The sequence below is a fragment of the Tyto alba genome, unplaced genomic scaffold, assembly GCF_018691265.1.
Source record: "Tyto alba isolate M040663 unplaced genomic scaffold, T.alba_DEE_v4.0 Super-Scaffold_9, whole genome shotgun sequence".
NCBI lineage: Eukaryota > Metazoa > Chordata > Aves > Strigiformes > Tytonidae > Tyto > Tyto alba.
This window is the reverse complement of record NW_024881330.1, coordinates 27,852,534-27,916,365: the sequence shown is the minus strand read 5'-3', so window position 1 is coordinate 27,916,365 and position 63,832 is coordinate 27,852,534. Positions and strand designations below refer to the sequence as shown.

General features: G+C 39.4%; 1 protein-coding gene across 1 annotated transcript; it reads right to left on the bottom strand.

The window, feature by feature from the left end:
- Positions 1–6,294: 6,294 nt before the first annotated feature.
- Positions 6,295–24,328, bottom strand: CALB1 (calbindin 1). The gene is made up of 11 exons (XM_042785939.1): positions 24,149–24,328; positions 23,721–23,797; positions 18,908–18,982; positions 13,928–14,011; positions 13,783–13,839; positions 10,666–10,743; positions 8,229–8,284; positions 8,097–8,136; positions 7,953–8,006; positions 7,751–7,822; positions 6,295–7,373 (listed from the first exon to the last, which is right to left on the bottom strand). The coding sequence occupies exons 1-11, from the start codon at positions 24,228–24,230 to the stop codon at positions 7,260–7,262; spliced, it is 789 nt and encodes a 262-aa protein (XP_042641873.1). The 5' UTR covers positions 24,231–24,328; the 3' UTR covers positions 6,295–7,259.
- Positions 24,329–63,832: the final 39,504 nt, after the last annotated feature.

Sequence of the window (63,832 nt, the reverse complement as noted above, 5' to 3'; positions counted from 1 at the left end):
GCATACAATCTGTATGTGCTCTGAAATTGATACAGTGATGTAAGGGTCAGGAATGTAGCAGCAATTCACGGACATCTTTGGGTGCTGGCTGCAGTCTTATCACTTCACCCACACTAAAGGCCATACTTACATTGCTAGCATCTGACTTTGAAATCACTTGATTGCCTTAATACAGAGCTGAAGCAAGCCAATATATGTTTTGCTGGAAGGGTGAACTGTATTAGTGCTGTCTTCCAAGTGCCAGCTTTCTCCTGAGAGTCACGGTCCTACAGGGGATTGAATAGCATCTGTGCCACTAATAAAGCAAATGTGTTTATCGTAGCAGCCTTCAAGGCGTGTCTTGAACATAATGTAAAGGCTTTTTTATAGCCTCTTGGGTTTCAGTAGGTCTACTGTCAAGGTTAAACTCTGACATGATAGCCAGATCTTTTCCCCAAAAAGTGATTTAATTGAGAAGCTAGGTCCATACATACTGTTCTTTGCTTGTCGTCCTTTGCATATACTTGGGTTTTCTCTTTGTATGGGACATGGTTGCATATAAAGCTTTGACACCTGGAAAAAAATGTTTCAGAAAACAAATTCAAAGGTATGTTTGTGAGTTGAGCTGTGATATGATCAAGTGTTGCTTATTTCTCTGATGTATTTAGTAAGGTATCCTCTGGAGATGGGCTGTCAATAAAAATAAGTTCCCATTGGCCTCTTGCATCCATGGGTGTGTGTGACACTTACTGTAGGAAAGTTTGTCTTGTGGTTGAAGTACAGGACTGAGATTGAAGATAACTGTGTTCAGTGTCTAACTGTCTCAGGCTTTGTGTGACATTAAGTTATTTCTGTTGCATCTGAACAGCAGGGCAGGTACACTTTGCAGCATTCCCCCAGGAACTGGTCATCTGAAGCAGGGAGACTGGCACATTCCTTCTTTTAGCTCACAAAACATAGGTCCTGGGTGGAAGAGGTCAAGAAAAGAGGCACATTCCTAATCTCAACACTAAGTTAAGATCAAGTCAATACTTGGGTTTGGGAGCTGGGAAGCACTCCTGGCTGCCACATATTGTTAATCCATCTCTCTTCACTGCATATAAAATAAGAGTAACAATACTTTGGTTTTAATCTTGCATAATTTTTTAAATAATACTACGTGCTATTTAATGTATTTTTTAGATATTGAGCACAGAGGCTTTTTTTTTGGTGGGGGAGGGTGATATGGAAAAGGAAAGGCAGAGGAGAAAAGGGGGATAAGCCTAGACCATCTACAATAATTTTTTCCAAATATTTCAGTGCTTAGATGTAATGTCTACTGACATAGTAAATGCCAGAAATCCATTATGTGGCTTTAAACACGCAGACCCACTATTCTTTGGCTCAACCTCGACTGTAATATTGCTTTGCTTGCATATGTCCTTTGTTTAGAAAGTAAACTTTTCACAGTTCAGTTCAGAAATATTTCGCTTCCATAGCAAAAGGCGGCGGATTCCTTTGCAAAAGTACTTAAAGAATTTCAAGTGCTTTTGCAGTTTAAAATGAATACTTGACCTAAAATTAAAAAATGAAAATATCTTTCTTTCCTTCATTGCTTTACTCATCAGAGAGATTCAGGCCAACTTTACGTCTAGGAGAAGCTCACTTTAATTCATAGTGAACCTTTCAGGGACTGAAGCTCTTTCCTGAACCATCAGAGTTGCTGGAACATGTCCTTTAAGGGTGTATTTTTTTGCTTTATTTGATAAGGTCAGAATATTGAAGCTTCTTAAAGCCTGTCTTTTATATAGATACTGGGTATTTATTCAATAACAGAACATTTATCAGTTGCAGAAACAGGTATTGCTTCCAAGGTACCTTATTCTACCTGTTTATTGTCCATAGCTAAATCAATTATTAATTGTAAAGTGACACAAAACATTTTTAAAGCATATGTTATTCAGTGGTAGAACCAGAAAGCACATTTTAAATTTTAATGAGCATCTATAGTAAGATTACTCTGTTTTCTTACCTATACCAGTGACATCCATTTTGAACTATGCAAGTTAGTTGCTTTTGGACTCTGAACATACTGTCTTGACAAGATGTATACAATGCGTTGATGCAGGTTTTAAAAATGGTATATAATGTTTTAAAAAACTATATGTTACTGGATAGTTTATAAAATATTTCCTAATATATAGACTTAGTTAAGTGAAAAAACAACTCCGATATAGCCATCCGCTTCTGCAGGAGAATGGAATAGTCTGGCCTGGATTAATTACCTTCATTAAAAGAGCTGTTAGACATTTTAAGGACAGGAGAGGAACGTTACTATGAAGAGGTGAATTTTGAACATCTCAAGTTTATGTTTTACCTAAATACAATTTAATCATTTGTTACTAAAGTAGCAACACACGACATCTGAACTCAAAAAAATGACAAGAGAAAGTAGCTTTATAGCAACTCCGGCCCACGCTTGTTTGGCTTGGCTTGGAACTTCCAAAAGAACATGTTCCTAAATGTCCACATGGATGACACTGTTCTGAAAGAGGCATAAAATATCCCTAAATCCCAAGAGGTCCCCAGTCCATGAGCATGTTGCGCAGCTATGTATTGTGCACACTTACTACAGACTGACATAAAGCAGGGTCATCACAGCTACTTTATTCCAAACACAGCAAAAATGGTAGGAGATAGTATCCACATTAAGCACGCTGTCTTAGTATTGCTTTGTGGCATAATAATTTTGTGGAGATGAAGTTGGAGGGACAATGAAGTGCAGGAATGAGTCAGAAAAGGTGATGGTATACACTGGAGATTGCAAAAGGAGTCAGTAGGGTTGCAGAGGCAGTTTAATTTTCGTGGATCACACCAAAACTTTTTAAAAAATAGCTTTTTAAAAATTTTCCATGACCCATCAGTCAAAGGTGTTATCACTTCCATGAACTCAGCTTAGAGACTCACAAGGGAGGATTCATTGTTTTCAACCGAGGAGTACATCTTGTCTGCTTGATTAAATCTTGAAATTACCCTTTATATTTCAGTTGATGCTGTACTGTCTTTGAACCTGTTACAATTTCTTAGATTAATTCTGTGCTGTAGAAGTGGTACTGTATTATAGCAGAGGCTTATAAACAAGTAATGAAAAGCAATTGGGGTTGCAAATGAAAGAGTTTAGTTGTATTACCTCTTCACTATGATACCAGAACTCCTGTCAGTCTTTGGTTCTCCTATTTCTGGGAAATTCTTTCTCTTGAACATTTCAACTACTGTTGAGAATACCTGCTATTACTTACCAATTTGAGAATCTGCTTTACAAGCAAAAGATGACACTGAGGGAACTGTGGGTTCCTACCTGTCCATACTGGCTTCCAAGTTCATTGGCACATGAACTGCTTATTTATCTTTCTTTTTTTTACATGCTAATAACACAATAGTAAAGACACTGAATTGCAAGGAAATTTGTACTTTAACTCCATGAAGCATCTTGTGTTACAGCTGCTAAAAACATAATCCCGCTTTAACCAAGGTAAAACCCCCAAGCTCTTATGTGTTAATTTAATGTGCAATAAAATAAAATTATCTTTGGGATTTTGGTGCATTGGCCTGCTTTTAATGGGTGAAGAACAACTTCGGTTGATTTCAGAGGTGTTTGGAGGTGCTCAGCACCTCAGAAAATCAGGCCACGTATATTTGGATGCCTAAATATGCCTTCTGAACCTCCTCATAGACACAGCAAGTAGGTGTGGATTTTGGTACTCCTCCACAACCACTGATTATAACCATGATTATGATGAGGGCTTTGTATAAATGCACGAGATGCCAAATGGAAATTAATCATAGAAAGTTGTTGTTGTCTAATGAAACAAAGACTTAAATAGTTTAAGTGGAGTTTAGCAGCAGCATGTGAGTATTTTTTGAGACAAGATTCATTTTACCTAAAAGCGCTGCTGGCTGTTATCAACCTGATCCATATTTGACTTTTGCATATGGAATATGATGTTTAGAAATTTCATAAACTTGCGTGGGTAATCTTTTCATAGATGCATAACTAAGTTGTAAAAAGGGGATTACCGCAGTGCCATGGTCCTGTGCATGAACTGTTCAGGATAAAACAGTGCAGCAGTGAATGAAAGCCAAATCGCTCCCTTCAAGGCCCATGCTCAGTCCTGATTAAATTGTCAGTAAAAATTAGCATGATATTCTCCATAATGCCCAGTGGTTTGTATCGCAGCTGGGTCGGGTGAGGCCCCTGAGGTGCACTGCTGGACTCTTGTGGGCACAGCTGGAAGCAGGCACTCGCTGCCTGACCCCTTACTGTTAGCGCTTACGTCCATTAGCAAACACTGCATTTAAAATGCCAAAGGTTTTTTGAAGGGCCTAATAGTTACTGTTTTTTTTGTTGTTTTTTTTGTTTGTTTGTTTGTTTGTTTGGTTTTTTTTTTTTTTTCACTATTAGTAAAAGTTTGCTGGTTTGTGCTTTAAAATTAATAGAATATCACTTTCTTTGATGTGAATATGAAGCATTGTGTTAAATTTTAATCTGTACACATTTAAACTAGAATGAGCTGAAATTTTTTACAGCATACTCGTTTGTAATTTGTAGGACAGTGGTTTTGAGTACTTATTAGCTTGAGTGCCTATTTGAATATTTATTTTAATTAAATATGTAATTTAGATAGTGCAATGGTTAATAGCTTCAGTAAAGTGGATCCCACATAGCTTCGTGTCAGTCAGCTTTTCTGTTTAGAGTTGCATTGCTCTGTAATTAGTTTTTGAGCATCCTACGATTTTACTTTCAATCTTTTTTTTTGGTCACCAGATGTCTACAAAAAGAAAGAATCTTGTGGTCTTCCCTATCATCACAACTTAATATTCCAAGTCTCGTTCTGCCCCAACTCTGACGCTTTTAAGAGCTCTGGTCAAGAGTGGTTTAGAGATTTTAAAACCTGGAGTTTTTACAGCAGTTTGGACTTACCCATGTTTGCTACACTTTGTTTTGCACTGACATTGTAGACGCCTTTGCTGGAACTGGGCTTTTAAACTGCTGTCTTTTAATCCAAGTTTTATTCATGAGAAATAACTGCAGGAAACATTCTGCCTGTGGGTGACAGACCTGCTTTCTGTGTCACGCTCCACAGCAGAGCTGCTGGTGGGCAGCAGCAGCAGCAGCAGAAGGGTGGCTGCAGAACAGCACGGTGGCAGGTAACTTTACTCATGTTCAGGAAGACAGATTCCACTTTCTTTGACAACTTTTTGTCAAAACATTTTAAACTTTTTATCTTCCACTGTAATGATGTTAGCAAGCAGTCACATCATATTTTTACAAATAAGCTTTGGGGGGTTTTCTTTACCTCTACACTTGCTAAAATAAGGCAAAATCCAGGGTTTCAAGTGCACAGTATGAGGAATATCATTTATTGTACTGATAGGCAGATTCACTGTTCCTTCACTTGACATACACAATTGTATTTCACATTGCATAGAGAAAAGAGGAGAGCAAGCAGGTGAGAAGTTAAATCACTGTGCATGAAGTGTGAGTAAATCTGTGATAATGAGCTAGCTTACTCTTTAATTTTTTTGTGGGCTTTTTCAGCAAGACCCCATCTGGCACCACCTACTCCTTAACTTTACAAGGTTCAGACTGAATAGAGCCCAATGCCATTAGGCCATTCCTGACACGGTATTTAGTTGCCTGAGTTCACCTGAAGAATTCAGGGATTCATTTCAGTGGAAGTTCAGTGACTGTAATCTTGAAGGATCTGAGCCTCATTGTTTGAGACACATTTCAAATAAAATGCATTTACTTCTGCTTGTTAAATAAGACACGGAGATGTATCTGGCAAGTTGTATATAGCTAATCTGCTAACCTGGAATTGCTTCTGAAACAGTTGTACGTGGAGGCAACATAGATTTATTGGCTTTAAGACACTGCAAAGTTTTCTTCCTACACTAGTACATACTGGGAGCAATAGCCTAGACATTCATGGAGTTTTCTGGCATAAAACTGGTGTAAAGTAAAAAGGGATCCAGGCCAAAAAAATAAAGATGCAAGAAGATAAGTCTGTTTCCATAGTATAGTTCCCATGTAAAAAATACCTCTCTAGCATAATAAAAAGCAGAGCCCACCATGTAAACAAAGTTACTAAATTGGTATAGAATCTGTTAGTGCAGATCTTTTGCTTTGTTTGGTGTTGAATTTTAATACTATTATTATAGATTAGTAATTCAGTGAAAGATCCAAGGAAGCATTTTTTTTTTTTTAAATAGTTGTTTTGTCCTTTACATGGTACAGAAAAAAGAATCCAGGAGATAGACAAACTAGACACCAACAATCTTAGGATATTAAATTTAATTATAGATTACACAGAATATGATGTAAAAACAGCAATTTACTAGAATAATTATAACCTGCAAAATGTGAAAATAGTTTAGAAAATGGATTGTCATATTCTCTGACACAGCAATAGTCATGAAAGGTACACTTACAATATCATATGTTAATCTGTGTATTAACTATACTACCTGTCATTTAGCCAGGATTCAAAGACAGATTAAAGGCATTTATTTCTGAAGTGACTATGTTTAAATTCAGTAAAGTTAAACAACTAGATTGAAAACTATATTTTTGTCAACTACTGTGTGGATATCTATCCCAGATAAATGCTTTGTCTATATAGTATGAGCTTGTAATGAGGAGAGTCATTGAAAAACTGCAGAGAGCACAGACCTGTGAGTGGGTGGTTTGACAAGTGAAAATATTTCTTAGTGCCTTATTAGATTTTGGAAATCAGACATCCAGTGTTCCTGTCCTGTTTCAGACCTAGATCATATTTAATCTGAATTAATCTTTTGAATTTAAAAAAAAAAACAAAACATTTAGTTGCAATGGGGAAAAATATCTGTAGACCTTTTTGTTATGTAGTTCAACAAGAAATGTTTTAAGTGTCAAAGGATATGATGACCACAGCAATGTCAGCAGGTTTCATTTTTTTTTCCAGCTGTGTTTAGGAAAGCAAAAAAAAAAAAAAGCCAAAACAAAACCAAAACCAACCCCAACATATTTTAGTTTCTTTTTGAATATACAGACTGGCCCAAACATAGACGTTCTCTTTATCAATCTTATTGTTACAAAAACTGTACATTACAAACAGTATAGAAACAAACTGAAAGGAATGTGCCACACATCCTGGCTAATTTTCTATATGCAGTTTAAAAATACAGCCTACTCCCTTATAGTGCACAGTTATTGTGTAGATAGAGTACATCACTAGTTAAGTGGACATGATAGAAGAGTTCTAGTTTTCCTCAGCACAGAGAATAAGAGCCAGTTCTGCTCGGTAAAGCTTTCCTCCGTCAGACAAGGCCATGATGCTTTTCTTGTATGTTGCAAGGTTGTTAATGTCTAATTCCTATTTAAAGAACAGATAATGTTTTATAATCCTGTTTAGTTACCAGCATGGACAAGTTTGCATCCAATAGCAGAGAATGAGAAAAAAAAAAAAAAGGGTATTCTCAGTTTGTCCAACAGTAGCACACTGCAAATGTTGTTTATGTGTTTGCTTGTTATCCGTATTATAGCATATGTTAGATTGGTGATAGCTGAAGTCTCAGAAGCAAGCTTTTGACAGTCTTGCTATGTAATCACAACTCCCCTAGTTCAGGTACTTTTGATTTCAGGAATTATGATTTAGAAGCTCTATATTTATTTTAATTGGGTGGATTAATGTATCCTTAAAATCCAAATTAAATCTAATCTCTAAGGGGACAAAAAGCCCTCTAGGATTACCTTTTTGTTCTTTTCACAGAGATCCTTCAGTAGTGCATCAAGTTCATTTTCATCTATATAGCCACTACCATCCTGAAAAATAGCATTAAAGGTAATTTTAAACATTTGTTTTTCATTTCAGAGGTTATAGCTAATTTTCCACAAATTCAGAAAGTGCGTGCCATCAGACTATGCAATTAATAAAAGTGTTTTGAAGGCTTACTTGATCATACATCTCAAAGGCTTTATTGAATTCTTTTGCACACATTTTGACACCCTAAATGCCAAAAGAAAAAAAAAAAATCCATTAATGACACCAGTTATGTGTGGTGGTAACAGGTTACCTTAAGAATGTGAATATTCTTACCTGAAATTTAATAAGAAAATTTTCCTGTACAGGGAGTAGTCTTTGGAGAGAAAAAACAAAGGTTAAAATTTTTAACTGTTTCCATAACAGTGATTGCTACATATTTGTTGCGAAAAGAGACGGAAGACATACCTGGCCAGTTCAGTAAGCTCCAGCTTTCCATCGTTGTTTGCATCAAACATCCTGAGCTGAAAGAATACATAATTTTGCATTACTAATCAAAATTAATCAACTTAGTGTAGAAAACACTTTGGAAAACTTAAACTAAATTAAACCCAAATTAAATACTACTGCAAAAGCGTGGTAAGAAACCAAATGAACCATTCTGATCAACCTACTGTAAGGTAGGTCTTAGCCTGCTTACAGTGATGAATGTCCCATATGAGAAATGTGTGTGTAAGTATTTATAAATGAGAGGAGTGTTGACATGATAACATTTTACTTTTGACTTCATGTCATGATATGACAATAGCATCATTATTCTGTATTCATAAAATTGAAACAGACAGGTAAATTTTGATATAATCCAATTCCTTATAATATAAAATTCCTTATAATGTAATTCAATTCCTTAGACAGAAAATAATAGACATGTCATTCAATTGACTGCTAGAACTAAATATTTAAGTAAAGATCACATTCTGTTTCTGTGATACATTCCAAGAAAAGAGTGAACAGATACTGTAGATGATCACATTCTGTTGATGGTATGAAAATGAGAAATTAAATCTCCCAAAATAATTATCATTAAATTATAAGAATAAATATATTAATATAATTTGACAAAATAAGTGAGGACTATTTCTATTAATTTTTAAACACCCTATTGTATTAAAGTGTTTTCCTTTGAGGCCTTGAAAAGGTGAGCTTGTGCTGCTTGAGAGGTGGAAACAGCTTATCTTTGTTATTAGAAGTAGAGATGTTGCACCTGTGCGGGACTTCCAGTTTTTATATATACAGTTCCATTTTTCTTCTTTCAAGTCTTATTTTGCCTTTGCTATATAAGAGAGTCACAAAAGCAGCAAACTGTACAAAACATTGTTAGACACTACTGAAAACACCACCACCCACACTCCATCCCATCACTTTCAGTCACAGTAATTTCAGATGTAATTTTTCAATAAGAGGAAAAGTAGAATCCTGTACTGAGGTAAGTGTATATCTTTTTAAAGACAGAATTAATGCCATGAAAAAAGACCTAATTTGACTTGGTTAATAAACAATAAATGGCAAAGGAGATCAGAAAAGAAGCCAATTCTATAAACATTTATTTCTACATAACACCCTGGTTCCTTCTAACATTTTCTTTCCTTGTATAAAAGCATCTGCCTTGCATGCATTTCCCATGAAAAGAGATTTGCATTTGGGGAGGTAAGCAGTAGCAGCCGTGAAGTCAACATATTTTGTATTTTGATGGGTTGTTAGTGGCTGGCTGCAGCTGCCTGCAGCTGGTCAGAACTGTAAGTTTTCTATTAGTCTTCTTTTCTAGTTTCTGAGGAGATTATGGGAGAATTGGCCTTTTATTTTTTTTTCTTACTGCTGTTAATTCTTTGTTACTGTGTCTCTGCAAAGGCCAGAACTTAGAACTCACTTTAAGATGAAGGTTAAAAAGCTCCCTGAATGAAAAGGATATGTGTTACCTTCACCAGTGAATAAACAGTGACAATTTTATGTAAATGGTTTATATGGATACAACAAACCAGGAGACTTTTTCCAGGAGAAACACAAGTTTTGGTCAGCCATTCTCAGGTCAGTTTGAGGGCTAGTGTGCTCACCTAGCACATTTTTGATTGCTAAAAATACTTTAGGATGAAACCAAGCTGGTAAAACAAAACAAAAAGTAGTGTTACACCTTTCCTGAGGATAAGAATTCTGAGTTATTTTCTTGAAACATCCACTCAGAAGCCAATACTGGTCCTTACCATGGAGCACCATCATGGTGAGATGGAAGGAGAGCCCCAAGGAGAGGCTGATTTAAGGCCAGGGAAGCGACAGTTTTGCTCTAGTGTTTACCTAAAACATCAGCTTCTCCTTCTTGAAGTGGGGGAGAAGGAAAGAGTGAGATGTTTGCAAATCTGATATGGAAATGCCATGCAGTGATGGTTTTTAAGATGAGACAGACACTGCAGCACAGTTAGGCAAAACATAGAAAGTAACCTCGAATTAATTTGATCTAAACATAATAATGTAACTATCACAGGTACAATTTTTTCTCCTATGAACTGTGGAGACTTTGGTTTTGCAACTAATGTCACAGGGAAGCAGAACAGGGGAAAATACTATGGTATGGTCTAATTTTATATAAATACCAAGAAGATTCAAAATTCCTGGGCACTTTTTTTTTTTTTTTTTTTAAGTAGCACTGAAAACTGCCCATCAAAGCTCTTGCTTTGTGCTTGCAAAGTACTTGCAGTGCTAGATGCCACAATCGTGTCTCTCTTGCAATGACATAGTTAGCCTGATTAGGACCTGGTTGTGGTCCAAGTCAGTTGGAGCCTTCCAGTGCCTAAAGATAAACAGAGTTTAGATTAATCCAGTCTTGATGAAATATGGCTGTAATTAATCTTACCATTATTTCTGTGTATTCTGATAGCTTGGAGTCTTCAATCTGCTTATTTGCTTTCTGTAATAAATCTTTCAAGAAGCTCTGTTAAAATAAATAGAAGAGTTATAGGTGAATTTTTATCTACAGTATAAAATGCTTGACTTGCTAACTTCAGATCAAAGTAATGAATGGGAAATACTATTTTATTCCCACTTTAGTATTTACTGCTGAAGTTCCAAATAAGTATGAAAAGAAGTAGTAATTAACAGCTAAGAATATAACAGTTTCTTTTGATCAATTCAAGTATATTGCACAGTTTTATTTGGAAAAAGTGACTCATAAAACTTTCTGCGTTGTATGCCATTTGTTGTATTGTGAATTTGGAAAAAATAGTTTGGCTTTCAAGTATACTGCTTCCTAATCAGCTCTATCAGTAAACTAAACTAATTAACCTTGAGAGTCCTTGAAAACTTGGATGTCTAATCACTTCTTGCAACATAGGAACAATTTTACAGAAAAGATCAATGATTAATCGAGTTTTCTCCTTGCCTATGGCAGTAACTGATGCTAGAAATGAACAGCAACCTATGTTGCTCCTTCCTACCTTGTATTTTAAATGTGTGTAGCCAGTTTTATTGCGTTTTTTGAATGAGGATTTGATACCTGACTTGAAACACCAGCCATTTTTTCTTTAAAAAATAAGATTGTTTCTACCCATTCAGTGGTTTAAATTTCTGTACGAGATCTGTGACGTGAAAAAAGAAAGATATCAATTTATTTAACAAAAGCACTACAAGACCTGAGATGTCTGTATGCCTGTCAATGCTCAGTGAAGTACCTAATTACTGTCATCAGTTGGAGTGTCATTATTTTTGTGGAATTTTGGGCCACATTTCAAGATTTAAAATGGAATAGTTCATAAGAAAATCTATTTCTACATAAATGACATTCTGGAACTTGAATGCAACCACTTCAATAGTCATATGACTGATAGCCACTATAGTTTTTCTAGTCTGAGCCCCTTCATGCTGGAGAGCCTTCCTGGTATCTTGTATACAAAGAACATGACGAATGTTGCAAATGGATGTTATGAAGACATGTTTAATCTTGTGTGCTTTGATGGAAAATAGAACTGGAAAGGACATTGAAGGGATACCAGGCTGTCTCCATGTCTCGAGAAAAGATCATCTATATGTAAGCATCCTGAGTTACTGTCTGATCTGAGCTATTGTTAAACATTTCTGAAACACAGGCAGTGATGGACAGTCTGCCTCCCCCTTAGACAACATATTTCACTGCCGTTACTGTTGTGAGAAAGTTTTCCTGATTTCCAGCTTAAATTTCTCTTACAAGGTTGTAAGTAAGTGTACTCCTCACATACAAAATACTTAAAGTGTTTTGGCTTGTCAAGAAATGCTGATTCAAAAATAAACTGGACATTCATGTCTTAATTTCAATATGGTAAAATGGCCTGTTTCTCTGAGGAGGACAAAATCTCACAGCACAAGAGATGGGACCATTAGGGATCCAGTTAAATTGTCTTCATTCTTCAGCTGGTCCTCAATCAGTCCTGCCTTTTAAAGTCTATTTTAAATTACAGCAGCTGGCAACAGTCCTTAAGGCATCCTCTAACAGCTGGAGAGTTCTCAAGTGCTATGTGCGTGGCTTCCTCCTGACCCTACAGACTTTAGATACACCGGCCTGCTGTGACCAGCCAGCAGAAGAATGGGCTCATCTGCCTGGGGGTTACCTTGTGGTAGGATCCTTGGCAAACATCACACAGATACCAGACTCAAAGAGGAAGGGGAAGGGAAAAGGAAAAAAGATGTGACTTGTCTGATGTGGATTCTCCTTCTGAACAGAAGTGCTCTAAGGATTTCACACAATTTGATCTCTCAGTTAGTTAATAGAGCTTATGTAATTCTTCTTTAGAATACCACATGTGGGCAGAATAGTCCAAATTAGATGGATAAATACGGCTAGGTCTTTCTCTTGTTATGAATTGTTTTGATTTCTGTGAATTTAAAGCTGCAGTAATGTATCAAGTGCAATTGAACTGTGGAAAATGGCACCTTTCTACTCAGAGGCTGTTGTATACGAGCATCTCTCCTATGAGGAAAGGCTGAGAGAGCTGGGACTGTTCAGCCTGGGGAACAGAAGGCTCAGGGGGACCTCATCAACCTATGTAAATATTTCAAGGGAGGGCTCAAAGAGGATGGAGCCAGGCTGGTGCCCAGTGTCAGGACCAGAGGCAATGAGCACAAGCTGAAACACGGGAGGTTTGCTCTGAACATCAGGAAACACATTTTCACCATGGGTGTGACCAAGCACTGGCACAGGTTGCCCAGAAAAGTTGTGGAGTCTTCATCCTTGGAGATATTCAAAAGCCATCTGGACATGGTCCTGGGCAACTGGCTCTAGATGTCCCTACCTGGGAGGGGGCTTGGACCAGATGACCTCCAGAGGTCCCTTCCAACCACTCTGTGATTCAGCATCTACAAATTGCTGTTAGTTTTATGATTAGGGAGGTAAGTCACTCTATTTTTAAGGTTCGTTAACGCTGCAAGGCTGAGATGGCTAATGGAATCATCTAAATTCTGCTCTTATTTGTGCATATTAAGGATGATACCAAAACCTCACTAGGTTAACCAAGCAAGGGCAGCACCATTGCATTTGTGTTGATCCAACAGTATTATAGTGAAAACTGTAGGGTTACATGATACTTGAGAGTACATGATCTGTGCAGCAACATAGTGATAAATGGTAGTGATGCCCTTAGAAGAAAAGACAACAAAACAGCCATCCTCCTTAATATACCAAAAAAAAAAATCAACATAGCTGTCAGAGTCCTATCTTGCTTTCTTAATATTTCTTACCTCTAAGCTAAAGTACCTGCTACCATGAGTCACTTGACACAAACATTGATCTGAATTAAAACATGTTTTAAAAAACATTGATCAGATTAGAGTTTCAGTTTAAATAATTTACTGGTGATAAAAATATCAGCTAATCATATTGCTTTTCGGCCATGTTTGAAATGCAAAAACATGCATGGGTGGGTATCTGAAGAAACAGATAGCAGCACAGGCTGTAATCCAACGCCTGTTCTCATGTTGTGCATACTCATAGATGCTGGTTTACCTTAAGTTCCTCAGAATCAATGAAGCCACTGTGGTCACTGTCATATTTTCTCCATGTCTGCAATCAGAACGTAGATGCTTTAATGATATATTTATGGCAAGTGGGTCTTGGATGATTTTACAAAAGGCAACTTTTCATATTGTACCTGCATGAAATCTTCACTTGACTTTAGCTGCTGGCATCTGAAGAACAACAGGAAATTCTCTTCTGTTGGTAATATCTGAGCAAGCTGTAACAGAATTAAAGAAGGATTAAATTTTGTTTCTTCATTAGGTCAGCTGAAAGAGAGCATTAAACTCTTTAAAAGCGTATTAAATTCGTTGTGCTCATACTGCTCTATTGTGGCCCCATAGGAAGCTTCGTCCTGTTAGCTGAAAGGTTTGGAAGATGCCTCTGAAAGGCTCCTGGCTTGCAGCTTTCACATATTCATCAAGGTCAAACAGAACTGAGGTCTGAGAGAAGGGAGTGAAACAGCACTTTACTGGAGGGGTAGGTGGGGAAAGCAGGGAAAAAATTCACCCATGCAGAGTTAGGATCTGTGGTGAAAAACTTGGAATCGACACGAAGGGAACGCATAACGCAAGGATGTTTAGAGACTAAGTGTGAAGGATCACGGATTAAGAAAGTGAGGAAAATAGACTACTCACAGGTACTGAGGAAGGGGAAGAAGAGAGAGGAACACTGACATGAAGAATACATGTAAAGTAAACAGAAAAATAGATGGAAATGCTGGGAGAAAAAGAGAGAGTGGGGAGGGTAAGGGGATGGCAACAGGTGATCATTTGTCAGGCACAGAGATGTGTTCAAGAAAAGCTATAAATAGCAGAAAGAAATCAAAAGGGCTTTTAGCCCTGCAAAATTAGGGGTGGTTCTTCCAATGCCTCTGCTCTACAAAAGGCTTTTTTAAAATCAGACATTATTGTACTGATTATTGAAAATGTTCATTTACTATAACTCAATTTTGGCAAGTGACAAATGTAGAAGATGGACAGTATGCTGTATAATTTAATGCAAAATCATGATTTGTTTTTTAACAAAAGCCCAATATTTTTTTTCTGTCCTCAAAATGTATGAAATGTGTTTTGATTAAAGAAAACTTTTTACTTGAAGAATAGACCAGCTGTGCTTACTAGGAAGAGAAAATGGAGAAACACAGATTTCTTAGTTGCATTCTTTTATGAAAAATTACATCTGCAGACTTGCTGGAACCCCATCTTAAAATTTTCATTCAAATTTTTGTTTTTCTGCATTCATTTCACACCCTCAAATCCCTCATTCTGTCGATTTCAGTGCTATTGCCTAACTGCTCAGGTTTTTTTATTGGGTTCCTGTGGCACTGTAGGTGAGTTCAGCTCTCCCTCTCACCCTACGGGCACAACAAGGGTGTGGAAACGGATATCTCATTTCTCTAAAATCATCTGTGCAGGGAATCAGTTCTATTCTGTAAGTGTTAACTGAAAAGACACATCAGAGCACTCTCCTTACGGAAATGGTGCCGTTGATGACAGGCTGTCAGGCCCATCAGAGCGTTCTGAGTGCTTTTGCTAAACGGCTGCACACCAAACCCAATCAACTTAAACAATGTGTTCTTGTCAGCAGCTTTCGAAACCTACTCCATTATAAATAGCACATACACAAGTACGTAAGTACATGTTCATATGTACGCAATAGCTGTGTGTAACTTAGTACTGATCTATGGGAAAAATTCTTTATTTCTCCCCTGACAGGGGAGCTTTGATTTTTAAAATAAATCAAAGTTCCTACTCTATAACAAATGTTGAATGGAAGAACTAATTATAATAATAAGCAGAGTTTGGGGGAAGGGACTGATTATGACAGTGGCAAAGAGTTTACATATGCGGAAATTATAAATAAGATGTCATTCGTCCAATCTCTGTAGCTAACTGGTGAATTTTGAAAGGGCACTGTAAAATAGTACAAAGTGCAAGGGTAAATGTAAAATAGTAACTTTCCAAAGAATCATTAACATCTTACTAACATCAACAGCTTACTAGAAGTACCAAACTGTATTTGAGGTACAGAATATATTACCTCTGGAAGAAAATTACCTTATTTTAAACTATACCTCTCACCCTTTGTAAGTCTCAGGGGGAAGAACAGGCTTTTATATTACAAAGATGAAGTAGCTCAATATCCAGAATTAGCTCAGGTTTCCGCCAAAATATGTCTTTCATGTTTTCTTTCTTTTGCACCCTTTAGCAAAATAGAAACAATATAGCTAAAGAGAAGTCCAGTACTCCAAGCTCATGCATTAAATAGCATTAAAATGCTTTTTGTGGAAAACTCTGCATTATTAAGGGATGCAGAGATTATGTGGAAACTGGCTCAACTTCCTAGTCCCAGTTTTACCACTACAGAGAGGAAATATAGAAACCTGATGCTATTTCTAATGATGTCTTCTTTGTGAGGATAAGCACAGGGGGACTCTGTGGGCATGTTTGAATAAGCATGCAGACCGCTACGAGCTCGTGTATGGCAGCAATAGCAGTTTAGTGAGTGTTTCTGTGAGCTCTGCTGCTTTTATGAGGAATGTCTGCTACTTCTGCATCATGAGAAATAGAGGACAACCACAAAGCCTGAGACTGGCTTGACTCCTATGTGCTTAGCTGTAGGTTGGGGTATGTCTTTTTCGGTTACCTAACAGAAAAAATACTCTCCATACTTAAAACAGTATCAGAACTATTTTCTAGAAATCATTCTCTAAGTAAATTCTGCTGCTATTTAATGCTTTTTAAAATTCATTTCAACTAATACAGTGAATTTGCTTTTTAAAATCTTAGAGAATTGGAGTACAAAGAATATTTTAGGCTAATAAGTAGTTATTTTTATGGCAGCAGTAAGCTTTGAATAATTTGAATGTGTAATTTCTGCAGTCCTGAATTTTGATACCTTGGGTTTCACATCCACATTTTAGTGAAAGTGTTGGTCTGAATGAATACAAAAGGTGAATTAAAAGCCCCTTACACAATAATAAGCAAGTGGACAGGTCAGACTCTGCCTTTAGCTGGAGGACACTGGATAAAAGCTAGTGAACTAACTGCAGCGTGCTTGCAAAGACAGAATTGACACTTAATCTGAGTTGAAAATCCAATCCTCCCTCTGTGAAGCCACCTAGGCCTCCTCTTTATCTCAGTCAACATACCTTTCCTGAAAACTCATTATTCACTAGGACATTTTCTGTCAGATGCTGGGGTATTCATTATTATTCTGGCTGGGAGTCTGAATGTTTTACATAACTTTTTTTAAACAACGTGCATACACTTTTTCAGAAAAACTATTTGATGTACTATGTAAATGGTAGAAATCTGGAATTACTGGATATTTTTGTTTGTAAGGAAGAAGAATCAAGTCAAAATGCCAACTTTAATATCTTACTGCTCTGCACGTACAACACATTTTGTCTGAGTCCCATCAGCACTTTCCAAATCAAGCTTCGTGCTGATATAAGTGAAATAAAATATAGCTATTGGGTTAGGAAACTGCTGTATTAAGGGAGAAAGTCCCTTCAGTCACTGAACTGAGTACTGTCACTATTCAGTGGCTTCTGTGGATGCTGAGCATGCTTGGCACTTCACTGAAGGTGGTGAGCACTGCACTGTATCAGGCCCTGTTGGATTTGTTCACCCTTTATCCCGTAAGTCAATAGCAGAATCAAAAATAAAACTTGAAAGGTAAAACTTTCAGTTATTCCTAAGCAAAGAAACACATTATTTTGCAGGCACTGTCTACACATTCCTCTTGCATCCAATGCTTGCTATTACACATATTCAAAAATACTAAATTGAATAGGATTATTCAATACCAACTGAATAAGCATTTATTAGTCCAGAACCAAACAATTTGTTAGTCCAAATAAACAATAGTTCTTTTTAGATGCAGAACTATTTGATCAATGCTAAGTATTGTCCAAAGATGCATTTTTAAAAATCAATTATAGCTGCAAGTGAAACGAACTGTTTATATATCTATGGTAGTTTAGTTGTAATTACATATGCATTTAATCAAGTATATACAATTCAGACACATGACAGAGGAGAAAAGATACCCTCAAATGATCTGTTATATCAGCAGTGATAGTGATGCTTCCTATTGACTTTTACAGATTCTATTCAGTCCTCTATTTTAAAATTAGCTACTGACCCAAAGTTGGTCACTTTAAAATTTTGCAGACATGTCTTGTTTCCAGATGTTTCTTAATTAGCTCTCTAGGTCAGATTTCTTATTATCAGAAAAAAAAAAAAAAAAAAAAAAGCATTTAATAATAAAACTGCAGTCTCACTGCACTCAGAGTGACATAAATGAGTCATAGATTTAGGCTTGAAAAAGTGAGTTCTCAAGCTGTAACCCAGCAAACTCTCCTTTTTGACTTGCAGCACTGAAGAGTGAAAGAGGGAGAAAATACTATGGTTCCTGCCTTCCTAGCAAGCTGTCTAAATTATACAGTTGTTGAGCAGCTGTACATGTAGAAGGGGTTGGTTATCTTTGTCCTCTCTAGAAAGTGGGAGTAAGGAATAGGGGAATTTTCTGCCTGAAATTCTGTTAAAGTTCAAGAAAAGAATTCATAAAAAATCCCGATCTTTCACAAGCTGAATCACAACTATTATTTTTTTTCAAAAAATGTAATATGATTAACCTGCTCTCTTACCATATACATATATTTTTTAGAATAAACTACATACAGTGATTGCCCAATTGTGTTCACTTGTGTGTTATCCTCACTATAGGAGTGGTGACAGAACATTACTTCAAAAATCTTTGGTAGAAATAAATCATATTATATTTCACAATTTAAACTTCTAAAACAGACCTTTTATCTGCTTTGCAGGAAAACTAAATTGCTACTGATGCTTATTTGTGCTGAATAAATCAGGCAACGTTAAATGAATTATAGTGAAATGTCTGGAGAGGGGTAAGGAATACCTTTTTTTTTAATGAAAAAAGTTCATTAGTGAAAAATATACTAAAGATCTTAAGACAGGGGAAGAAATTTTCTGTGCAACTAAAATTCCAAACTATTTACATATTATGTTCACGTTGTTCTGTGCTAAATGTATTTTTTACAAGTAAACATGTCAGTCTTTTTTTTATAAAGTAACCATCTTACCTCAACTATTCCTATTTTTCCATCAGTAGACTTCCCATATTGGTCCACAAAAGCTTTCATTTCAGGTGTTAAATCCTATGAAGTTACAATGAGAGAATCATTACTTTGAGACACAGAGAAACATATGTAAACTTTTACTTGAATATTCTACTAGCTGCTATATAATACACTACATTCAATGAAGTACTCACGCTTACTGCATCTAGATTCCTCAAGATTAAATGAAATTGAGTATTTTTTTTATCATGAATAATGTCATTGTGATAAATATTACTTCCTAAGGAACTATAGGCAGTGTGAATGATTGGCATCTAAATATTTAGAATTCCTATTTTAGTTTACAGAATTAAAAAATTATAGACAGATGTGTTGTAAGACATGTATAACAGCTCCTTTATTTAAGAGCATGACAGTGAAGTTCATAGGCAATTATTAGTCAATTTTCCCAGTTTTCATTTTTAAATTAGTAACTTGAAGGCAGTGCAAAATCTTTCAAAATAAGGAACATTTCAGTATAATACATCTGAACACCAAAATAGCCTTCTGACATCTTTGAGTGGATTTTTCCTGAACAATGGATGCTATTTTAGCTCCAAAATAAGTCATCATGATATCATATTTTTCACTGTTTAGTATTTAGTTATGACAGAAACAGAGTCAAAATGTCACTGCTGAAATGTAGAGCGGCAGATTTAGGAAGGAGAAAATGTTGAGCAGTACCTTAAATCTGACAGAGTAAAGGCATCATAATTGTTCATATAAATTATGGTCCCTGTTATATATCGGCTCTCTAAAGGCTATCCTCACTCTAGGCTACAGCAAAGGTGCCAGCCTTGGGATGAATATCTAAATACTTGATTTCACACTCCAACTTGACTTGCTTTGCTTTGATGTGAGCTACCGTCAACCTTCAATACTGATTAAACTCTTAACTTTCTTTGTATTTCTTATTGGTGTGAGTTAGAAAAACCATGCAGCAAGAATCAGGACTACAGTTAGATTAAAACAATGGACAATTCTGTGGTTTTAGATGAAGATGCAGCAGTCTTTGGAAATTAAAGGTTTAGGTGTTATAACAGATCTGATTATATAGGACCTAAGTGATTCTTTCACTGGAGACACAGGAAATCTCAGCTGTACAAAGTCCGTTGTAGTTTGTCCCAAATTTCAACTACCAAAGCTAACTACAATGTCCGTTCCTTGTAGCTGATACAATCATGGCCTAGTATCCTATTTCTGTCAAAGTCATCCATGGTGGGTTAGTAATTTGCCACGGCTTTAATTAGAGATGTGGTTATTAATACAATGCACTTCAATGTCACCTTTCATCTAATGATCCCAAAGTGGGGACAAGTTTGCTTAGCAGATAGAATGGAGAATTCAGACACCTGGATTTTAATTAGTCCCGGTTAAATATTTTACTAATCTTTCTAGTAGCAGCTCTGCAGTGCCAGACAGTGTCCAGCCATTGAAGGAGGTATGGCTGATTACTGGTTAAACAAAACAGGATGCTCATCCTGTAGTATGCTACTTAGAAAGGTTGTTGTTTTTCTGGGTTTTTTTTTCTGTTTCGTTTTGGTTTGTTTGTTTGGTTTTGTTTTTTTTGTTTGTTTGTTTGTTTTTTTTTTCTTTCTGATACTCGCTTCACCTGCTTCAGTTGTTCAAGTTTTTACTCAAATAAAAGTTTTCAGTCAGAAAAACTTGCCTAAATTTAACCACTCTAGTCCTAAACTTGATACAGTTGCAGTGCTCAGTGTCTGAAATGAAGAAACTAGCCCTTCACACCTCAGTCTCCCCTTTTAAAACTTAAGAGACACTCATCCAACCAAGTGGAGATGTAGAAAAAACCTAGGTTTTTTTCAATATGATTTGAAAATGAAAGGATAGATGGCATTACAGAAACACTTGCATGACTGTAATTGTCATCATTTATATATGCAGAGCAAGCGACAAACAAATGTGAAGTAGCTCAGTCGAGATCCAACTACTGACCCTTTATCAACCTCTGTGTTAGTCACTTATACCCCACAGTTTCTTTCGGCAATTGTCATACCTAAATAGAGAACTTACTGCATAAATGTGGGGCACAGTAAGTGGAAGATATACTTCTACACTTACATAGCTTTTATCTTTAAAAAAGGGGCAGTTCTTTCGACACATCTGAAAGTATATCAGATCAATTCACTAACTACCATAATTCATGAAGCAAAAAGACAGTCTTGTCAAATAAAACCCCACATCCTAAAACCTCCAAATAAACATCCACCCTTTGGGGCTAGCATGGATCAGGCTGCAGGCTACTGCTCCATCTGAGAAAAAGCAACTGTGAAAGTATGGGCTTACTGAGTGGATTAATAAAAGAATTAGAATTAGAACATAATTAGAACAGTTCTGTAGTTGGGAAGAATGTTGGGAAATGTTAAACCATCCTATTCGATGACAGAATCAATGTGATTCTTTAATGCATATGGCATGACTGATGTAAAATCCAGCAATGAAGAATGCATAATTGAATATTTCAAAAATAGTGAGCAGGAGAGTGACCTGAAATGCAGAAGTTAATGATGACAAAGAAGCTTTGGGGTGTTAAAAGAAGGACAGCCAAGGAAATGACATATAACCTACACTAGTTTCTCAATGTGTCCCTTCTGGCAAAAGAATAGAAATTCAAAGTTACTGAATTAGCATCCCGTGAGACAAGACACTAACTAATGAGATGCTTGTTTGGCAAATGAGCCTTCAAATCCAAGAATCAGCTTAGATTTGAAACCTAAGATGACATATATCCATACTCCAGAGCCAATAGACCAAGTACTGAATTTGATGTTGCTACTGTAGATTGCTCTTTTCAGCAGAACACTACAAAGATAGGTTTGAACCAGAGACATGAGAAAAGAAACTTAGTTAAACACTTGAGCATTTTTAAAATATGGTGTGAGATATAGGCAGAGGTTTGGGTTTTGTTTTGTTTTGTTTTGTTTTTCAAAAAAACCCCATAAATTATGAAATTTCTAGCAGGTAAGAATCATCCTGCAAGGTTTTCTGTGTTATTTTGAGCAGGCTTTGTTTATAAGAAGACATGTACACTTGCTTTGAGAGATAAAAGAATCTGATCCTAAAATGATAACTATTTTTTCTTTGAGCTTCTAATTAATTAATTTTTGAACTACTGAATAATATATTGGCATTTCTACTAAGAATGCCATCATGCCATTCTTACTAAATATACACAGGCTTTAATAACTTCTTTCTAATGGACATATTTAAGTTTCCTGCACTTCAATATAGAAGATAAATTTGTTCTGTTGTAATACGAGAAAGGTATTGAAGTCGTGTTTAATCTGTTCTCTAAAAAAAAAAAAAAATAAATTAGATCTTTTCCCTCTAAAAAACCCCATTCCTTTCACAATTTTCTGTGGGCTTTTTTCTTTTTTTTTTTTTTTTTTGGGGGGGGGGGGCATCATTTCTTGTTTGTTGATTTGTTTTGTTTTGTTTTGTTTTTAATATTTTAGTTTAAAATTACACTCATGAAAATGAATGCCTACACCAATGGCTCTAAGAAGAATTAACTGGTACCTAGACTACAGTAATATTAGAGGCATTGCTGGGAGACAGATTTTCAGATGTGTGAAGTGCACGCTCATACAATTAATAAGAAACTACAGTTTTCCACCAAGTAAATTAAGATTCATATTATTATTTTTTTTTTTTTGCATTTGCATTTGCTTCTAAAATATACAGCAACTTTTAAAGCAAAGTTAACTATTGAAAAGCTATTGCTCAGTTTGGAGGTATTCTTATATGAAGTATTAATCTATTTCCCCCATGCACACATGCCATCCAGTTAAAAAAAAAAAAAAATAATTTTTTTTTTCTTTTCTGTTACTTCAGTAGTCTTTTAGCAAAGATTAATTTAAATTGATCCCATTAGGCTATATTAGGAGTTTGATGTTAAGTGGACTGTTTTAGATGCTGATTATTTTAAAGGCAATTTATTTGTTAAAAAGGTTCACTTCTGTTTTATTTCCAAATCTTTACATGGAATCTTTCATTTATTTCTTTTCCCCCTTCATTTCTTTCTTTTTCCCTTTATTTTCCCCTTTCTTTCTTTCTTTCTTTCTTGGTACAGTTTCGAGGAAGTTAATGCTTTACTAAGTCATAGACAGAACTGTTTTGACATCATTGTCAAAACTTTGCTGTCTCTCTGAACAGTTTAAACTACTGGGAATTAGTACTCATACTCCTGGTGTATAACACTGGTGAAGGGCAAAAAGTGGTTAGCAGTCATCTGCAGATCTATTTAGTGACCACCAAGGGGCAGAAATGCATTTCAGCCCATACTGCCCATTAGGTATGAAATTAAAACAGAGTCGGACTAAGTTGAAGTGTTGTTTTTTCATTTTCTTTTTTTGTTCTCTTTTTTTTTTTTCTCTTTCGTGTCAATACATATCTGTATCAGATAAGATAAATTGCAATGGGAAAAGGTCCCATCCAAGACAGAAATACAACGCTCATGTACTTCTTGACTTTTCTTTTTAAGCACTGTCAGAAGTACCAGCTCACAGCCTGGCAAGGTATGAGCGGGACCTGCTCTCCAGGGAGTGGACCCTGGCCTCACCTTTCCAAAGGACACCATTTCTTTTGTTTCCAACCTGCCGATTTCTAACCAAGCTACTTCCCTCTGCTTGGTGAGGCAAGCGCGTGAACCATGTGATGGAAACAGAGAACAGAAGGAACGCGGGCACCGGAGTTTGCTCAAGAAAACTCTTCTTTCCCGGGGAAGACGGAAAAACGGGGCGAAACATTAACCTACCAAGCCTGCCTTCTTCCGCGCCTGCTGCAGCTCCTGGATGAAGTTTTGTAGCTCCTTCCCGTCCATGTACCCATTGCCTACAACAGAAAGAGTTACGGTCGCGGTCACCGCTCCCTCCAAACTCTCTCCGCTCTCCAGCGCTGGCGGGGACGTCTCCGAGCCCTCGGCTCCCTCCCGGCGGGGCGGGGGGGCGGCTCCCTGCGCGCCTTGCCCGGCACCGGCCCCGGCTGCGCCCCGAGGCTGCGGGGCGGCGGGCACGGAGCGGGGCCGGGGCCGCTTTCGGGAGGGGAGCGGTGGGGTCCCCCCCTCATCCTCCCGCGGGCCTGCTCCCCGCCGTCCCCCGCGCCCCCCGCCGCCCCGGGAGGTTGAGAGGTGGTGGTGGTGGGAGGTGGGGGGGGGGGGTGGGGTGGGAGTGGGAAAGGAGTCACCGTCGGAGTCGTAGTGGTGCCAGATCTCGAAGAACTGGGCGGCCGAGATCTCCACGCCCTGCAGGTGGGTCTCTGCCGTCATGGTGGGGACGCGGGGCGGCGCGGCGGGGCGCGGCGGGGCGCGGAGGGGCGCGGAGGGGCGCGGCGCTGTCCGCGGTGCTGACTCTGTCCGCGGCCGGCGCGGCGGCGGCGGCGGCGACTGAGGCGACGGCTCCTCCCGCCGCCGCCCCGCCGAGGGCTATTTATGGGGCCGTCCCGGCCGGGCCACTCCCCCCCGGCGCTGCCCTCCCTCTCCACGGGCCCCGGCGCGGCCTCCCCGCCCTGTGCGGGGGGGGGGGGGGGGGGCCGGGGTCTCCCGCCGGCGGCACCAAGGCCGGGGCCGTCCCCGAGGCACCCCCTCCGGTCCCCGCGGCTGAGACCTCTGGGGACGGTCACTCCTACACGTGGGTTCGGAGTGAGGGGTGGGCTGGTGCCGGGTGGAGGCCCCCGAGCAGGGGGAGCAGCGCTGGGTGACCCAGGAGTTATCGCCGGTCCCTCACCGTGGGAGATTTGGGGGACAGAGGGCGAGCACAGGCTCCCAGTTTAACCATCGGGTTTCCATCTGGGAAAGGGTCCTGGATGTCAGAGCATGGCTAAGAGTACTGCAGGACGTCCCGTACAAAAAAAAAAAAAAAAAAAAAAAACAAAAAAAATCCATATAGGACACCGTGTGGGGTGGAAGGAATCAGCTTTGATGACATGCTTTTTCACTGCTCCATCCCCAAAACAGACCCGCAGATAGCTCCACACAGACCTAATCCCTGAAGCGCTGCAACCTTTTAAACAATACTCCCATGGAGATATCATGGGATATTGGGATATCTATGTTGAGATAGCACGGGAACAGGCATTGTAAATTTAAATTTACTACCCTAGCAGGTAATTTCATCTCAACAGGTAAGCATGGCAGACTTCATTAGTAAGCTCTTTCTTTCCCAGTGTGGAGATGTGAGAGACACTACCACAGTCACTTCTGACTAGGCAAGAATGTTTTTTGGTAGATCAGCTTTGGAGACTTGCCCTCTTACAGCAGTGGGTTGGTGGGAGAGAACAGAGCAGCTTGCCAGAGATCTTTCTTTTGCTATGGGGTAACATGGTACTGTACCAGTAATAATGGTGTAGTTCCTTTGGGGATGATTAATTTTAGTCATTAGGGTTACCTGGGCACTCCGAAGCACTGAAATGGCCTTTCTCCTTCTGGCAATATGCCTCAGGTGCTACATGGAGTTAGCATGGTTTGATGGCCAAGATGATCAGGTGACAGGACGTTGCCAAATACAGTAGGTAGTGTAGTAAGGATGGCGGATGAGAACAGCTGGGAAACCCGTGAATTTTCATGTGTTAAGTGATTGACATGAGCAACAGTAGGACAATAGTGTGTTAAGACTCACATATAGCTCAGGGATATAAAAAAGATGGAATAATGAAGACCAGAAAACAGCAAAATGCCAAGGGAGATGGATAACCCAGCAGGATGAGAAGTGAATGCCTAGTTAAAGGCTGACATGTCCTGAGAGGGATTTCTGTAGATTGGGTGGCTGAAATCTTGTATGCATTATGGAACAAGATGTGGGCATAGCAATTAAGTAATCATGAGACCTTATACTTGATTCCCTCCATCTTTCCATTCTCCTGTTTCTCCACCTGTTATGTGCAGCGTTCTCTTATTCTGCTGCTGCTGTTTGGCTGTGAGTTCTTCAAGAGATACATCATGTTGGTCTGTGTTTTGTGAGCTGTAGAACAAAGCAGCAGCTAAGGTGAAAGATGCAAGAATCTGATCGTTAACCTATGCAGTTCAAAATACTTGCAAGTATTAGTGAAAAATGTTCAGAATAGTTTTACAGCTACAAATACCATTATACACTTGCAAAAGGACTGAAGAAATTCTAAATATTTCCTTACAATCAGGCTTTGTGTTTTGCATTGTAAAAAAATTAATTAAAACAAAAACATGGTTGGGCCAGTTTCCCATCTAGGAACTGTGTTTTGGGCATGGCTTTCTCAGAGTAGTAGACTTCAGTGGTAGTCAGATCCCAAAACTTCTGTAATCTGCCTACATCTTGCCTTGAAAATAAAAATCTGAAACTAATGCATTTTCATAAAGTGGCAACAATGACAAGAAAAGAGAGGATTCATGAGGGTTTTTTTATCAGGAGTAAGGACATGGCAGAGCTCTGGCCTTGACAAGCGGAAGCACAGTGACACAAGCCTGGATTATTCTTTGTACTTGGAAAAGACAGCGGGGTGCCAGTGACGCAAGGGCACAGGAAGGAGACAAAGGTAGAACTGGCATTTCCATCATTTTTAGATAGAAGAGGTCTGTCCCAGTGAGGCAACCTCCTCTATTTGCCAAGCGTATTGAATTACTCCGTTCAGTGCAGAATTTCAGCTTCCAGCAAGCCTGCATGAATGGAAACCGAGCACTGAACCTGTTTCAACAGTCCTCTGACTTGCATCTTATGTTGATTTGCTACTTGCTCTGTACCATTTTCCAGTGGCACATCAAATCTTGTGCTTGTTATTTTTCCCTGACCCAGAAGTCTGTAGCTGAATGGGAGAGAAGGATTCAGCATTGTTTGGGGCCGGCCCAATCTTGCTCATCTGGCTTCTCAGACTTTTAAATGAACAGGATCTGTAATATTTACGTTTTCAGAAGTTCTCAGAATAATATATTTTACATAGGCTATACGTGGCCAAGAAGGTTTGAAGAAAGCCTCACAGGAACTTTCAAAATCTGCTGCTTCTCCTCATCAGGAATGTGTATAATCGTGTGCAGGTAGGGTACTTGGACACACTGACCTCTCATTATGCTAACATGTACAAAATCAGTATTGTCTGCAGAGCATTTATGTATCTTTGTGCATTCCTTGTAAAACAGTGTACTGAGGTGAATGGGTTTGTGTGTTCCCACTGCTGCACTTGAAGTGATCCTGCACGGGCATAGAAGTAGCAGACATTTCCATGCAAAAACAATCACTTATATAACTAACTGCACACCATATTTTCATGATTAATGAGCTACCAAGCCACCATTCATATTTAAACCCACTGGACTCTGCTTCTTGTGCAAAACTAAATCAGAAACTGGTCATTTCAATTCCAAAAAGCTATTAACTTCCATTGAAAGAGGAAGCACTGGGAAAGATTTTAAAATGCAGATATGTACAGGATGTGAACCATAACCCAATGAAGTCCATGCAAATTTTTCCAGTGACTCTAGAGGGCATTATAGAAGGACAAAAATCTTCATATTTTCAAAAATTATATGTATGGTGATATGCATATATACACATTCATTAATGAATTACTTCACTGAGAAGCCTAAGACTTGTCATTCCTTTTAGCTAGAGCTACTTGAAGTTCCCCTGACAAAAAATGAACCAGATCCATATCTGGCAGAAGTCAGAAATGCTACACTGAAGCCAGCTGGGAACTTGACCCAGAATCTAAGTTTTCTTTGAAAACATTTGTTTTTCATAGCTGTTCTTCAAATGCTTTTCATTAATAATTTTTTGTATATGAGTTTTCTGAGACTTCCTAGTTCTGACTACCAGACTTCTGTCTTTACTTGCTGAAGAGTGTCTAGCTGTAACATCCCATGGTTTTCTCAGGTTCTGTGGAAATCAAATATGCCAATTATAATAGCAGTCCAACCTAAAATATCCCCCAAATAAAAGCAATGAATAATAAAATAAGTAATGCTCATCCAGAAAGCACCAATATTTCAACATCATGTGAAGCATCACAAACTTGGATTTTGATGAGAAGATACCAAGAGAGACCCAAATGTAAGAACTTTCAAATGAGAAACATGAACAACACAAATGGTCTGCAGGCACAACAAAAGTTATTTACTCAGTTATTCTTGGTCCACCATCACAAGGTACATCAAAGGCAGGGACTGTTGTATCATCTCTCTTCTGAAAGGAAAAATTCATGTGTGATATTGAGGTGTGGCTGAATTTCCCTAAACAACTTATTTCCCATTTGACACTTAGTGATGATTAGCAGCACAGTCAGTCTTGAAAGATGTAGAAGGAAATTCTGATCCTTGGCTGTTATTCCTCACTACAGTTGTGCCTTCCTGTAGAGAATCATCACAGTAAGAAGCATTTGAAAGAAGTGATTCCCTAGATTTTAATTATAAATTAGTGATTATATGATATGGAAAAAGCCTCTCTTACATTTTTATGCACTTCCAGATTAAAGCATGTTTCTGAGAAACATCATAACTGGAAGAGAGATAAACTTTTAAAATCTGGAACAGTGTTGGTACCTGGTTTGGGTTGTGGCAGAATTTGCAGAGGTAGCACTGGGCTCTAGAAGGCAGCTTCAAGTTGTGTGCAACTGCCAGGAAGTATGGCTGGCCATGATGAAGGAACATGTCTTTTCAAAATATTTGGATAATACAACAGAATAACTTATTGCTTATTTTTTCCTTATCTACATTTCATTCAGTATTTGTATTCTTTAAAAATGAAAAAGAAAATGCAGCATTGCAGTGCACACTCTATCTTAAGCTGTCGTAGTTTTATATAATCATTATGGTAAACCACTATTTGCACAGGAAATACATTATGTAAATAGTGATTTACATGAGCCTTTACTGTTTTTCAAAGAACATTATATTCAAATATACTTTTCATGCACTAGACAGAATTGTCAAAAATAATTTTAAGGGCATGAAATGTATTTTAAAATAAACTGCAGAGTGGTGAGCCACTTGTAAATTCAGATGACAACACATCCCAAGACTTAACCTTCTGACAGGTGAAGCCAGGGTCTGATTTATTCCTTTTTTACCTATTTTACCTATTTTACAAGACTTACAGTCTCATCTGTAGCTTTCCAAGCAGAGGTGCGCTGATGACAAGGCAACACTCAACAACAGGTTCTTTGGTATTAGAAAGCCCAAAGTCCATGCAACTGTGCTTTGCCATGCCTTCCTACCTGTAAGGTGCTTGGAGCCATCAGAGAATTTCATTGTTCACATTGCAGCTTCCTTCCTTCAAGGACCACATGGATGCCCAGCACAGGGCTCACAGGCAGCGCTGGCCTTGCAACACCCTCCAGCCCAGCAGTTCCCAAGGGCAGGGAGCATGAGAGCCTGTGACTCCAGGCATGGGGAAATGGCTTTTTGTTTGAAGAAATCCAACAACATGTTAGTGCTACAGATTCATGAAAGGCTGAGCTGGGTCGTTGGTGTATCAGTGCCACCAGGAAAAGCACCTGAAGTCATTGGGATCTCTTTGATGCTCTACAATACTATAGACCAACTAGGAAACCAAGAAGAAAGAAAGTGAAACCATGCAGCATTCTTGTATTTACCTCCATCTTTTCCAAGATAATGTTTAACAGTGTTTTTTCCTGTATTTTGCAGGTAAATACCTGCTTAAATGTAAGATTTAGAAGAGCCTCAGGGATGACCTAATGCATAACAGGAGAAAGCAGCTTGGGGATGACCTAACTCATGCCAAGAGAAAGTATCATCTCCTCTCACCCACCTGCCATGATCCCATAATACCTTCACATCGATGGGGTGTGAGACATCATGAAATTACCACCAAAGCTACCCTTGCAATGACTAAATCTTCAGCTGTTGCCTTGGAGCCTCTGCATGGCACAGACTGAGGGGGGATGGGATGCAGCTGGCAGGACCCAGCGCTTTCTCTGAGAGTCTGATCCAATGTTTATGAAAATCAGTGTTTGTTCAGTGTTTGTCCTTTTCTTGATTTCCAGTGAATTTCAGTGGGATTTTTAGTGGCTTATGTTGCTATATGCCAGACCAGGCTTTTATTATCTTTTTACTGTTTGGATAATGTATGTTTGCACGTAATTCCAAGCAAAATCAGCACAGTTTAATAGTCTAGCAAGCAATTAACTGGAATGTTACTGCTACTGGTCGTGTTGGTGGTTGGTTCCTGAAGCTTTCAGAGACCCATCTTATGAGACAGCTTACTGGGAGACTGCTGGAAATGTAGGATCCTGATTTAGAAGGATTGTCTGTCTCTGTGGGATTTTGGAGCTCCTTTTGAGTACTAGGACACTTTTGCTTTACCCTACCCACTCAGACTGTATCTAGCTTACAGGGCAGTGTTGTATGCTCTGGCTGAGCATGAGCTCCACAACAGGAAGAGAGCTGGGTGTGTGTCCCTCTTCCCAGAGTCCTCACTTCCTGAGCACTGCTTTTTTTTTTTTTTTTTTTTGCTTTTTTTTTTTTTTTTTCCTTTTTTTTTTTTTTTTTAATTTTTTGAAAGAAACTTGAGCTGACAGCTGAAAGGAAACTTCAGAATACACGCACAGGTACCACAGTCAGTGTGAGTGGGGGACTGGGGCTGCAGGGTGCACCCTGAGACGCCCGTGCTCTGCAGCCCAGGAACATCCATGGGGCATTATTCTACTTGGAGAAAAATCTGACTGTGTGACTGAAACTTGGGGGTGCACTTCAGGGTTATGTTAGATGTGATGGGATCCAAGCAGAGTAGTATTGTGGATCAATCCCCTGTGAACGGAGCGGGAGCGAAATGCTCCCCTCTCTTCTCCATATTTCTCCTTAACTGAAGCTAATGCTCTTTAAGAAGAGCACAGATCATGAGAAACACAACCTGTGTCCTAGAGAAGTTATGCAGGATAAAAACGTACTGTTAATTTGTAACTAGGAAATGCAGTGCTCTTCAGAAAGGTTGAATTAAAAATTTAAACTTGGAGGTTTTTCTTGTTTGAGCTCACAGCACAGCCCTATCCTCTCCAGTCTGTGTGCTGAAAGGGTCTACCACAATGTAACAGGTGCTTGAAAAATTATTAATGCTAGCAAAGTTATGGAATACGAAGGTGTTTAATAAGTAGCCTCAGTCTTTTGTAAATAATGGAAAAACTTGTGTTATCTCATTCCAAATTCTTTTATTACAGTTATAGGTCAACCCACACAACTTCAAAGCTGTAAAATTACATGGTGAGAGTCTCAAAGTGTAATATGGAAAAAACAATAAATAAAGCAAACAGTATTATAAGGTGAACAGGTTCATCTTTCAACTCTGATGAACTCAAAACTAGTTCATCAAAAATGATGTAAGTGCTGTTGCAATAATGATCTCAGTCACTGCATGCTGCTGCACTGCAATGTAAGTTCTTGGTATAGACAGAAATCAGTGTGATCAATGATCACTGCAACTGGAAGTCTACAGAAGCAGGTGTGTAACTCTGTTTACCTTTTCCATGCCAAATACCAACAACTGTAGTCCTGCTGTAAGGTCCATTCTTATGTACGGCTCTCACTGAAGTTCAATGCCTGGTAATCTTGCATATCAAAGGGAGAATAACTCTTCCATATGCTATTTATCTCCCAAATGATATGAGCTTTTTTACATAGTCTGCTGCATTCCTCTATTTATTGTTTTACTTTTCATATTTCCACCAGCGTATCTCCTCTCTTACCCACAAATTAAAACACACGTGTAATTTTATCAAGAAAATAGAACATTATATTGAGAAAGCAGACTTGCTAACAGTATTTTCCATCCCTCTCATGTATTAAAAAAAAAAATTACCGTTCTTTAAAAATTTATATAATTATTTACTTTATAGATGAGTTCAAGATCACAAAAGAGAAATTTAGTAAGGAATTGCTTTATTAATTCTCCAAGGCATATCACTCATTAAGAGAATTGACAACTACCACAAAGTAGCTCCTGGAAATGATTTCAACATCTGATAAGCACAGTGGCTTCTTGGAAGCTTGTAAATGATACATGAAAAAGCATTTATTTTGTTTTATTTCAAAATTCGATCCATTCTACCTGCCTGTGCTCATGTTCAAGATTAGAAGATTTCCTTCGAACAATTCATAACACAACCACTTAATGAAATTATCTGAGGTTTGCAGTAAAATTATGATGACTAGATTTGATATAAGAGCTGGACCCTTTTCTGAGCAAAGATCAGGGCCTGGCCTCGTGATCGTGGAAAGAAGTGACATTTACAACAGCCAGAGAATGGAAAATGTTAGCAAGTTAAAGCAAACAGAAGCTAAACATGAGGCTTTCACAACACAACAGTGCAGTGTGTTCAACCTGTTATCAGTTTACAACTTTAGCCTCACAGCCCTCTTTCCGAACTCACAAAGTTCTTTGTTACTTCCTGATCGAGATCGAGCTGGATTGCAAGGCTATTCCCACCGTGCCTCGTGCGATACTGATGGTGTGGGAGCGAGCAGAAATGTAAGGGCTGTGCAGTCCAACCTGCTGCATTATTTCTCATCAGTAAATGCAAGATTTTAGTACCAGCCATGAAAACGTTTTGGGGAGCTTGCTTTCTCTCCTCAGCTAAGGACCAGGTGTGGTCACTGGTGGGGCTGCCAGTTTGACCAGATGGAAGCAATGTAAATCAGGAAAAGTTCATCCTATACTTAAATAGATAAGAACTAAGCAAAATAATTACATGAAAAAGTACATGTTGCGGACATACCAACTGCTCAGGTTTTACACTCAACCAAACAGGAAAAATGTGACATAAATATTTCAAATGACCTCTGTCCCGTCAGGGCACAAACTTAGTTGCCCAGGTGTTTTTCTCTTAGTGTCACCTAATTTCAACACAAGACTGAGCTCAGCTCCAGGTTTCTAGTCCCCCATCTGCTTGTGAGAAGCACAGAGACATTCCCAGAGAGCCTCTTGTCTTCTAAAGTCTCACCAGGAGAGTTTTTGCACAGGTTTTCCTTGTTATCTATCATTAGCTTCAGTAGAGCTCTTCACCTGGAGGACAGGAATCCCACATATTCAGGTGCTGGGCTGGTTCCTAGCTGCCAGTTTGTCTGCAGTGAACCTATGCCAGATTCACCGGGAATGAGAATAGTAACTGGAGGTTTCCCACAACTTTTCAACAGTGCCTTGCTGTCTATATTCAGTCACTCAGTTTCAGAATGATTATTTTGAAATGTCTGTCCCTTTGCTTCTCATCATGTCCCTACTCTTCTCACAACCTGGAGGAGGGTAAGGAAGAATTTGTCTCTGTGCCATGGAAAAGCATGGAAGACAAAAGTGGCAGATAAAAACCATTTCTTCAAAATGAGATCCTCTGCAGCCCAAAACGATATGTGAATCTGTGGCCAGAATGTGCTGAAGGAAATATTCCAGAAAGCCACAAGAAATTTAATAAACCAACTGACAAATAGTAAAACATCTGAGTTTAACACTAGCAACACTGCAGTCTGACAGAGGCTGGGTTAGACCTGAAGGAAGCCTCAGGAAGAGATTAACCTCCTCCCTCCACCTGTAAAGGTGTGACTTTCTCCAGCTATACATACAAAGACAAACTACTCCCATTTTGGTGCAGACAGAGCTCCATTAAATGCTCTTGAAGTCATGTGCCAGACTGAAGGACAGACATGCCAGAAAGAAAATATCTGTGCTGGCACTGAGCTCCATTCAAGTCCTACATTTGCCCTATGGAGATTATGCTTGGTTAACCAAAAGTTTGTTCTGTGAGTATTCCCATAGACTTTAGAGCAGTCTCATCCTCATTTTCCATTCAAAATTTCACTGTTCTCTTTATTTCAGGAATATTCTATGTGCCTTTTGGGTGGACTCTTCCCCTCTGATATTATCTAGGGTACAGATAAGCAGAGGAATTAAGAGTGTTTTGCATGGCTGCTCTTAAGATTTTGAAACATTTAGAGCCTTTATCTTGGAAAAAAAGTTTGCTAATTTCAGTGAGCCTTTCCAGCACTTTTTTAGAGACTTACAACAATCTTTTTCACCACATATTTTCCATTGACAAGCCAAGTTCATAGAGCAGGATTAATCTTTAATCTTTATAATTAACATTTCAAGTAGCTTGAAGATGTATCATTAAATACTGCAAACTACACTTCTTCTCTGGATGCCAGGGTGTGACTTCTTTTAACTTAGATCCACAATGAACATACGTATGTCTGGCTTGTTCACGCTTTGCACGTTGGTATAAAAGCTGAAGTACAAAGGACTTCTCTAGTTTCTTATACTGGACTCATATCCTTCCCTTTTGCTACCCATAAATCTTCAAGGTCATCTGTTCCTAAAACTAATGTACAAAGCAGATAGAATTCAAGAAAGTGGGAGGAGGCTTTGATTTCACAGGATGGCGTAGTGGGCAGGCTGGATTCTTTAGGTGACAAAGTTGTCGGAATCTTTCTTAATGGTGACTTTGTCAATGGGAGATTACCGGTGATGACGATTCATGATCCCCTCTCTCCGCATATTTAAAAGACAGTAAGTCACAAGCAAACAGCAACAGCATGCTCCTAAAATGTTGACAACCAGAAAGTATCTGGGACTTGCATGTGGAAGACATGGCCCAGGAAATCCCACCAGAAGTGACCCCTGCAGGGGAGCCTAAATTCAAGCAGGATTTTTGCACTTATCTTTAGTGCAGACTGTATGAAAGAGCTGCTTCAATCTGGGAGGGGTCTGCAGACAGTCTTGGAGGTTATATGAAGGTCTTTAAACCTTGAGAAAAGGTATTTTTCATTAACTAATATGGTTGTAATGTACATAGACCCATAGCTCCTGGGGCCTTATTCATCCTTCCCCTGTCACAAGGGTCACAAGGTATGTACATGAAAAAGGAAAAACATGCTTTTGGGAGGCAGAATGATGGATTCATTTAATCAAACCGTTCTGTTTGCTGGTTTTACACACAGGCAGCCCATACCACTGCTGTGTGCAGCAACCTATACACATGGCCATTTGTGTCCTGGGCTGGGGAGGAGCTGGCTGGACCACTGATGGCAGAAGCTGAAAGAAGCAAGTAATGTTCACTTCCTCCCATCCCAGAGAGGAGAGTTGCTGCTGAGAGCATGTCTTATATCATGAGAAAAACTGAAAAGTATGGAACTTAATTTTTAAAGGTTTATTTAAAGAAGAAAGGGGCCAAAACTTGTTTATGTAATGAAGAAATAGCTTAAGACTGCTTCTGGATGAGCTACATTTTGTTCCTGAATTCCAGTAAACTAAAAACCTCATTTCTTCAGTGTTTGAAACTTCTTAGAGAGGAAAAGTTTTGGGCTTCTGAGTCTTGATGTGCTACAGAAACCTCTGAAGGTCTTTTGAGGATGAGTAAGTTTATTAATAATGTAGGCTAAACAAATGCCCAATGTGATTTTATGTGCTTTGAACCAAACTTGTTAACAAATTCCAGAAAACAAGTAAAAATGTAATACCTTGCAGTTCAGTTTTTCAAATGGGTCTTTATTTCACCGAAGAGTAAGAAAGTCTGGCAAAAGAATGATATGTATTGTTTTGTCAGATTGCCTGATACACTCCAATTTAGAGATTTATATCAGGCTCCGAGGGCTATATCGAGGCACCTATGAACACACTGTATGACTTTCCAAAACTCAAGTGCACACAAATCCTATTAAAGCAATGGAAGCTGCAGATACTCACTATCACTTCATGAAGGCTTTTTCCTGCAGGCAGAAAAGATTATCATCAACACTGGTTTTAGGACTTTTTATGGTGTTTACCATAGCTCCGGCTGAAAGAAAGTGAACTTTTTCCTAAACCTTCTAAGTGGAATAAAACAATTTTTTGACCAGGACCATAGCCAATTCATGATTTCAACTGCAAGGGCCACAAAAACATGCACATAACTGGGCCTGAAGGATCCACAAATTTATGTGTTTGATGTTTCATTTAACTCTACTGAGCTCAAGCTATTAGTTTGGAAAGTCTACAAATTCTCTGTCTCTACATTTCAATGCAGGCTACATAACAATCAAGACATTGTATCAAATTAGGGTCAAATCCTCCCAGGATCAAAAGAGAGAAGAAATGAAGCAAATAGTCTAAGATAAAACTAGTTGGATCAGACATAGTTAACTTGAATTACTGGTGATGATCTATTTTAAACTTAAGATTAACAAGTTTGTATTGCTGCAGGCATCACAGTATCAGACTGGTTAACACCAGTTGCTCTCCCGGACGTGCTCTCCAGATTAACTAGGCATGAAGTAACAGGCCCTAAATATAGGTTTCTATTTTTGTTATCAGGTGTTATCCTTACCAGGTAAAATTTCTCATTCCTTCCCTTGGTAGCATACAAGGTTTTTATGCAGTCAATTGCTTTAAAGCAGAGACAAAGCAGTTAGAGAACGGTCACTTATAAGTATTTTACATTGGCAAATAAAAGTATTTGGAACCATCAAAGGGAATTTGGTGCAGTTGTTTTAGTAGCTCTCCCTGACAGTGCTGAAGTCTTTCTAATGCCTTTAAGTACATGGCATTTATGAAAAGGTGAGTTAAATCATTGCTCATGCAATGCTGTTAGCTGTCAGGGAGTGCTGGTTGGGGATATGTACCTCTGCTTCAATCTCCATTATCAGCTTTTCTGTTTCTTTTTTTTTCATCTCCCTTTGGACCTGGGTACTTTTCTAAGCAAATATTTGTGTATAATTCAGAATATTTTGAGTTTGGAAGGAGACCCCCTCTTTTTTTTTTTTTTTTTTTTTTTTTTTAAGTTTATGAAAAAAAAAAACCAACCAATAAGAAATATAAAATGTGTTCATTTTTGTGGTTGTTAGAAAAGAAGAAAATTAATTACTCCTTGGTTTCTTTGTTTATTTGTTTTCCCTTCAGGTTTTTATTTAAGAGGAAGGTAAGGAAAGAGGTCCTTCAAGCTTTTAGCAGGAAATACCCTTGTTTTATCAGCTCCTGCAGCCTCACCTCAGTAAGGCACCTTGTTGCCAGTACTAGGTCGCCATGCCCAAGAAACCTCATACCACTGGAAGGAGTCCCAGATACTGTTGCCTTAACACTCCCCCAGCTTGGCTCTGTATCATCCACACACAGCAGCTCAACTGGCTGCCAGATGATCCCCAGCTCCGGGAGACCCACGAGCAGTTTGACAACTGCCATAGTACCTCTGTAGACCAAGGTGGCTGGGTTAGGTGAGCAAACGACTCTCAGTAACTAAAGAAATCCTTCAGCAGGTCTAATGACTGCTAGGACAAGTAGGGGAGGCTAGGGAAACGGTGAACCCCCAGGTCAGGGGGGCACAAAAGCCACCTAAGTGCCCCCTCATTAAAGTGATGAGCAGTGCCAGGAAGTCTCTGACTTAAAGCTATATATTTGTTTTAATGGCTTGAAACCTAAGTCTGTTTGTTGCATGGTAGTCCCCATTTGCTGTTGGATTAGTGACTAACCCGCTTGTACATGAGTTGGCCAGTTTCTTGTTCCCACTTGTGCTAAAAAAGTGTGGATCTGGGAGGAAAGAATTGCTCCTGCAGAGCAAAGATATTAATCTAATAAAGGAAGGAAAATCAGAAATGGAGATAAGTGGGAATCACTTCTATGTTAGTTACTATTATTTGTAATTTCCTGGCATTTACAGATTCAAGACCTGTAGGGTCAATATTCAAAATTTTGGAATCTGTGGTAAATATGCCTCCAAAATTAGTGCATGTACCCCATTACCCACAAATCCCATGTTTCCTCATTTGTATGCAGACAAAACTCAGAAAGACTTTGCTTTAAATGTGTGAGTACAAAAGTTTCCTGCAGACCAAGAATTTGTCCTGGAAGGAAAGAGTCCTTTTTTCTTCATAGTGTTTTGAATAAAGCCTGAAACACATTTGTACCGAGGATGATGGTGTGCAGATTTGCCCCAGTGTTTCCAAAGGTATCTCTTAAAACCATCTAAGACACTACTCCATACTTAGTACACTTGGATAATATGAAACGCAAGAAAGGATTAATCAGTCTTCTATGATACATGACATAAAGTTCATTATTTACATAGCAGATAGAAATAGTTTCAGTATATTTGCTTAATACAGGGTGGAATTAAATTGTCATTTTATAAGTGAGCTTCTTGCTGGTGATCTGCATCTGATGAAGGATACCAGAGCTCTTGCCATGCTGGTTCTGTCTGCTCATAACCCTGTTACCAGGGCTTGCGAGGTGACAGCCAGGTATGCCATAGATGTGACAAATTCTCATTATCCACAGGAACCTCTTGTCTTTCATTTCTTCTTCATAACCAAAGAATCTAAAAGTCGCTTGGGTCTATGACTCACTTATGAAAATAAGATTATAAAGAGCACAGGTAAATTTTTCAAGGAATATCTCCCCTTTTTCATGGGTGATTCAGAGTTAAATAACCAAGAAAGAGAAGCAATGTTTTTATTGATGTCTAGAGTGGACCATAAGGCAACTATCAAGCTGGGTCCTCTGCCCTGAGCCTCCTTCTCCAGAGACTATCAGGCCTCCTGCTGAATGCCAGATCTGAGACCCTAATGCTGCTTGTCCCAGGCTCAGTTAACCTGCTAGTGCAGCACTAGATGCCACTGTTCCTTATTTCTGTCTCCCTCAAATCCCTCCTTCTTTAGTGAGGGGTAGGTTGAACTGGGGAGAGGAGAACAATTCCCAGAAGTCCAATTGCTCTGGATTCCAGTGAACTCCAGTTGCTGTGGATCCTGGTGAAGCATCTATTTTGCTTCAGGATTTGTACCTCTCCCTGCACTCTTCTTGCATCTCCAAAAGCAGAAAGAGCAGGTTTGCCCTCTCCTTTCTGCCCATGTACTCGGTTGCAGGGGTGAGTGCTCTAGCAGCAGGCAGTGGGGTAGTGCAGGCTGGAGGGTCTCCCCCCACCCTCCCCTTGCAGCTGTTTGACACTGCATTGTGTGACTGCATGTTCCTTTGGCTGAAGAGAAGGAGCATCATCCCAGCACTATCCTGAGCGAGAGGAGAGAGCAGGAGAAGAGAGACCTGCTTTCCTCTCCCCGCTCCACTACTGTTCAGGTAGTAACAGGTGTCAGGACCAAAACACAGGTGTCGCGTTGTCCAAAGGAGCATCTAGGGAGTAATTCTTAACTTCTGGCCAATTAATATTCAATCATCCTATATAAAATGAGGGACTCCAACAGGAAAAATTGCAAGTGGGCTTTCCTCCTTCACCTCGCCCCCAAGAATATGTGACAATCTGAAAGTGAGAGCTTTCATCCCCTGAAAAGTGCGAGTCACCATGGATTCACATCCCTCTGGGCAGAGCAGGAGGGTGTAATCCCAACTCCTCCACTCTAGTGAATACTTCACACAAGCTCATGGTTAAAGACCCGAGTGTGAGAGCTTCCCTTTTTCTGGAATCAGTTGCCTGACTTGCTTTGTGCTACAACAATCCTTGACAAATTTTGCAGGTTTATTTGAAAAACTCAATTCTGTGGCTGCCCCATTCTTAAGTCCCTATATTGTAGAAGGAGCCATACATATTTGAATAAAAAAAAGCTTTAAAGTGCACCATCATCATACCATACAGCAAACCTTTTTAGGGGTTATGTTGTAAAGCCCTTGGGACCAGGATGTTCCTCACCAGACTGAGCACTTTGAAAATTTCCACTTGCGTTGTAAGAACCTCGTGTACCTGCCTCTCGGCCAGCTCCCAATTCTGGAAGCAAAGGTCAACATACATGACCAGAATATTTACTGATGCAATGGCTTGGTTTTATAAGGTCTGTGCTGAGGACTGTTTTTAAATAAAACACTAGCCCATTAAAAACTGTATACTTACAGACTGGAAAACTTACAAATTTACCATCTCAAAGTATTTTTCTGCCTAAGTAGTAGAATGATAAGACACACTGTTTACTTTTATGGTCAATAAAGTAAAGCCTGTTCTCAGGTGCAGTGCTCTTAAGTGGCTGCCAATCGCTAACATGAGACTTTAGACTGATTTTATCCTTCTGACGTTCAATGGAACAAATATCCCGTAGTTTGCAGATAAGGATCACTCCAGGATCAGTTTCAGTTTGACACAGTTGTTTCAAAATTCACCTTGGGTATATTTTTTCCCTTCAACTTTATCTAAAAAACTAATCTGCCTGGCTAATGAATTAAAGGGGTCAAAGGAATCAATGGTCCTTATTTGCATTCATTCAAATTAATGCATACCTGTTTTACTGAATAAGGAGTTAGAAGTATTCATAAATACCTCATACAGAATGAAATTAATTCATAAAAATACTCTGGTTTTCTTGTTGTGAGCTAACATACACTGAACATAAGTATTTTGACGATTAAAAAGATTTATCATGTGAAAGTGATCTCTGGACAGGTAAAAGGGTGCTATTGAAAGGAAGGATGATAGAATAGCTGAGGTCCTGCTGTTAAACTTAGGAGGTCTGGGCTCGGTGTTCCCTGAACTGACTCCCTGAATGGGTCTGGGAGCTCTTCAGAGCTCTGGTGCTTCAGTTTCCCACTCATGAATTTTCTTTCTTAGAGTAGTTTGGTGAAAATGAATACCTCAAAAGCTAAGGATGTCAGATCTTTCAGCTGTGCAATATGGTAAGAATAGAAGACCAATACAAAAGAAAAAAAGGTCAATCTCTTTTTTTTTTTTTTTTTTTTTAATGGAATAAAGAAATGTAGTGGGAAAACTGGAAAGGCTGACAAGGATTTTTTTTTTGTTAAAGTCCGTCTTGTTTTTCCATGACGTGCTAAGCCAGGTCTGGCTCTTAATATGGTAGGCTACAAGAAACCTGATTTGAAAGCACATTGGTCTGTTTTCAAAACTGTGCAGTCCCTAATAATTATTGAGACTGCTGAAAAACTGCACTACATTCTTCTGGGAACTATTTTAGGTATTTAAGGTAATGGAGTTACTTGTCTGACTGCGGGCTGCAGAGTCAAAAGACTCCTGATTATTCCTGTAATATTTGCTCAGAAGGAAAATACCCTGAATGTAAGTCCTGCTCCTGCTGAAGCACATCTGCTTTCAATTGTAAGGGCACAGGATGTCAGCTCTCAGGACTTTATTAGTGTCAGTAAGATGGCTCAGGTGGGAAACAAAACTCTTCAGAGCAAGTCCCCTTTATGCAGAAGTAATGGACGTGTCAGTGCCACACAGTTCAGTGCCGTATGGAGAAACCTGAACTGCTTCTGCTGCTCCAGATGGGCAAGAAGCCAGGCTTGAAGCGGAGTGCTGCACTGGCATGGCCCTGCTGAGACAAAATGGTTTCATTTGCAGTAGCTATTAAATGTGAAACTCTTTCAGCAACCCATATTAATTCCTAAACAGTTATAAAAATGTACTCCTCAGATTATCTGTGGTAGTCTTTTATTCAAAATCACTTGATATAAACCACGTAGTCAGCAGCACTCAGTTGTCTTTTCTCTCAGATGAGCAACCTCAACCACAAGTCAGAGAAAGTGTTTGTCACCCTCTTCCATGCAGAAATCCATAGTTTGTACAGCAGGGAGCAGATGCCTTTTTTTTCAGCCCACAAAGGAGCCTATAGATGCATAAGCAGGGCCCTCTCATGCTCAGAGTTCAATCTTGTTAGGACAAAAGCAGGAGCAAAATTCAGATCTCAGATAGCTGCAAACACCAACAGAGGAAGCAGATCCCCATCAGAGCTTTGAATGAAAGGGCTGTTTCATGATCAGTTCAGGAAAGAAACAAACGCCGAGTAAGATGCAGTAATATTGTCGCACCAGCTCAGCATTAATCAGCGCCCAGTGTAACATCTAGAGTCAGAAGATTACAACACCGATGCCTGAAAGGCCACCTCCATTTCCCTGCAGACCTCAGTGTTTACCTGTATGGGAAAAGATGTTGAGCTAAGAGTAGCAAATAGGGAGAATCATAAGACACATTTTTCAGGGCTTTTCCACTTTACTGACTTAGGTGGATTTCCCCTGGAGTACCAGGTGTTGCATATCTCTTCTAGAAATGCTCCACTATTTCCAGCCTGTGTAAGCCAGGCAGGCTCCCTCACCAGGGCTGTAGATCAGAGGGCTGCAGGGCAGCTAAGATCCCTTGTGTCTCACCCTTGTTAGTATTAATAACGGTAGTTCAAAACTGAAGGCATTTAAATCTTTTCTCTCTACAGAGAAAGGACCAAAACAAATATTTAATCTGATTTAACAGCAAGGTGGGAAGAAATGTTTTACAGAGTAACAAGAGTTTCTTATTGGCTTTATCCATACATCATGCCTCTAAATTTCTTCCTTCTTAATTGTTGGAGATTTAATGACAAGACTCCTCAAGATCTTTTTATCTCTGCAACAAGTTGTGGTTTTAACATGAGTCATTTTGGGGGTACTGGAGAAGGAAGAGGGAACATTGGACTCTGGAGACACATTTCCATAGGGTAATGCTATTGAGCTGCTTGATTTGTGCACATCATTGTGCCTCGTGATGAAAGCCAGGGAGGTGTTTGGAAAGCTACCTTCTCACTGAAGTTATTTTATTTACGTTTGCCATTACCTGCATGTGCACACAAAGTACTCATTGGTGTTTATAACTGCTCTGTGCATATTTTTGGCAGATGTGCTGTTCCCCAGAAATATAGTTCTTTGTTCTCCTTAATGAGCAGGAGCTGTTAATACCATACTGTGTTTCTGATGTCTTTTTGCTGGTCAGTACTCACTGTCCTCTTTGCTCTAGCAGAAGCAGGAATAGAAACAGTGATAGCAGACCACTGCAACTCACACTTACCTGATGTTACAGACTGGCAAAATGAGGAGATGTCTGGGAGGAAGAGCCATTTTCTTTTAATCAATTATTAACTGGTAAGTCATCCTGGTCAATCTTTGCTCAGCAGTTGAGTGAAACTTCTGAGCAGGTTTTTGAACTGACCAGATTTAGCTGAAAGGAAGTGAAAGGAAAATAATATTCTGTGCAAGCTTACTGAAAAATTAAGAAGTTGGAAAACTGTGGAGAAAATGAGAATGCACCCACTTATATTTATAGAAGTGCTCTTGTCCCAGGGACTCTTTCATTTTCCCCTTAGAAACAATGTAAATGAAAAAAGCCTTCTTATGACAAGACATGGCAACACTGCAGTGAAGAATACTCTATCTAGTAGCAGGTTATATTAGCCAAATATAACTACCTAGTACCAGCTTGGCACAATGTTGTTACTAATGCAGCTATTTTTACTGTAAGTGATACAGCACCTGTAGCTAGTGTATGTAGTCAAAACACTGATGATGTCTTCATCACCACAATACCCCTTAAAATGGAGGAGTGCACATATGCAGTACAGAGGGAAATCCCTTGTTTAAAGTCTTTTTTGCCTGGAAAAAAATACAAAGCTACTCAGTTGCTGTTTCTTTCCTTGCAATAAATCCCCATCTGTTAATCTGATAAAAAGAAAGATGCCTCCAGTTTAGTAGTCAAACTAGCTAAGTATTCTGACAAAGATCACCAAAAGTTGTGTCATTAAAGGACGTAGGGCCAAAGTTTTGGGTTTGCAATGACATTGGATGCCAAGCAAGCATGATCCAGGTTAAGGTTCGTCATAATAAGCATCCCATTTGACCTGCTGGAAAAGTAATTCCCATAAATTCTCTGTCAAAGACCTGATATGCATTCTCTAGCTCTGATTCATGGGTAACACAACATACAACCTTGGACATTTTTTAACAGCGGGAGGACTTTTTATGACTCTGCAGTGATAGCTTTCTTAGAAGAATCCCTCTGGGACCTCAGGTTGCCAGTCCTTCAAGTGTGTGCTACAGAGTTTAAATGGGGACTTGATGTAAACAAATACTGAACATTTGTTAGAGGTAATTAAATGTTCTCAGAACACTAGATTCTCAAAAAAATATAACTGTGTATAATTTTTATGGTTGTCTTCAAAGGAGAATTTACTATACAATCAACAAGGTGTACAGTTAATGAACAGCAAATTAATCAAAACATTCTTCTGATAATGTGCTTGTCTAACTTACATAAGCATTACTTTCAGCAAAGAATTTGCTAATGAGTTTCCTGCCACACTAGGACTTATTCGACAGAGAAAAATAAGAGATGCACAGAGAGGACTGTGTGAGGGTGTGATGCTTCTAATTCATCAGAGCTATTCAAATGCAGTCTTTCTCTGAGCACCTTCAGTCTGAAGCTGTCTCTTCGGTACATAACAAATCTGCCTTATACTGTTTTATCTAATTCAGTGCTTTATTTTGGATCAAACGTATGTTTTGAAACAAATGTCCCTACTCACACTTACTGTGCTTTGGTTCCCATCATGGAACAGTTTTTGAAGATATGAACTGGATTCCTTTTGCATGAAACTAAAGTGGAAAAAGCTCTCTACTAGCATAGCTAATGCACTGCAGCCACAAACCAGTCTGTGAGACTGGACTAAAGCTGTTCTGAATAAAAAGGCAAAACAAAACCCTGGGATGGATGTTGTGTGGATGTTGTGTTCTTAGACTCACTTTATTGATGTGCTTCTACTGATCCACACTGTTAGATAACACAGATGTAGGCTGCATCATCAGGGCAGTATCTACTAAAGGGAATGACAATGTGTTGCTTCTGCTCTTGCTGAACCAAGCTAGCAAAGCTGCTGTTTGCTCTTGTGTGTCAGTTTACATGTTTTCTTCTAATCCAGTCATGTTCTAATCCTCTCCTGTGTTTAATCAACAGACTTGCTTAATGAAATGCAAAGGATAACATCTGGCAATCCCACTGAAGTAAAAAAGGTTGCAAAGGTGTCACTGCAGACTACTTGAAATGCCACGGGGTTCTTACACAGCAACCTTGTTTGACCTTGGCTACTTTATTTATGTTGGTGACATGCAAGTAAGAATAACATTTTTAGTCCTGATCCTATGCTGACTTCTCCAGACTGTAAAGTGGGTACCTTATTTTTGTAGGTAAAACAGTACAGGTGAATCCTAGAAGTTCTACTTTTAGAGAGGAGAAATGGGCTTGACACGAGGAAGAGGACCAAGCTAAGATACTGGAGATGGATTAATGCAATGAATGGACTAAGAGACTGCATTCACAATAATAACATAATAAGGCTATTCGGTTACTATAGTTCTGTAATTATTTTTTGTGTTAGTCCTTAATGTGTGAGTCAAGCCTTTCATCTACTGAAGTTGATGAAAATATTCCATCTGTCATCAGAAGGACACAGACAGGACCCATTAGAAATGAACAGTTCCTCTGACATGCATATACTATTGTGTGCATAAACTCTAATGCAATCACTACCGCCTTTGTGGAAATAATATATTTCTCTATACTGTATTTGTATACCTATACATGATTGAAACTGAAACCAATATAGATTTCAGTAGTAGTAGCACCATGATCATTTAGTAGAAAAATCCAAGGAGTGTGTATGTCTTAGCAAGGAAAATTCTTCAGACTTTCGATAGGATGGGCTCTGTCTAACACCACTCTGCAGTGCACTTATATGCCTTAGAAAACAGCCCAGGTTTTAAAACTGCAGATGGAGCTGAAACAAGTGTCTCTTTTCAAGTTAATTTCACTTCCAAGCCATCTCAGTAATGCTACTAATGAATTTCTGTCTCTTTGTATATGATATTTCTGACTGTCTATCACCAGGGTATCTAAATGTCATTATAAATTTAATGAACAGCTGCTGCCCATTAAAAGTAAGTGTAACTTCTATTGCTTAAATTAAACTAGTTTAAAGTAAAATGAGCATTTAGGTTAGGCAGGTGTGGCTGCTATTTATATCCAGAAGTCAAATTTCTCCTAGACCGAGGGCTAATTTCAAAACTGCACTTTTTCTGTCAGTTATTTTGCAAGAAAAATCTCCATAAATTGGTATCTAATCTTCAGAGATCATAAAAAAAGTTCTGGTCATCTCTAAAACATGGATATTCATGACAGAGGATTGAATGATCTTACATGAGAAACTTCTAGCATTTGCCTTTTGTATTGCCAGTTGGTGATACTACGCTGAGGTTAATTGAGCCATTCAATCGTGTTCTGCCACTCTGTCTTTCCTTAAAGGATTCAGTAAGATTGCTTGCTAAAATTCCTATTAATTCTGTCACAAATCTTAGTTTTACTGCTGCTGGTCTAAGAGCAATGGAAAAGGCTTGGGGCAGCTCAACAGCAGAAACAATTAATGTCTTCAATGCTTTTTTGAATATTCAATTATCAGAGTTCACAGGGGTAACCAGAAACAAACTTGGTCAGGAAAAATATACCAGGAGAACTGTAAACTTTCTGCCAGGTAATTAACAGCAGCAAAAAGAGCCAGGTTCAGTATATCTAGGACTTCTCTTCACAAGTGAGTGAGAAAGGTCCAGCCCCAAATTGCAGAATGGAGCCCTGCACAGGCAGATCATTCCCCCTGCTAAATCTCTCTAATTGTAGGAAATCCTTTTATTAAGTCATAGAAAATGGACATAACTGGAGGGAACCAGAGAAGCATATCACACATGCACAAATATTGATAACATCTGTGAGTCAAGAGAAAATGATGTTGTAAATAAACCGTTTAGCACCCTTCCTCTTCACCTCTGAGTATCTCACATCACTCCACTTTAGACATGCACCCCACCCTCTCCTCAGCTTAGCTCTGCAAAGAGCAGCTCTGTGAAGGTCTCTTTGCCTGTCTTGGGTCCTCAGGGAGATTTTCCGATCCAGCTGTGAGCTGCTGCTCCTTAGTGATTCAGCTGTGTGAAGATGCTGAGAAAGCAGGACTCGATAGTAGAGTCCACCGAGTGATGCCTTCCACCCCATCTCCTCTCACCTGAACGATTTCCTGCAGTATTTCCTAACAAGCAGCATTTCCCAGCCTGAGGAATGGCAGTCAAGCTCAGGCCTGGTCATTTAGAAATAAATGGAGTGTAGGGGAAGGTGAAGGCTGAGACCACAAAATCCATTTGGTCTTGTAGTAGCTTCCTGAACATTTTTGGAGGACATGTTAGCCTGTGCCCATCCCCATCCCCAAGGAGGTTCCTGATGCCTGGGTCTAGGGCTGCCTCATCTGTCCTTCTCCCTGGCCGGGGTGGTAGGATGGGTCCAGACTGCCTGGACCTGCCCTGACAACCCCATGGGGAGCCTCCAAACCCCCCAGAACTGAGCAGCCCCTGGCCCACTGGAAGCTGCATGAAAGGCCCCACTTTGACTGTGTGTCTGCAAACATTTCCAACTTGTTTTCAGTGCATAACTTTAATTATCAGAAACCTCAGAAGACTCTTGACACAACTGGCTGAGCAGAGCTGCAAACAAATTTCCTCTGAAATTTGAATGGAGAACCTAAATTTTCCATTGTGTACCTGTAATGGCTGGAGCCTACATGAGTTTTGAGTGCATACCTGGTGTAAGATGTTTGGCAGAAGTCAGATGGAAGAGCTCTTTTTAGTCCAGACTGGCTGGGGCTATCCCAGATGACAGCAGATCCAGCACAGCTGTCCTCTGCAGTTTCTCCAGTGAGCCCATCAAATTCACCGTCTTATTCAGACTCGGAAATGTAATCCTCCTCTTCAACAGTGACACCACCTCCCCTTGTTTTTTCCTGCTCTGAGTACTGGGCTGTTGCTGGCCTCATTAATACACTTCTTCCTTCCTGCAGATCCTCTTTACTTTTATTTTGAGGAGAAATAAATGCACTGGGTTTCTTTATCAGCCTGGCAAATTGTTGCTTTTGAGTAGCTTATATGTGTTGCTCCTGCATTTTCTGTCTACTGGGAAATTTTCTTTCTATCCTTATGAACTTTAAACTTGGCATTTACTGTACTGTAAGGGAGTGGTGGTGATTCTGAGAGATGGTGCCTGATGTCTGACTGCAGTATAACAGAGCAGGTGCAGATCTCAGTAGGGCAGTAAAGAGTTCATGTGGCACAGTGCCTGAAATGGAAAAAGGAAGGACTCATTGTCCAGGACATCTTTTCCAGCCCTCTGTTATTTTTGCATTATTCTTTGCTGGATTAGGAGGACCATCTCAAAGGATGAGATACAAAAGACAAGTAAGAAGGCTTCAGTACACCACAGGCTTTACATGAGCTGTTATGTCTCACAGATTTTTTCTTTAATTTCAAGTAATTCAGTAACAGCTGGGTTTTGTTCACCCTTTATATATAACTTCAAGTGAATGAGGGAAATGATTCAATGATCAGTGACAGCAGTCAAGTGCCAGCAGTGTATATCATCTAATTTAACCCCAGGCCTTATCAGGCAACAGAGGACTAGAAACAGAAGTTAATTTACCATATCCAAGCATCCTTCTGTGACATGAGAAGAACCTCAAATTTTTTACATATCCCGAAGCCATGAAAATACATGACTGTCCTAGAGCAAAAATTTTGAGGCATATTTCTGATGAATGAGATACTTTTTGATGCAAGACAGAGCCATACCAAGGAAAGCCCTTGGGGTGCTGTACTATGACCTGGAATGTGGGAGTTGGAGGTTTTGCCAAATGGTTTGGGGAAACTGAGAGAGTTAGTTCAGAATATCACTCTTAAAAAGGCTCTGAGAAATGCAGAAATCCTTTGTTCAAATTTTCTCTTTTGACAGCTAACATTGTGTCAATGGGTCTTTTCAGGGGGTTTCATGTGTATCACTTCTCTTCTCTGGATGAAGAACTATTTCTTCAGCTGGCTGAGTACCCAATATAAAGATCCTGAGCCATGTACAGCAAGAGAGATTTTTTAAATCATTATATATATATAAAATGCATAAGTGTACAATACGCTACAGTTCATTAGTCCCACTGCAAACAGTTTTCCTTCAATGGAAGTAGTCATGCAGATACATATCCTCTCCAGCCGCTGAACTAATTGTCAGAATGACCTTGGCAACATTAATGCAACATCAAAGTGGAAGATCTCCGTGCCAACTGCAAAACTACTGGAAAAGTATATTAAAAAAAAAAAAAAATGAAAATTATAAGCAGCTCTGTTCACTCCCTTTCCAACAGATGTATTCTCATGCTCCTAGCTACAACCTGGTTTATTAATGGACTGAAGAGGTGTAAAATGCTATACAGAGTCCTCTCTTCCACAAGGAACAGTCTGAAGAACTACTTAATGGAGACAAATAACATGATGGACAGAACAACTGTTTTTTTACCTTTCTTATAGAAACAGGACATTTTATTAATTACAAGTAATTGATTATGAGCAAAATGCTAGTCAAAGCATGACTTCAGCAAGGACAAGTCCTGCCTGACCAACCTAGTGACCTTCTATGATGGAGTGACTACAACGGTGAACAAGGGAAGAGCTATAGGTGTCATCTACCTGGACTTCTGTAAGGATTTTGACATGGTCCCCCACAACATCCTTCTCTCTAATTTTGAGAGATATGGATTTGATGAGTGGGCTGTTCAGTGGATGAATAATTGGTTGGATGGTTACATCCAGAGAGTAATGGTCAACGGCCCAATGTCCAGATGGAGATCGGTGACAAGTGGTATCCCTCAGGGGACCGTATTGGGACCAGTATAGTTTAACATCTCCATCAATGACCTAAACAGTGGGATCAAGTGCACCCTCAACAAGTTTGCAGACAACACCAAGCTGAGTGATGAGGTTGACATGCTTGAGGGATGGGATGCCTCCCAGAGGGACCTGGACAAGCTTGGTAAGTGGGCCCATGTGAATCTCGTAAGATTTATCAAGGCCAAGTACAAGGTCCTGCACATGGGTTCAGGCAACCCCTGGTATCAATACAGGCTGGGGGATGAAGGGATTGAGAGCAGCCTTGAGGAGAAGGACTTTAGAGTACTGGTGGATGAAAAGCTGGACATGAGCCAGCAATGTGCGCTCACAGCCCAGAAAGCCAACCATATTCTGTGCTGCATCAAAAGAAGCCTGGCCATCAGGTCAAGGGATTCTGCTCCTCTACTCTGCTCTCATGAGACCCCACCTGCAGTGCTGTGTCCAGCTCTGGGCCCTCAGTACAGGAAAGACATGGACTTGTTGGAGTGGGTCCAGAGGAGGAACACAAAAATGATCAGGGCAATGAAACACCTCTCCTGTGAGGACAGGCTGAGAAAGTTGGGGTTGTTTAGATTGGAGAAGAGAAGGCTCCAGGGAGCCTTACTGCAGCCTTTCTGTACCTAAAGGAGGCTTATAAGAAAGATGGGGATAGAGTATTTAGTAGGGTCAGTTGAGATAGGACAAGGAGTAATGGTTTTAAACTAAAAGAGAGTAGATTTAGATCAGATATAAAGGGAATATTTTTTACTGTGAGGGTAGTAGAACACTGGCACAGGTTGCCCAGAGAGGTGGTAAATGCCCTATCCCTGGAAACATTAAAGGTCAGGCTGGATGGGGCTCTGAGCAACTGGATCAAGCTGAAGATGTCTCTGCTAATTGCAGGGGGTTGGACTAGATGGCCTTTAAAGGTCTCCTCCAATCCAAACTATTCTATGATTCAAAGACTTCTGGGCAGCCTACTGAATCCTGTTTAGTGCAAATCTGGAGGCATTACAAATAAGTGTTAGACAGTTCAGAGTATTAAATAAATTTTACTGCCTCAGAATGTAGTTGGTTTTGTTTAGCCCCAGAAAGGTTTGAAAAATATGGTGATTTTCTTCACATTGCAGGAGCTGCACTGATGTGAAACGTTAATCAATTCTGCATGATTTTTAATTAATGGTCTCCAGTCTCTAGAAGTGTACAATGGGAGTGGTTTTCATTTGCACTCTAATACTATATTTGTCCTCCTTGAATAAAACATGGACAGTCTAAGTCATTGCTTAATAGGAGAATTGGGCTCCTGAATTTTAAAAACAAAATGACCACTATGTTTATCTCAGAGGATCTGCAAAGCCCTCTGTCAAGGAAGTGGCATTCAGAAATTCATGTCTCAATCTTCATGCATTGTGCATCCCATTTCAGAAAAGTTTAAAATTATAGGGAATTTAACAAGCGCAAGATTTCCCCTCCATCCCCTCAAAAAGGAGAGTTAGGACAGTAAAGATGACATCATCAAACAGAATGAAAGCTGTTAAAACAGCAGAAATCCTTAAAAAAACCCAATACAGTAAATTTATGCGTGCATGTAAATTGCTTCTTGCCAAGTACACAAGGCACTGGAAAATCCTCTCTAAGGGATATTATGCTTTAGCTTGGACATGTGTATTGCTGCAATTAGGTAGTTTGCTCTTTAACTTTGAAGCATGAAGTATCTGGACAGTAGTTTTAGAGCCAGCTGTATTCTCAATTCCCTGCTATACAGTCAGCAGGAATAATTTTACCATTCTGCTTTATGAGCCTTTGGAGCCATAAACACCTCTGCAGCTTTCCATGTGGAGCTCTGTAAGTGGATAAGCAGTGAGTCCATTAGCAATCTGGTTGCAGAGATGGAGCTGAAGCAAGTGTACTGCTCCGGAAAGCTATATGTTTGCCTTGCACTAGCTGGTGCAGCTCTCTAACAAGGACTGACAGCAATTTTTTGCTTCAACACTACCATGTGAGAAATTCAAGGGTGGCAAGAGAGAGGTGGAGATTAGACAAGCAGAATCAATCTACAATTTTTCTCCCCTTGAAACATGGATATGTATATATTAAACCTTTTGTCCCTCAGTAAGTGGTTCACAGCCAGTTCTTGATAGAAATACTTAAATCTGGCACAAGATGATGCTTGGATTTTGATTTCTGTGAGATATTAATTTCCATGTGGATGGAGACTGACATTACAAACTCCATGACCATAGCTGGCCCCAACTCTGACAGCCTCAGTTTGAGCCAAGTGCTGTAACCAAACCTCTTCTCTCAGAGGTGGTTCCTTCTGCAACAAGGCTGTTGGGAACTGGTGGGTCTGCTTATACAGGGAACTGACCCTGACATTAATCTTCAGAGGTTAAGTGCAAGATGTTGGTTGTCTCCATTGTTTGTTTTGTTTTGTTTTGTTTTGTTTTGTTTTGGTTTGGTTTGGTTTTTTTTTTGGTTTTTTTTTTTTTTTTAAATAAATGTTAAATTCGCTTGAAAATATGAAGAGTCTTGGAGGACCGAGTGTCTTACATCTTTAGCTCTACAGAATTTTCTGCTGCCTGACTGTGGGATGGTGAACTGTCATGAACTGTCATCTATGTGACAAGTTAATAGAAACAGATTCTTACAGGCAGGAGACCCTCACAAATGTGTGATAGGAGGGAGCAGTGCTTTTTTTTTTTTTTTTTTAACCAAAAGTCTGGCAAGTCAGTGAGTTTGTGATCTTAAATATGCATCTTTTCATATTAATTGTGTAAACTTGACATGGCCCATTTTTATGGGAACATTAGCAGGTAAACACACACCTTCACTGTGTAGAATGTGCAGCTGGCTTCCTTGCAAGTACCACTTTTCTCTCTTCATTCATATATTCATGAACAACTCATGGGACTATAGAGAAGAATTGGTCAGCAGCAGGCATGAAGGTACTAGACAATTATTCCTCCTGTTCTGATGGACAAATATGGTTGAACAATTTTCAAATCTAGCTGTTTAAATCCATACTGCTTCTCCACACTATCTCTTGGAGGAGAGAAATAGGAAAGCAGGAGGAATTTCACCACAAGAGGAAGAATTTCCAGTTCTACAGATGGAAGAGAGATGCACTCTGGTCACACATCTTTTCCACAGACCTTTAAGGAACAGTTCCTCCACTGACCAGCAGCTAACAGAGCTCCTTGTGTTGTCTGCACTATCAGCGTCAGGAAATGTCACTGGACAGTAAAAATTTATCTACTATGCTAGATTGTTAAAATTGTCCCCAACACAGATCAGGCTGGCTGACACTCTTCCATACAATTCCCAAGCAATTTGGGGATTAGTGTAAGGTAGGGACTATTGTCAATGCACAATTTGTCTTGGAGGCTAGGGAAGTTTAGCATCATGGCCACAGGCTGTTTGGTGATAGAGAAAATGTTTAACACTAGTGCAAATGTAGCTATCTAGAGGACGAGACGTCCCTCAGTCTCTATTAGATGATGGGTGGCAAATCTTTAAATAACATGTGCTCTGCTCATGGTGTAATAAACTGTGTTCCTATTGCTGAAGTGGTTTGGTTTTGGGAAGAGTGATTGAAGTGCTGAGTTTATCACTGAAAATAGTTTTGTAGAGAACTTTGTGGTTGTTATCTCAGCTGGCCAGAGAGTACATACAGGTGAAACAAGAGGTCTGTCATCCCAAATGTTAAGGGGAAGGTGGAAGAATTCCTTCAGGATGGGAAAAAGGCAAGGGCTGATATGAGAGGGTAAGCAGGTGGCCAGAAAGGGGATGAAGGTGCACAGGGACTCGGCTTTGCTGAAGCAGCAAGTAGGCCATCACTTGTTTCTTTTATGTTACCTCATTTTCCATCAGGTCTGCCTACTTATCCCATCAGTTGGGTCATCTGTGCAACCCACAGAGACTAAGTAGTGCATGGAAGGCTACCCTCCTCTTCAGGAGTTTTCCACATTGTTGTTCCACAGGCAGACTTTGATATTAGGCAGCACACTAAGTGCAGGGTGTTAAGGAACACAGCCAGACCCTTGCTTTGACCCTTCTTCCCCTCTCATGGGAAGATCGGTTTCCTGTGTTCATTTTCTCAACAAACCCTGCTAAAGAAGCAGCCATGAATTTCCTGGAAGAGGTGTAAGGTGGTGGACTGAGACAGAAGCAAAATTTCTGTAGCATGAAGTTTCTCCTGAAAATGTGTGTAAATATCAACTTCAAAATGATGCACACTCCAGTCCTAACTGACTGGGAACATTGCCTGGATGAGGCTTCAGAAAGCTATTACATACTTAAAGAAATTGAGTGGCATCTCATCTAAGCCTCTTGCACTGGAGTTTGCTCAGTATTGAAGTTCTTTCTGAAGGTTTAGAAAGTTAGCATGGTATTGCAAAGAGATCCTCCTCCTAAATGTTCAAATACAGACACTAACATAGCTAAACCAAGGTGTAGCATGGGCAGGTGATACCAAAGGAAGAACGTGATGGGTTGGAGGTGACTGGAAATTACACTTACACTGGGAGTTATGTTTAGAATCTTATGTATAGTCACAGAGTATAAATGATACATGACTTTCTAAATATTTCTTATTAAGAAATAAATCATAAGGTGATTGAGACCACTTTGGAATAATATAATAAGAGCTGATTCAACAACTGAGATGTGTATAGAAGCACAGAGCATGAATTTATGCATCTGACCAGTGTAACTAGATTCCTGCTCCTTTCCTACTCATTATTATCTTTTCAGTAAGGGTCTCATGCTAAAAAGGATGACTGGTTTAAATAGTATCAATGGGAAAAAATACAAGCTTAAACTCCCCTTTTTCAGCTCCAACTTTGTTCTCAAGCTGAAGCACATGCAATTAGGATGGGATGCAGGGTGAGGTAGCACTCTGGGGATCGCAATGTCTTATCAAGGGTTGTTTTGTGAGTGAAATACTATAACCTTCCACAATCTGCACACATTCACCCAGTGTAAAATAATTGTTACATCCTGAAAATAAATCAGCACAATGAGATAAGGAAGCTGAGTACCAAGTTATTTATGCCTCCTTCTTCATGTAAGATTTTGGGACTCCCAACAGCTGTTGGAAAAGATAACTCCCTGACTGCTTTTAATCTTTACAACTAAAGCTGACTTCCATCTCACCTTCTAACACAAAGTTACATGCTGCACTACTAAAAAAGTTTTTGTTTATGTACAGGAAACTGACGTGTTTGCAGTTTGTCTCCCCACCCTGATGTATCTTTTCAGGGGAAAAAACAGCTGCAGTATTTACAGAGCACTTACAGACACTGCAAGCGTAATGTAATATCCAAAGTTTAGGTTAACACCATCACCAGAATCATGGGATGTGGGAAGGGTAAGGGAGGGGTGTTACATATGCAAGGCCATACAATAAAAGAAGCTACTCTGTCCAGTGTTCAAAGCTATATTTTTTCTCTTCACAGTAAATTGGTAATTAGTTCCTGTTCCTTTTTTTTTTTTTTTTTTTTTTTTTTTTCAATTATGGAAAAGTCTTTGATTCTGGTCCTTGACTGCTATGTGCAACATCAGCTTCTTTTTTCCAAAGCAGGAATGCAAAGGAGGGAATTATTTTGAGCTCCTGTTCTTTACTAACATAAAGTATCTTCTTTAAGGAATCCTTCGGATGATAAATCTGTGGGTCTTACTTTCTAACCTGCTTATTTATCAAAAAGGATGAAGTAATTTGCCTTGAGTATGGTGAATGCTTTTGGGTGAGGGTTAAAGCAAAGGATTTCCTCTGTCTTTCAAAGTTAGGTCATTTTAAGACTTCCAGCATGAAATCCTGAGATTACAAGTAGAGTTTTCCAGGTCTGTATGGGATGATTTTCTATCTCACAAAACTACTGCACAGATGAACTGATAAAATTTAGGGGAAGCTGAAGCTTATAGAAGTCAGTATAGTCTTCTTATAGAAGACTGTTCTCTTGGACCTGGAGAGCAATGCCTGCTTGCTTTAAGTCCTAGCCTAGCAGGAGGACAGTTTGCAAATCAAATTGGCTCATGCCCTTGTTGACCCTGATATTATGATGATATGCACAGCACGAAACCTCTCTTATGAACAAGAACAGATATCATACAATATGGTGAATCCAATATTTTCCTGGAAGATAAGGAAAGAGGAGATAATATTCTTGTATTTCTCTTGTCATACAGGAAAAATGTCTTTTCAGTTTTAATCAATAAGTTACTGAAAACATAAAAAATCAAAACGAATTCTGTTGTTTCTTTTTAAAATTATATACTGTGTCCCTCCTGTATTTCTTCGTATATGTGACCACTTCTTTTACCCCTATCTCCAAGCCTTTATCCCTCCTCTGCACTTTTGTAAGGCTCCAAACAATCCTGCTGGTATAAAATGGACCTGGTTTTCGTGTAGTCTGAGACTTGTAATTAGGACTTTGAATGTTTTTCTTCTAGAGTAAGTGAATCAAATCTGACCCAGATTGACCACAGTCAGTTATTTCTATCTTCTAGAAGTTGCCTGGAGAGTAGTGTTAAATGTTCCCCATTTCTTTCCTGATGGAGAGTGTCTCAGCACAGAAATATCTGACGTTATAATTAGTTCTTTTGTTGGTAGTTTCAATAGAAAGACCCAAGACAGAAAGAACTTGAGACCAGACTACCTTATCAGCAGTGATCTACTTATCTGTGGCATCCACAGTTAGCCCAGGACTTTCCAGAAGATGAAAATTAGGGGCTTTGCTCAGATGTACTGAAGATTTAGGTGTCCATGTGGTCTTGAATTCAAGGGCAGAGCACCTGATATTCAACACTGCCAGACCTGGTTCCTTTATGCAATGAAGAGAAATAGGAGCTGGATTCAGGCTGCCCTCTACAGCTCTGTAAGTGTTTAGCATGAATTGGAGAGTTTGCCATGGCCATGCAGCAGCAGGGCTCCATGTGCAGTCATGGGGCTCCCTTGGCAGTCAGGACAGACAGTGATCAGGAAGGTCAAAATAAATCAATCGTGCTGTTCCTGGCAGTCCAGGATGACACCAAGTTGAAAGTCACACAGTCTGCATCACCCTGAAATGGGGTCTTGCCTCTTGCCAGTGACTGAGGGTGCAGGTACTTGCTCTGATCCAGGTCCTGCTTCACCTTTGCTGCTGCTGTGCTTGGTATCAGGGGTCTCTTGCCAGATGAAAAACTAGTGCCCCGCATCCCTCTTAGTAGAGAGGGTGTTTACTGAAGAGCACCCTTATCCTTCAGTGTAGGTTTAGCTTAATTTAATAACTTTGGCCATTTGGCCATCTTCACAACATATCTCAGCTGTGTGCTCTGAGTAAACCTGCCAGGCCAGGAAATCAAATCTAAGTGATACAACACCTAACATTGGGCAACCCTAAATCACTGCATGGAGAAAAATAAAAAGTATTACTTTTCCTAGGAAGTTATTGCTACAATTCACTGTTAATCCCATGTTCACAGAGTCCAAATCACTTCCTCAATGTCTTTTCAATCTCAATATTAGTGACATTAGCAGAAGTCAGTAATGAAAGTATTTCCCTGAAGGTGGCCTCAAATCCATCTCTCACTTCATACACAAACACTGTTATCACCCACATTTGTGTATGACTGCAGAGTATGACAGAGCAGGGAGGTGTGGGTGACATTCTTTGACTGGCGTCACTCACTGGAGAGCTTGAATTTATCTCTTTTCATGCTTCCCAATTTATCAAGATAAAGCTGACATCAGTTGTTGAAAATGGCTCAAAACTGCTGTTCTTTGACAAAAAGTGAGTCATTCACAGATAAGAGGAATATGACTATCTTCTCAAATTATTTCTCCAAACAATAAGCAAGCACAGTAGCAATACTGCTGTTTCTGTTCTGTGTTTCTGCCCTCTGTTCTTTGCTTTATTTGAACCTGCACAGCTCAGGGTTGATCAGGGAGTACATCGAACATTCACAACTCTTACAGAAGTCTGTTCGACTTGTGGAAATTCATTGTGTATTCAGCTTTGGTCCTGTTAAAGAACTTCAATACCATGTGCAGAAAATCTCTTTTCTTTTCAGAAGTCCCAGATAAATCTTTTCATTCACCTCTTGAGATGAGTCTTTAACAACTGAACTTCATGTTGTGGATGCTTGTCTTCATGCAGTAAGTTTGGGTTTGGTTTCTGTTTGTCACAGACATGCTGTAAGCAACCATACCTCAGTACTGTGGTGAAGTCTATTTCCCCAGGCCCAGTTAAAGCTTCAGTAAGAAAGAGCATGGGTCTGGTTACATCTCAGTTTTGCAAGGTTACACATATTTCTCAGCACACTTTGTGGAGGGCTCTTATTGCTGTCTTTTTAGTGGTGCTCACAGTGGTCCCTGCCTAAGTTTACAAGAAGATAAAACATGCAGTAGAAGGGGCAAACACAAGGCAGAGCAGATTTAAAAGGTCTCTAAGACCTAGGCTAGGCACTTTACAGCATACTCCAGCAGCTATGTTAAATAAGATTATATCTGCTCAGGTGAAAGCATTTTCCCACTCAATTCAGTAGGAGTTTTTGTAACTTCTCTAGATTATGCTTAGAAAGTTGATTTCAGTTTTATAAATAACAATTATTTCAGATTAAATATTCATGGCCTGTGAGGGGCCTCATACAACCATTTAAGGTGATTGCACCTGAAGGCAGCTGGGATCCTGTGGGAAGAAGCAGCCCCTTCTGTTGTAGTTCAGCTCTGGGAGGATTGCAGCATGCGGGAGTGTGCCATGCCAGAGCAGCTCAGGAAGGGCTGCAGCCTGTGGGAGGGACTCCAGTTGGAGAAATTTGGTGTCCCACACCAGAGCAGGTAGGGAAACACTGAGGCCTGTGGGAGTGACTCACATTAGCGAAAGTTTGTGGAAGACTGTCTCATGTGAGAGGGGAACCGTGATGGAGTAGGGGGAAGAAGTTCCAGAAGTTCCTTCCCCCCACCTCTGACGATAGAAGCAGCAGCACTGACTTCTCCCCCCCATTTCCTGCCCCTTGCACCTCTGATGGGAGGAGACAGAGATATCGGGATCAGAGCTGAGCCCAGGGAAGAAGGGAGGGGTGGGGGGAAGGTGTTCTCAAGATGTGGCAATGCTTCTCACTGTCCTACTCTGTTAAATGTTGTTGTTAGTGTCTGTAATAAATCTATGTTCCCTTTTTTCTTCCTCTAATGAGTCTGCCTTTTTCCTGTGACCATAATGGGCGACTTTCCTCTCCCTGTCCTATCTCGAATCCCAAGCCTTATATCTCTTATTTGGCTTAATTTCTCCTCAGCGCTGGGGGGAAGGGGAAGTAAGCAGCTGTGTGGTGCTCAGTTGCCCTATGAGCTCAAACCACAACAACCTACAAGAGTCTAACTTAATTAATGACACACAAAAAACTTTTTACTTCCATGACAAAACAGTCAAATAACTTAAATGAAATATTTGGGGGCTGGTTTATATCTTCAGACATATTGAAATAAATTTTAAAATTCCTTAATTTTGAGTGTACTGAACTTTAAGTTAGCTTCAGAATGATTTGCTGAGTCTGTGTGTTGAGAGGGTTAATTAACAAGCAGGCTTTAAATGCCTTTTTTAAGCTTAGCTATTTTTGTGTAGCTGCATTTATTTATTTTTTTAAGGCTTCAGGAATTTAAATCACTTTCAAAAACTGTATTTTTGAGTAAATAACTTGTTCACCTAAAAAATTCAGTTAGCTCTGTGCTAGCTGGTCTAATGCATTCACTACAGTGATTTTTTGAATCTCATCCAGTATTTTTTAATGAGTGATGGATCAAGCCCTAAGGTTTGAATGAAAACTCACCCCTTTTGTTTTTAAAGGTACTTATTTGGATGAGCTTTGGTGTTACTACCATCAAACTACACTGTGAAACAAAGCTATTACTGAACATGAAGATCAACTGAGCATCTCAATGGATTTTCAATGTTACGTCAGTATGAACGGAATTAAGCCCAAATTGCCTTTGCTGGGATTTGCCAATTCTAAATAAAACTTGTAGCAGGAAAATACTTATTGCATACTGCATCAATTGATAAGTCAATAAACTGAATTTTCAAGAGCCTTGATGTATAAAAAGATCAATGTCTCTTTGGGTTCTTACCAGCTTCTCTTGGCAAGACACTCTTAATACTTAAATGCCTTTAACCTTCACTATAGCCCTTACATTTTCTCTGATATGATGTATATGGGATGAAGATATTTAAAATAGATAAGGTAGGAGTTCAAGATTTGCTCTCCTGATTGCCTTGTATAAGGGGTAAGTTGGGAAGAAGGATCAAATTTGACTAAAAAAACAGATAAAATATCTTTGGGTAAACTTACTGGTTAGAAAACTGGCAGGACTTTATTCGGCTTACTCTTAAAAGAGGGATTCAAGTTCAAGAGAATGATGAACAATTAATCTTCACTCTCCAAGCTGACAGACTCTGACTCTCATGAAGTCTATGAAGAGAGGCAGGTGAGACATCCAGGTTAGACTAGTGTGTTGTGGTAACTAGATGTCTTAATGGATGGTGCAAGAGGTCCAGGTATGACAGCCATGGACAGCACGGAGCTTGGATTACCAACCATCAGTCTTAGATTACTTCTAATTTCTTACTCCACCTCTGTATTTTGTATTTACTGAACATCTCATATGCAGATACTTTAAGCACCACCCTCACCTTTGCTACCCATATGTAAAAGACATACAGACCGTATTATTGTAGACTCTTCTCCAAATACCGGTTAGGATAAATCTGCCAAAACCTAAGTCTGATCACCACCAGACTCTGGGTTCCTCTGACTTGCATTTGGACAAGAAAAGTGCAGACAATACCGAAATTTGAGTCACATTGCAGGTCTATGTAACCCAGTATCCTTCTCTGATGATAACCAATGCTGGGAAAAGTATACAGAAGGGGCAGACATGTCATATGTTCTCCGAGTTCTCTCGTTTTCTGAAATTTGAGACTCAAGTATTTCCTGAACCAAAGTGCTTAAATACTTCCAGTGGGTTCCTCTTTTATTATCTATAAACCTATACTGTGTGGAAATAGAGTCTAAAGTTTGCGGGCTGCATCTGTCTCTTCACTAGGCATCAGGATCAGCCTGCAGGTCATTCACATAGGCAATTCATTTAAAAGCATTTGCCCACACTACTCCCATGGAAACGAACGGCTATGGCCACAGTACCTGGAGCAGTGATCTGCCTCCCCCACACCTCCTGTACATGGGGCTGCCTTGAGGACAGCCTGCCTGAGAGCATGGCACACATTTAGGGATATGGGACCCGATGGGATGTTTGAGTTCATTGGCATGTTCTGGCTGCACATGAATCCAGCTTTGTAAACTTTCAGCTTTGGTTTTCCTTGTTTTCTCGGGGCAGTCATTAACACATAAATCTAGAAATATCACCAAAAACTAAATTCCTAAGTGACATGTGGTTCATCAGTGCTAGTGCTCCTGGAGTTAAAATGTTGACAGTTTGTATTACATTTTCTTGTTACCAAATAACATTTTATAAAGATAAACACAAGTTCCTTGAGTCTGTCTCCCCAGTGTCTGGTCCCTTGCTTCTGCATCATAAAATATTACAGTTTGGTCATTATGGTTGTCTCTTACTAGTCTATTTTTGTGCAGGTTATTTGGGGACATCCCAAAGTCTTTTCTTTCTATTACCCAATTTAGCCCCAACTTCACCAGTGAAAAGGATCAGGGAAGGATATTTTTACACTTAGCAGCTTGTGACATAACTTACAATTTTTATCAAGCCTAATTCAGAAGAAAATGCAAAACAAGCCAGTTACTAACTTCTTCCATCTCCGAAGGTCTCCCATTTCACAAGAAGAGAGGGGTCTAACATGTAAAACAGGATTAGGAGGCTTTGAAAGAATATCCAGAGTAGCAGTGATTCCCAGTAGACAGATTATCTCACTATAGGACAGTCAAAACTACAGTTTTGTAAGTAATTTACAGATCACTCTGCTTTGGGAGGCTCTGAAGTCCTTTATGACTGAGACTTTTAAGTATTCAACACTGAATACATTCAGCCAGTTTTGTAGGAACACACCGAGAGTTGTCAAACTGTAAGGGCCTGTCTCAGATATATGGAAACAAACTAGATTGTGAGAAACAATAATTAGATGTTGTCTCAGACAAACATTTAATGTGAAATAGCAAAACACTGGCTGTTAATATTTAATGCAGGGACATGTAGTTTTGGCTAATGTCAGCAAAACCATGAGAAGGCACTGAACTACTGAGGAGAAAATTTATTTAGCTAAATTTAGAACCTCCTCGAAATGACAGAAACTCCCATTAACTTCAATAGAACCAAGATTTCATGCAGAGCTCCTAAATTTAGTACAAAACTTGAAACATTCATAATTAGCAAAATGGGAGTTCTGAAATGGTGGGAATGGCTTTATTTATTTGCCCACTAACTGTTATTCCCCTGTAATTTGAACAATCATTCATTAGAGGAATGGTTCATTTGTTTCTCAAGTTATTTTCTTAAATCTTGACATTTCTGAGGGAAGATTTCACAAGTCATGTACTGCTGATGGGATTTTAGTGTGCTTCTTGAATCAATAAATTGTAAACTTCCTTCAAAAATCTGCTTGGATTTTCAAACAGCTGACGATAGCCCATTCCCTGCACCGAAGCAGAGAAAAAGACATACATCTTTTGTCAGTGTGAGAAAAATGTAGATCTACATTTTCATTCATTCATGTCTGGCTTCCACCCAAACACCATAAGGGATTTCTTGTTTCCTCCATCAATTGTAGACCGGAATGAGCTTGTATCTTCTTCTTCTTGAGAAGGCAGCTGTCGGGCAAATAGTTTCACAAAAAATAATGTTTGTGCCTACTCTGCAGTCAGCTTAATCTGTGTGTCCACAAACTGTGAATCGTGCAGAACAGGATCTCTATCAGCTGACTTCTTGCAGGCAGAACTGTTAGCTTCAATTAAGAAAACACAAACACTAAACCTGCTGACTGGCCTTTATGTGATTTCACCTTCTTTGGGGCTTTTTGTGGGGGAATGAATTCACCACGTAGGCCATGAATGGGTCAGTGAATCTTTGCACTTTTGAGGTCAAGCTGAGCCATACCAAAGGCTAACTAGGTAACTGTGATAACTTTGATAAGCTTTTCCTGCAGCTTCTTTCATTAACAAAATTTTGTTAGAAAATTTAGTGACTCTAATAGCAAGTGTCTAAAATGCCCTCCCACCTACTCTAAATCTTATGCAGTCATGTAAACCTCAAAAGACTGATCAAATGAAGGTTAAACTTGCTTACTTTGTAGACAGTGGTCTTTAATAGTAGGTAGGCAGACTTTACATATGGCTATCAGCATTGCACAAATAGTGATTTCTATGAACTGTGTTCATAATTGCTGCTCCTACTACTGTCTGGATGTGATCTGAGCCATTGTTGGCTGAACAAATATGAAACTCTCAGGACAACTTGCATCTCATATTCATATAAGTATCTAATCTTAATAATTGTCATCCATGAAAATATACAGAATAAAGAATGAACTCAATGTCTTGAACCAGAAGACTTCCCAGAGATATGTTTCTCTAGCAGCACCCAGTAATGTAAAGCTTGAAAAATACTTGTAAGAAACAGGCATGATTGGCTGGTGCTTCTCTTTGTATATCTTCCTGGCTATTACTCCTTACTTTATTCTCCCTCCCTATCATAATTACTTCATTTCCAGAAAAAAAGTTGGAGAACTCTGGAGTAGAAGGTTTCATCTGCACTACAGTATATTTATTCTCCAGCAATCTGTTGAATTTCTGAGTGCACTGGTATTTTGGCTTCCCCAACACCCTGTAACAGCGTTCTATCATTCGTCCATGTCCCACGTGAAAGAGAATTTCTTTGTATTTTCAACGTGTTGCCTGATAACACCACCATTTTCCGAAAGCCTGAAGCACTCGAAAACAATACATCTTATACAAATTCTCTATAACAAAGGCGGCATCTTTCCAGGATGCTAATGATTGCCTACTGGCATACAATTGGAACAAGGTGTGTTTTACCACATTCATCCTCTTTTTAATGTAATACCTGTCTTCCTCTATGATACATCTAATTTGGGGATATCTTGTGCTAGCAAAATAAAGAACTGTTTCATAAATGACTCATAGTTCCCGCCATCTCTGGTCACTATGACTGTCTACTTTGCCAGGGTGTTCAGAAGCTGCTGAAGGATTGTTTCCTTTGCCATGGTAAGCTGAGAAGAGGAGCCTCTAGCAAGGTCTGCCACATGCTGACTGGGAAAATGAGGCTTTCAGAAGTTCCCTTTGTCCTTTGCTTGTCACCCACCCACCTTGTTTTCTAGAGCACAGCAAGCATTTCTTTTTTTTTTTTTAAGTAAAGTGATAAAGTAGGTTTCTGTCATCCTATCCTTCTCCATATGCTCCTTTTAGCAGAAAAATAATCCAGCAGCAGCAAGAAAGCTCTGTTTGTGTGAGTGAGGTC

Coding starts and splice junctions, on each gene's coding strand:
- CALB1 (XM_042785939.1), bottom strand. CDS start 24,230: ATGACGGCAGAGACCCACCTGCAGGGCGTGGAGATCTCGGCCGCCCAG. Junction 18,983..23,720: donor CGCGGAAGAAGGCAGGCTTG/GTAGGTTAATGT, acceptor GTAACTTCATAG/GATTTAACACCTGAAATGAA. Junction 7,374..7,750: donor TCTGTGAAAAGAACAAAAAG/GTAATCCTAGAG, acceptor TTCTTTAAATAG/GAATTAGACATTAACAACCT.